We start from the raw sequence: 72,089 nt of genomic DNA on the forward strand, positions 1-72,089 counted from the left end.
AAAGTACCATGGGAGAAATTTCAGTGTTATTGGATTTTCTTACTCTTGTTTTATAGTTCAGAATTGCTTTTATATTATTTTGAATTACATAGGGAGACTTATCATCTTTTCAAAGCTTAGAGTCTTAAAAATCTAAATTCATCCCTGAGTCTCTCTCTCTCTCTTTTTTTTTTTTAATTTTATCTTTCAACAGTTTAACCCATGCACAAGGTATCAAGAAACTACTGTATAACAAGCTTTATGTTCAATGCTGGAAATTTAAAAACATGTTGTTCACCACTTTTATTTCCATCTGCTTCAGTATTATAATTTAATGTTATACAGGTTATATTTTTCTCCTGTCTAACATTTCTAAGAAGACCATCAAGTATTTTCTTCTGGAATACACTTCCTTCAAGATCTTCACTCTAAAACTGTGCCTTATCAAGCATCCAGCCTTTAACAAGGAAGATACTGCAAATTTGCGAATGTATATTTGACGGTGCTCACAACTTTTTCCAAAATATAGGAGTACATCTGTCATAATAAAGCACTTAAGAACTCATTTTGGCTCTCTGAAATATTTGTTACAACAGACTCAAACTTGTTCAAAATTTTTTGCTTTTGATTTGCTCCCGAAGAAGCATAACTATTTGTTATTATTGCTGAGGAGATAAAATATGATGCGGAGATATCAATGGAAGAGACTTGTTTCCTTAGGGGCCTGGGGGAATAAAGGGAAGATATGAGATAGTAATCTACAACCACAGTGCTTTTCTGCATGCTGGTGAAGAATGCTAACGTTTTTGTCAAATTCAGTTGATTAATGGATCCACCCTTTTTTGTTGATAGAGATTCTTAAAAATGTGCAGGTGTTCCTATATGTGAAATCGTTTTGGTGAAGGAAAGAGGCAGTTCAGATAACTTTTTTTTTTTGGATCCCTGATGATGTGCCCAAAGGCACATGCAAAAAAAGGGTACGCAACCCTATTCACATTAAAGGGACCTGGAAATAAGAGAAGAGTGTATCAGTCATGATTCCCAACAGGACGGTCACAGTCTGGACGCCACGCGGGTTTCCTGAGCTGCAGCACTGATTAGATCAGATCCACCTGGTTCATTTCTATGTCCTGAAGGTCAGAAGGCAGAGGGGATGCCTGCCCAAGTTACCAGTGAGGCCTAAACCATAGTTTCAGTTCAGTCGCTCAGTCATGTCTGACTCTTTGCAACCCCGTGGACTGCAGCACGCCAGGCCTCCCTGTCCATCACCAACTCCCAGAGTCCACCCAAACCCATGCGTATCAAGTGGGTGATGCCATCCAACCATCTCAACCCCTGTCGTCCCCTTCTCCTCCCCCCTTCAATCTTTCCCAGCATCAGGGTCTTTTCAAATGAGTCAGTTCTTCCCATCACGTGGCTAAAGTATTGGAGTTTCAGCTTCAACATCAGTCCTTCCAATGAATATTCAGGACTGATCTCCTTTAGGATGGACTGGTTGGATCTCTCCTTGCAGTCCAAGGGACTCTCAAGAGTCTTCTCCAACACCACAGTTCAAACGCATCAATTCTTCAGCGCTGAGCTTTCATTATAGCCCAACTCTCACATCCATACATGACCACTGGAAAAACCATAGCTTCGACTAGACAGGCCTTCGTTGGCAAAGTAACGTCTCTGCTTTTTACTATGCTGTCTAGGTTGGTCATAGCTTTTCTTCCAAGGAGTCAGCGTCTTTCAGTCTCACGGCTGCAGTCACCATCTGCATAGTTTAATACCTTTAGAAAATAAAGCTTCGTTCCCGGTGCTGGTGCAGTGACATGCGTCCGCAGTAATGCGTGAAAAAGCGAGAGAAGAGAATCTTCATTCATTTTGCAATGGGAAAAACTGTTCGTTCCCTTAAGACATCTGCCTTTTAGCTCCCCTACTTATTCAGATTTGCTGATTTCAAAATACAGATCAAGAAAGTGTAAATCCAATGTTGGCAGATTTGTTTTGAAGATGTAAAGAGTGAGGAAGGTGACAGTATGATTAGCCTCGGTAATCTGCTCCCTTATATCGAGGGGAAGTGGAAACTGGAGAAAATGCTACTGGTGTTCAAGGAAGAAAGGGGAAGAAGACAGACAAGCAAGAAAGACACAGTACCTACTACGTGCTGGCTGCTGCCCTTACCATCTCTGAACTCGTAGTAACATTAGTGTTTATTTCACTGATGAAGAATTTATACTGCAAGTTAAATAGCTTGACCAAAGGCTCATGGTTACTACCGAGGGAGAATTCAAGCCAGGAAGGTATGACTTTTCCCCTGTATCGATGCCAGCTCCCCGCTGAGCCCGGGAGTGATAGCCAGCTGTGATACTGAACAGAACAAACCAGAGCAAACAGACACGCCTCTGAGTTCCTACATCTTGAGACTTTTTCCTCCTCCTCTTCCCTCTCTTTTCACCCTTTTTTATACCTAAAGTTTCCCATTCCTGGTATGAATTCCAAAATGCACCCAAACTCTTGGTCTATTCTCTCACAAAAGATGAAATGACTGTTTCTCCAGACACACTGAGTTGGAAGTATGGCAATCCGGACAAGTGACAGATGATTTCATAAGTTAAAAAGAACTGTGATACATCTTTGGAGTCTAGTATACATATATTTGAGCAGGCAGGGCTACTGCTTTTTGTTTATATTTTTCCAACTTTATTTATTGAGATATAATTTACATGTAACATTGTGTAAGTTTAACGTATGCAATGTGAAGATTGTATTACCACAGTAAGCTTAGTCAACACATTCCTCCTCATACATAGTTACAATTTGTGCGTTTGTGGTGGGGGAGAACGTTCTGCTCTCCTAGTGACTTTCAAGCAACAATACAGTATTGTTCACTGTAGTCAGACATTCTCAGAACCATTCACCTTATAATGGGAAATGTGTATCCTTTAACCGGCGTCACCCTTTCTCCCTCTCCCCACAGCCCTGGCAGCCACTGATTTACATTCCTATGAATTAGGGCTTCTTAGATTCTACACAAGGAGACCATGCAGTACTTGACGTATTTCACTTAGCATAATGCCATTAAATTCCATCCATGTTGTTGGAAATGGCAGGTTATCCTTCTTACTTTAGGGTTGATTAATATTCCATTATGGGGTCGCAGAGAGTTGGACACGAGCAAGCGACTGAACTGAACTGATGTATATATGAAAACTAGTGCTCCATTATCGCTATCTATACCCGTATCTACATCTATACATAACCTTCTTTATTCACTTACTATCAACGGACACTAGGGTATTTCCGTATTTCAGGTTCAGTTCAGTTCAGTTGCTCAGTCATGTGCAACTCTGCGACCCCATGGACGGCAGCACACCAGGCCTCCCTGTCCATCATCAACTCCTGGAATTTACTCAAACCTATGTCCACTGAGTCCATGATGCCATCCAGCCATCTCATCCTCTGTCATCCCCTTCTCGTCCTGCCTTCAATCTTTCCCAGCATCAGGGTCTTTTCAAATGAGTCAGTTCTTCACATCAGGTGGCCCAAGTATTAAAGCTTCAGCTTCAGCATCAGTCCCTCCAATGAACAGTCAGGACTGATTTCCTTTAGGATGGACTGATTGGATCTCCTTGCAGTCCAAGGGACTCTCAAGAGTCTCCTCCCACAAAATAGGCTGTAAATAATGCTACCGTGAACACAGTCATGCAGAGGTATTTTTCGAGATCCCAGTTTAATTTCCTTTGGAAATATAACCCAAAATAGAACTGGTAGATCATATGATATTTCCATTTTTAACTTTTTTAAGAAAAATACAAACTGCTTCCACAGTGGCTCTTCACATTCTCACCAACACGGCATAGGGATTCCCTTTTCTGCCCGTCCTTGACAGCACTTACTCTCTTGACTTTTGAATAGCAGCCATTCTAAAGATGTGAGATGGAATCCCATTTGTGCACTTGATTTGCTTTTCACTGGTGGTTAGTGATGTTGAATATATTTTTGTATACCCATTGGTCATTTGTATATGGTCTTTGGGAAATATCTATAAAATTCCTCTCCATTCGGTTCAGTTCAATCACACAGTTGTGTTCAACTTTTTGCTACCCCATGGACTGCAGCACGCCAGGCTTCCCTGTCCATCACCAACTGCCAAGAGCTTGCTCAAACTCATACCATCAAGTGGTGATGCCATCCAACCATCTCATCCTCTGTTGTCCCCGTCTCCTCCTGCCTTCAATCTTCCCCAGTATCAGGACCTTTTCCAATGAGTCAGCTCTTCACATCAGGTGGCCAGAATATTGGAGTTTCAGCTTCAGCGTCAGTCCTTCCAATGAATATTCAGGACTGATTTCCTTTAGGATTGACTGGGTTGACCTCCTTGCAGTCCAAGGGACTCTCAAGAGTTTTCTTCAACAACATAGTTCAAAAGCACCAATTATTCCTTGCTCAGCTTTCTTTATGGTCCAACTCTCACATCCACAGATGACTAGTGGAAAAACCATAAGTTTAATGGTATGGAGTGTTGTCGGGAAAGTAATGTCTCTGCTTTTTAATATGCTGTCTAGGTTGGTCATAACTTTTCTCCCAAGGAGGAGGCATCAGTTAATTTCATGACTGCAGTCACCATCTACAGTGATTTTGGAGGCCAAGAAAATAAAGTCTGTCACTGTTTTCCCATTTATTTGCTATGGAGTAATGGTATCACATGCCATGATCTTCGTTTTTTCATCAAGAGGCTCTTTAGTTCTTCTTTGCTTTCTCCCATAAAGGAGGTGTCATCTGCATATCTAAGGTTATTGATATTTCTCCAAGCAATCTTGATTTCAGCTTGTGTTCATCCAGCCTGGCATTTCTCATGATGTTCTCTGCATATGTTAAATAAACAGGGTGGCAATATACATACTTGACATACTCCTTTCCTGATATGGAAACAGTCAGTTGTTCCATGTCCAGTTCTAACTGTTGCTTCTTGACATGCATACAGATTTCTCAGGAGGCAGGTCAGGGAGTCTGGTAGTCCCATCTCTTTCAGAATTTTCCACAGTTTATTGTGATCCACACAGTCAAAGACTTTGGCATAATCAATAAAGCAGAAGTAGGTGTTTTTCTGGAACTCTCTTGCTTTTTTGATGATCCAACAGTTATTGGCAATTTGATCTCTGGTGCCTCTGCCTTTTCTAAATCCAGCTTGAACATCTGGAAGTTCATGGTTCATGTACTGTTTAAGCCTCACTTGGAGAATTTGAGCATTACTTTTCTAGCATGTGAGATGAGTGCAATTGTGCGGTAGTTTGAGCATTCTTTGGCATTGCCTTTCTTTGGGATAGGAATGAAAACTGACATTTTCCAGTCCTATGGCCACTGCTGAGTTTCCCAAATGTGCTGGCATATTGAGTGCAGCACTTTCACAGCATCATCTTTTAGAATTTGAAATAGTTCAACTGGAATTCCATCACCCCTACTAGATGCTTCCTAAGACCCACTTGACTTTGCATCTCATCATGTCTGGCTCTAGGTGAGTGATCACACCATCGTGGTTATCTGGGTCATGAAGATCTTTTTCGTACAGTTCTTCTATGTATTCTTGTCACCTCTTCTTAATATCTTCTGCTTTTGCTAGGTACATACAATTTCTGTCCTTTATTGAGCCCATCTTTGCATGAAATATTCCCTTGGTATCTCTAATTTTCTTGAAGAGACCTCTAGTCTTTCCCATTCTATTGTTTTCCTCTATTTCTTTGCATTGATCACTGAGGAAGTCTTCCCTATCTCTCCTTGCTATTCTTTGAAATTCTGCATTCAAATGGGTATATCTTTCTTTTTCTCCTTTGCCTTTAGCCTCTCTTATTTTCTCAACTATTTGTAAGGCCACCTCAGCCAGTCATTTTGCCTCTGGCATTTCTTTTCTTGGGGATGGTTGATCACTGCCTCCTGTACGATGTCATGAATTTCCATCCATAATTCTTCAGGCTCTCTGTCTACCAGACTTACTCTCTTGAATCTGTTTGTTGCTTCCACTGTATAATCATAAGGGATTTGGTTTAGGTCATACCTGAATGGTCTAGTGATTTTCCCTACTTTCTTCAATTTAAGTCTGTATTTTTGCAATAAGGAGTTCATGATCTGAGCCACAGTCATCTCCCAGTCTTGTTTTTGCTGACTGTGTAGAGCTTCTCCTTCTTTGGCCGCAAAGAATATAATCAATCTGGTTTGGGAATTCACCATCTGGTGATGTCCATGTGTCGAGTCGTCTCTTGTATTGTTGGAAGAGGGTATTTGCTATGACCAGTGCATTCTCTTGGCATAACTCTATTAGCCTTTGTCCTACTTCATTTTGTACTCCAAGGCCAGACTTGCCTGTTACTCCAGGTATCTCTTGACATCCTACTTTTGCATTCCAGTCCCCTATAATGAAAAGGACATCTTTTTTTGGTGTTAGTTATAGAAGTTCTTGTAGGCATAATCTATAAGTTCTTTGGCACAGTCAATAAAGCAGAAGGAGATGTTTTTCTGGAACTCTCTTGGTTTTCCATGCAAGTGAACTGTTCAGTTTCAGGATATTCAGCATTACTGGTTGGGGCATACAGTTGGATTACTGTGATACTGAATGGTTTGCCTTGGAAATGAACAGAGATCATTCTGTCTTTTTTGTGACTACAGTGAAGTACAGCATTTCGGACTCTTGTTGACTATGAGGGCTACTCCGTTTCTTTAAAGGATTCTTGAACAGGGGCTAGTGGTCAAAACCATCCTAAAGAAAAAGAAATGCAAAAAGGCTAAATGGTTGTCTGAAAACATGAAAGTCGCTTAGTCATGGTATGACTCTTTGTGACCCCACTGACTATACAGTCCATGGAATTCTCCAGGCCAGAATACTGGAGTGGGTAGCCTTTCCCTTCTCCAGGGGATTTTCTCAACCCAGGGATCGAAGCCAGGTCCCCCTCATTGCAGGTGGGTTCTTTACTAGCTGAGGGCAGTGCTGAGCTGAGTTGACCTGAGAGGGCAGTGCTTTCAGAGTGTGGCCACTCCAGTAATCCTTATTCTGATGGAGCCCTTCTGTTTCCGTCTGTATCCAGGGGGTGCTGCATCCTCATCTCTGAATTCTTGAGTTTTCACAGTGCTGGCTTGCCTATGGGTAGTTCCCATTGGTCCTCTCATGAAGGGAAACGAAGTCAGAATGGACCTATGTCCCCACCTCGATGACATTGCTGTGTAAATATTCTCTGCAGCCAGGATGGCCGGGAGACTCACTAGCACCTCAGCTTTAGAAAGGAGTTTCACCTATCACATTTTCCCCAAAAGTTAAGGTTTTCTTCCTGATGTGTTTGGCAAGCAGGGAAACTCTGTGTGCCAGCAAAACAATGAGTTATTCAAGGCCACAGCCAGTAAGCGGGAGAGCCGAAGATTCAGCTTACGGTCGGCCTTACTCCAGAGACCACGCTCCTAACATGCTGCGCTGCAGTGATGGTGACTCTCGCGTTACCCTGATGTTAACCCATCACCCACACACCTATTCACACGTATGCACACATGCATATGTTCCCTTGGGAAAAAAGAGGGACGCATTTTTCCGATTTTTCCTGAGTCTACCTCTAGATCTGTGCTATCTAATAGCACATGGATACAAGCCACATGCTGCTATTGAAATTTAAAATAATTCAGTTCAGCTCAGTTCAGTTCAGTCGCTCAGTCATATCCGGCTCTTGGCGACCCCATGAATCGCAGCACGCCAGGGCTCCCTGTCCATCACCACCTCCTGGAGTTCATTCAGACTCACGTCCATCGATTCAGTGATGCCATCCAGCCATCTCAACCTGGGTCGTCCCCTTCTCCTCCTGCCCCCAATCCCTCCCAGCATCAGAGGCTTTTCCAATGAGTTAACTCTTTGCATGAGGTGGCCAAAGTACTGGAGCTTCAGCTTCATTCCTTCCAAACAAATCCCAGGGCTGATCTCCTTCATAATGGACTGCTTGGATCTCCTTGCAGTCCAAGGGACTCTCAAGAGTCTTCTCCAACACCACATTTCAGAAGCATCAATTCTTCGGCGCTCAGCCTTCTTCACAGTCCAACTCTCACATCCATACATCACCACTGGAAAAACCATAGTCTTGACTAGACGGACCTTTGTTGGCAAAGTAATGCCTCTGCTTTTGAATATGCTATCTAGGTTGGTCATAACTTTTCTTCCAAGGAGTAAGCGTCTTTTAATTTCATGGCTGCAATCACCATCTGCAGTGATTCTGGAGCCACAAAAAATAAAAATTCTGACACTATTTCCACTGTTTCTCCATCTATTTGCCATGAAATGATGGGACCAGATGCCATGATCTTAGTTTTCTGAATGTTGTGCTTTAAGCCGACTTTTTCACTCTCCTCTTTCACTTTCATCAAAACCTTTGACTGTGTGGATTACAATAAACTGTGGAAAACTGTGACAGAGATGGGAATACCAGACCACCTGACCTGCCTCTTGAGAAACCTATATGCAGGTCAGGAAGCAACAGTTAGAACTGGACATGGAACAACAGACTGGTTCCAAATAGGAAAAGGAGTACGTCAAGGCTGTATATTGTCACCCTGCTTATTTAACTTCTATGCAGAGTACATCATGAGAAATGCTGGACTGGAAGAAGCACAAGCTGGAATCAAGATTGCCAGGAGAAATCTCAATAACCTCAGATATGCAGATGACACCACCCTTATGGCAGAAAGTGAAGAGGAACTAAAAAGCCTCTTGATGAAAGTGAAAGAGGAGAGTGAAAATAATTAACAGTGCATAAATTTAAGATAAAAGTCTTCAGTCACACTAGCCATATTTCAAGTATTCAGTTGCCTCAAGGGGCTTGCGGCTCCTGCACTGGATTGCACAGATAGAGAACATTCCCATCACTGCAGAGGGTTATATTGCACAGTGCTGCTTTAATGTTTTCAACTGGACTTGCTGCTGGTACCATGGATAGAAATCCACCTGCCAACACAGGCACAGTGGGCTCAGTCCCTGGGCCGTGGGCTCAGTCCCTGGGCCATGCGCTCTGTCCCTGGGCCATGAGCTCAGTCCCTGGGCCGTGCGCTCTGTTCCTGGGCCGTGGGCTCAGTCCCTGGGCCGTGTGCTCTGTTCCTGGGCCGTGGGCTCAGTCCCTGGGCCGTGGGCTCTGTCCCTGGGCCGTGGGCTCAGTCCCTGGGCCGTGGGCTCTGTCCCTGGGCCGTGGGCTCAGTCCCCGGGCCGTGGCGCTCTCATCCCCTGGGCGGGCCGTGGGGCTCTGTCCCTGGGCCGTGGGCTCGTCCTGGCGTGGGCTCTGTCCCTGGGCTGTGGGCTCAGTCCCTGGGCCGTGGGCTCTCCTGGGCCGTGGGCTCTGTCCCTGGGCCGTGGGCTCAGTCTCTGGGCCTGTGGGCTCGTCCCTGGGCCGTGGGCTCTGTCCCTGGGCCGTGGGCTCAGTCCCCGGGCCGTGGGCTCTGTCCCTGGGCCGTGGGCTCAGTCCCTGGGCCGTGGGCTCAGTCCCCGGGCCGTGGGCTCTGTCCCTGGGCCGTGGGCTCAGTCCCGGGGCCGTGGGCTCTGTCCCTGGGCCGTGGGCTCAGTCCCTGGGCCGTGGGCTCAGTCCCCGGGCCGTGGGCTCTGTCCCTGGGCCGTGGGCTCAGTCCCTGGGCCGTGGGCTCTGTCCCTGGGCCGTGGGCTCAGTCCCTGGGCCGTGGGCTCTGTCCCTGGGCCGTGGGCTCAGTCCCTGGGCCGGGAAGATTCCACGTGCAGTTAGTGCACCACACCACTGAAGCACACGTGCTGCAGCTGCGGAGCCCGTGAACCTAGAACCCCTGCTCCGTGAGAAGAGAAGGCTCTGCAGTGAGAAGCCCACGCGCCCCGATGAGGACAGGCCCCCACCAGGCACAACTAGAGAAAGCCTTCAGGCAGCGCAGCCAACAATAAATAAAATAAACGTTAAAGAAAGTCTTTTCATTTGACATCTTATGTAAAGAGAACTGGTCGTAACAGATCATACAATGTAGTTCTCATCAGGTGTCATTATTTAAATACACTAACTTTCTCCATAAGGATGAATTTACTTTGGCTGAAAAAAAAAAAAGTTTTAATTCATTTACACACAGCGTAAATCACTTAACATTTTTCCTGAGTATTTACTATTTACTCGGCACTGTAAGAATGAATTGAATACAAACATAGTCCCTTTCCTGGGAGTAGCCCCTAAGCTAATGCCAGAAGCAAACACAAAAATAATGTAATTTCTGTGTCATCTGGAGCACCGTGTCACAGAAGTGCGTGTAGCAGCAGCAGGGCACAGAGAAACTCTGACCCGTGGCGCTGCCGCTGATGCTGGAGGCACTCGGGCTAGCCCTCTGTTCTTTGACGAATCCAACAGGGCTGCCTTCAACAAATAGCTCAGTAGGAATTGCACAAATTTCCCTCGCCAGTCCACGGTTCAGTGGCTGTCCTTGAACTTGATTCTTTTCATTGCTGTGGAAAATGGTACCAGGCAGCTGTGTTAAACTCCAAGGAGCCCTCTGCCCAAAGCAGGTGGGCATTTCTCTTCCTCCTATTGCTCTTTTACAACAGAGGCTACTATCTTCCAATCACCCCAGAGACCCAGGAAGCTGAGTACAAACAGACTTAGATCAGATGGGCCTCCCGCTTGTCCCCAATAAATCATTTGAAATTAAGAGCACTTCCATTTGGAGCCAAGCAACATGGGAATGCTAGAGGGCAAATGCCAGGCTACATGGGAGGATGTAAGAGCTGGCCCACAGGCAAGGTGGAGGCCCCACACTGCTCTGCATTAAGATGCCACTTTTATTATAAAGGAGAGTGAGCAGTCTTTATCCGGAGTCTGTGTGTTGGATTGCGGCTTTAAATAAATAATTCCTAGCTCACTGTCTCAGTCTCCCCTGTCTAGTTAGAGTTGCAAAGGGGAAAATGAAATGGCAAAGTTGCTCCACTGGATTACCCCAAGGAAGGATCTTAATACTTGACTTGCAAACTCTGATTAATACTGCATAGGTACTGCTTTTCATGAAAGGCAGGGACAGCAATCCACATGTTGTTTGGGGAAAGGGGAAGCCAGTTGCACAGAAAAGAAACCCAAAGAGTTCCTCCTTGGGGTCAAAGAGTCACCGTGGCTATCTGAAGGTTCTGTAATCCTTCACTTGAGAAAAGGGGGGCCCTGAGCCATCAGCAGAGAGGATCAGGCCAGCGTTTGGGGAGGGTGCCCGGGGCGGGGGGTGTTTCTTCCACCGGACCACGGAGTCTGCTTCACATTTTACTTGCCACCGGTTCTGAAGCTCATTTGCATATAAAGCATCTGGAATAAGCAAAACTAATTTGAATCTTCTTTTATAAAATGTTAGTGGGATTAAAGGATCAGGTAGCTGGTTCCCTTACAAGATTCACTAGAGGGAAGTCAGAGACGGAGATAAAATCATTAGGCCAGTCCCACACTGGCAACTGTTCCCATGTAAACTCCGTCTCTGCGAAGGCTGTATTGATCTGGCAGCCTCTCCTCCCGCTTCCGGACTGCAGAGTGGTCTACAGCATGGGAGCTTTAACTGCAGACACACCTGTGACCCTCTTATCTTCCCGCACTTGAGTAGGCCCTCTGATCTTCAGCCTCCCCACAGGGCCGGCGCACCTCCCCCCCCCCACCCCCCGAGTGCCCTACTTAAACACCTGGGCAGGCCATCTCTACAGTCTTTATCAGAGACCCGTTTGCTGGGCTGTGCCTCGCCCATCCCTGTCTCTGGGGTGAAGACCACATCTGGCAAAAGCAAAAGGGCCCCATTCATGTGTCTAAAAGAGAGCTTGTTTTTAAGTTTACCTTGTGAAATTCATAACAAAACACGGGTTTACAGATGGCAGGAATCTTAAGACCTTGCAGTTAATTCTAACTCTTTCATTTAAATAAAAGAAAACCCTCAAAACTCAAAGAGGCAGACACTGCCTACAGGGTCATAGACCCGGTTAATGACTGAGTCAGGCTTAGAATTCAAGATTTCTTCCTTTAAGAGTATGGTTCTTTCCCTTTTGGGCTCATTTTATTAAAAATTTTAAAACAGATAGTTATTGAGAAACACCATGAGAAAGGCAGGGAAGGTGCTGGCAGCCACTCGAGTGCTCTTGCCCGGAGAATCCCAGGGACGGGGGAGCCTGGCGGGCTGCCGTCTACGGGGTCACGCAGAGTCGGACGCGACTGACAGCTTAGCAGCAGCAGCAGCACGAGAAAGGATCACGTCCTCACCCAGGGAAATGCACGGATGGCCAGTGCACAATCCTGTCCCCGAGGGTTTATGGTCGAATAGCATAAAATGGACACAGTTCAGTTCAGCTCAGTTCAGTCGCTCAGTCATGTCTGACTCCTAGTGACTCCATAAATCGCAGCACACCAGGCCCACTGACTCCCGGAGTTCACTCAAACTCATGTCCATCGAGGCGGTGATGCCATCCAGCCATCTCATCCTCGGTCGTCCCCTTCTCCTCCTGCCCCCAATCCCTCCCAGCATCAGAGTCTTTTCCAATGAGTCAACTCTTCACATGAGGTGGCCAAAGTACTGGAGTTTCAGCTTCAAAATCAGTCCTTCCAATGAACACCCAGGACTGAGCTCCTTCAGAATGGACTGGTTGGATCTCCTTGCAGTCCAAGGGACTCTCGAGAGTCTTCTCCAACACCACAGTTCAAAAGCATCAATTCTTCAGCGCTCAGCTTTCTTCACAGTCTAACTGTCACATCCATACATGACCACAGAAAAAATCATAGCCTTGACTAGATGGACCTTAGTCTGCAAAGTAATGTCTCTGCTTTTGAATATACTATCTAGGTTGGTCATAACTTTCCTTCCTCCTTCCAAAGAGTAAGCGTCTTTTAATTTCATGGCTGCAATCACCATCTGCAGTGATTTTGGAGCCAAAAAAAAAGAAAGTCTGACTCTGTTTCCACTGTTTCCCCATCTATTTGCCATGGAGTGATGGGACCGGATGCCATGATCTTCGTTTTCTGAATGTTGAGCTTTAAGTCAACTTTTTCACTCTCCTCTTTCACTTTCATCAAGAGGCTTTTTAAGCTCCTCTTCACTTTCTGCCATAAGGGTGGTGTCATCTGCATATCTGAACTTATTGATATTTCTCCCAGCAATCTTGATTCCAGCTTGTGCTTCTTCCAGTCCAGCATTTCTCATGATGTACTCTGCATAGAAGTTAAATAAGCAGGGTGACAATATACAGCCTTGACATACTCCTTTTCCTATTTGGAACCAGTCTGTTGTTCCATGTCCAGTTCTAACTGTTGCTTCCTGACCTGCATATAGGTTTCTCAAGAGGCAGGTCAGGTGGTCTGGTATTCCTATCTCTTTCACAGTTTTCCACAGTTTATTGTAATCCACACAGTCAAAGGCTTTGGCATAGTCAATAAAGCAGAAATAGATGTTTTTCTGAAACTCTCTTGCTTTTTCTATCATCCAGCGGATGTTGGCAATTGGATCTCTGGTTCCTCTGCCTTTTCTAAAACCAGCTTGAACAACTGGAAGTTTACGGTTCACGTATTGCTGAAGCCTGGCTTGGAGAATTTTGAGCATTACTTTACTAGCGTGTGAGATGAGTGCAATTGTGCGGTAGTTTGAGCATTCTTTGGCATTGCCTTTCTTTGCGATTGGAATGAAAACTGACCTTTCCCAGTCCTGTGGCCACTGCTGAGTTTTCCAAATTTGCTGGCATATTGAGTGCAGTGCTTTCACAGCATCATCTTTCAGGATTTGAAACAGCTCCACTGGAATTAATGAAAGCCAAAGAAGTGGCCTACGAAAGGGAAATAAAGCTGCATCAGCAGAAGTTCAGAAGAAGTAGAAAACGGGCAGGGCTTCAGGGCTCTAGGAGCTCTGCACACGGAAGGGTAACTGTCCATTATCTTACTGGATGAGTTCTTCTATTACTTCAGCCCATGAGACCAGGCCTTCCACCTTCCTAAGGAACCCCCTGCTAGGGGACCCTGCTCCTTCTGAGGAGACCACGGGCCGCAAGCGTGCACGGGGATGAGGTGTGATTTAGGTACAGCCTAGCGATGCCTGCCCTCCCCTCGTCTCCTTCCTTTCGTTAGGCTTCCTGGACCTTCATGACCTTTCCCCTGGGACTGCTGAAGAAGCGAAGAGTCTTGCAGAAGATCTCCTGATCTGCTTGTTTGCTGAGCATCTCCATCATGAATGGCTGCTGCAGCTTGTTAAATGATTTTTTTCTGCCTGTGTTGAGATGATCTGATCAAATGGCTTCTCTTTGCTTAGTTTGTTAATATGCTGAATTACAGTGATTGATTTTTGAGCAGCAAGCCAACTGTGAATAGATTCTCCCCAGACCGTTCACCTGGGGTGTCCCTGCTCCTTCCTCCCCTCCCTCCCCTTTTCCCTTCCTTCTTCCTTCCTTCTTCCCTTCTGTGTTCCTCCTCCTTTTCCTCCTCTTCCTCCTGCCTTTTCTCAGACTATTTCTCATGCCATTTGTTTTCATCTTCTTACTTAATATGGGGAGTTCTCTTAAAATGCCATTGTTTTATGCACTATGGTTACGTTTTCCTTGACACTCACTATTTGATCCAAGGTCTGTTTCTTTTTGCAAAGCAAGGTATAGTTCCAAGACTGTGCATAATATCCTTTCATCATCTCTGTGGCTCTACAGCGTTGAGAGAGATGGAGACAGAAAGGATGCGGTGAGCCCGTCTGTGTGTGTGCGTCTGTGTGTGTCTGTGTGAATGCGTCTGTGTGTTTGTGTCTGTGTATGCCCATCTGTGTGTGCACATCTGTGTGAGTATGTCTGTGTGTCTGTGTGAGTGCATCTGTGTGAGTGCGTTTGTGTGTGTCCGTCTGTCTGTGTGTCTGTGTGTCTGTGTGTGTGCGTCTGTGAATATGTCTCTGTGAGGGTGTCTGTGTGTGCGTCTGTGTGAGTGCGTCTGTGTGTGTGCATCTGTGAATACGTCTGTGTAAGTGCATCTGTGTGTGTGCGTCTGTGAATATGTCTGTGTAAGTGCGTCTGTGTGTGTGTCTGTGTGTGTCTCTGTGAGTGCATCTGTGTGTGTGTGTCTGTGTGAGTGCGTCTGTGTGTCTGTGTGTGTGCGTCTGTGAATATGTCTGTGTAGGTGTGTCTGTGTGAGTGTGTCTGTGTGTGTGTCTGTGTGTGTCTGTGAATACGTCTGTGTGTGTATGTCTGTGTGTGTACGTCTGTGTATGTCTGTGTGCCTGAGTGCGTCTGTGTGTGTCCATCTGTGTGTGTGTCTGTGTGTCTGTGTGTGTGCATCTGTGAATACGTCTCTGTGAGGGCGTCTGTGTGTGCGTCTGTGTGTGTGCGTCTATGTGAGTGCGTCTGTGTGTGTGTCTGTGTGTGCATCTATGTGAGTGCGTCCGTGTCTGTGTGTGTCTGTAGGTGTGTCTGTGTGTATACGTCTGTGTAAGTGCGTCTGTGTGAGTGTGCCTGTGTGAGTGTGTCTGTGTGAGTGCATCTGTATGAGTGTGTCTGTGTGGGTGCATCTGTGTGAGTGTGTGTGTGTCTGTGTGTGTCTGTGTGTGTCTGAGTGAGTGCATCTGTGTGTGTCTCTGTGTGTGTCTCTGTGTGTGTGTCTGTGTGTGTCTCTGTGTGTGTGCATCTGTGAATATGTCTGTGTAAGTGCATCTGTGTGAGTACGTCTGTGTGTGTCTGTGTGTGTCTGTGTGAGTGCATCTGTGTGTGTGCGTCTGTGTGTGTCTCTGTGTGTGTGTCTGTGTGTGTCTCTGTGTGAGTGCGTCTGTGTGTGTGTCTGTGTGTGTCTGTGTGAGTGCATCTGTGTGCGTGTCTGTGTCTGTGTGTGTCTGTGTGTGCATCTGTGTGAGTGCGTCTGTGTGTCTGTGTGTGTGCGTCTGTGAATATGTCTGTGTGTGTCTGTGTGAGTGCGTCTGTGTGAGTGCATCTGTGTGTGCGTCTGTGTCTGTGTGTGTGCATCTGTGTGAATGTGTCTGTGTGAGTGCATCTGTGTGTGCGTCTGTGAATACATGTGTGAGTGTGTCTGTGTGAGTGCGTCTGTGTGTGTGTCTGTGTGTCTGTGTGTGTCCATCTGTGAATACGTCTCTGTGAGGGCGTCTGTGTGTGTGTCTGTGTGTGCATCTATGTGAGTGCATCCGTGTCTGTGTAAGTGTGTCTGTATGTGTGTCTGTGTGTATACGTCTGTGTAAGTGTGTCTGCGTGAGTGTGCCTGTGTGTGTCTGTATGAGTGTCTGTGTGAGTGCAACTGTATGAGTGTGTCTGTGTGAGTGTGCCTGTGTGTGTCTGTATGAGTGTCTGTGCGAGTGCAACTGTATGAGTGTGTCTGTGTGAGTGCGTCTGTGTGAGTGCATCTGTGTGAGTGCATTTGTCTGTGTGTGTCTGTGTCTGTCTGTGTGTTTGTGTGTGTGTCTGTGTGAGTGTGTCTGTGTGTGCCTCTGTGTGAGTGTGTCTGTGTGAGTGCGTCTGTGTGTGTGTCTGTGTGTGCCCGTCTGTGTGAGTGCGTCTGTGCCCGTCTGTGTGAGTGCGTCTGTGTGAGTGCATCTGTGTGTGTGCGTCTGCGTGTGTCTGTGTGTGTGAGTGCATCTGTGTGCGTGCGTGTGTGTGTGTGTCTGTGTGTGTGTCTGTGTGTGCCCGTCTGTGTGAGTGCATCTGTGTGTGTGTCTGTGTGAGTGCGTCTGTGTGTGTCTGTGTGTGTGTGTGAGCGCATCTGTGTGAGTGCATCTGTGTGTGTGCGTCTGTGTGTGTCTGCGTGTGTGTGCTTGTGCTGACGGGGAGACGATGGCTCAGCTGGGCTGTCTCGCCTTTTGCAGGGGGCCCTGGGCTCTGCTGCTCCTCCTGACAGGCTGCCCTGCGTCTGGTACTGGGGTTCACCTCCCTATTCGGGGGTGTTGCTTCCTTTCTAAGAGAGGTATCACTAAGCTTTAACTCTTTTGTCTTAGCATGGAGGCTTTAAAAATGGTAAATCACACATGTTTTGACACTAATTTAGTAGGAACAGTTTTCACTCATGGGATTTTCTCTTGGTTTCCTGTGGGGGTGAGTTTGGAGGGAAACATTAGGATGTTTTATTCAATTATTTAAAAAATTACCCTATTCCATTCATAGTGCTTATGAAATTGTGAGACGGAATCCTGAAAGGTGGAAGATCCGGAGATGTGTGCAACAAGATCAGATCCCCGCGTTCTCTTTCCCGCCTGCCGCAGTTTGACATACACCCCCTTCCTTGTTTGATGATTGATAGTCTTACGTTTGTTTTAAACTAAACTTTATTTATGTATTCGATTTTTGCTTGTTGGGCTGTGCCAGGTCTTAGGTGGGCAGGCAGGCTCTCCCTGGTGCCACGCAGGGCCTGCCGCCGCGCCGAGCCCTCTGGCTGTGGTGCGGGAGCTCAGGCCACGCAGGCGTCAGTAGCTGTGGCTTGCAGCCTTGCGTGCTGCACAGGCGCGCGGGACCTTAGTTCCCTGACCAGAGATGGAGCCCGCATGCCCTGGACTGCAGGGCGGATTCCGAGCCGCTGGTCCACCAGAGAAGCCCTTTAAACAAAAGTTTAAGTAATTGCACCATGCATTTGAGGCCGTGAGTTCCACGATGTGGCTTCACCCTTGTTTATACTTCACAGAATTTTCTGTTATTTTTTAAAGTGGAAAGCAGAAATACATGCTCTGTTTTTACAAGTTCCTCTCCTTGCACAATTTAAAGTAATAGATGCACGCTGCACGCACAGAAGGTCTTATGAGGAAGAGTTGGTGGTCGTGAAGGTTGCTCAGTCACGTCCGACTCTTCGTGACCCCATGGCCTACACAGTCCGTGGATCTCTCCAGGCAAGAACACTGAAGTGGGTAGCCTTTCCCTTCTCCAGGGGATCTTCCCACCCCAGGGGTGGAACAGAGGTCTTCTGCATTGGCAGGTGGATTCCTAGCTGTTGGACCACCAGAGAAGTCCCCCCAACCCTCTTGCTGTTGAAGAAAGTGAAGCAAAAGTGAACGTTGCTCAGTCAGGTCTGACTGCTTGCAACCCCGTGGACTATACGGTCCATGGAATTCTCCAGGCCTGAATACTGGAGTGGGTAGCCTTTCCCTTCTCCAGCGGATCTTCCCAAGCCCAGGGATCGAACCCAGATATCCCACATTGCGGGTGGATTCTTTACCAGCTGAGCCACAAGGGAAGCTTTGTGAAAATAATGAAAAGTTAGGTTCTTCTTTTCCCAGTAATTTTAGCAATTTGTATATTTATTTGTTGATTTTTCTTCTTACTGTTAAATAATAGGGTTTTACTGCTTGTTTTGAGTTGTTAATTTAGATGATATTTAGGGACTCTGCACTCCAGATGAACTGCTGAAAAGAAATGGTCCTCAGGTCAAAGTCTGTCCTAAATTGGATTCCACAGGAAATCATTCTGAGAAAGAGGTTTATGTGCAGGAAATTTATTGAAATGGTCCTTTAGAGTTGTTCTCAACTGCACAGAGCAAGGGAGAAGGACATTTATATATCTTCGTAGACCCAACATAGGCTGCAGGCTGCCTTTGAAGAGGGGCCTTAACTTTGGGGGAAGCAGTTTCACTTGGCAGATGGAGATTTTTAGAGTGGGACTCACTTGTGAGCCACCAGCAGACAAGTCTCCGTGTCCTTAATCCTAAAGAGGGGCCTGAGTGGGACACCCTAGTGAAGTATCCACTGCGCTTTTTTATTAAAACACCATGAGGTCCTATTTAGACTATGGGCTTTTTGTACATGCTTGATTCTCCTGTAGTTTCTGTCTAACTCAGTTTTTCTTAGTGATAAAAGATATCAACATATTCTAGTCTGAGATGTGGAGAAGGAAATGGCAACCCACTCCAGTGTTCTTGCCTGGAGAATCCCAGGGACAGGGGAGCCTCATAGGCTTCCGTCTACGGAGTCGCACAGAGTCAGACACGACTGAAGCGACTTAGCAGCAGCAGCAGTCTGAGATGAGCAAAGTGCATTTCTACGATTTAAAAATTACTCCTTATGAAAAAGAAACGCTAGCATCACTAAAGTCCAGCATCAAGCACCTTTTCCTTGCTCAGCTCATTTTCATAAGAGAGGACCACTCATGGTTCAGTTTGAGGATTAATGAGATTATCCCCAAGCTGACTCTCATCAAATAAATTTTTCACCCAAAAAGAGAGCAGACACTCTGTTCACACTGCTATGCGTGGCTCACGTTTTTAATTGTTATGCATAGACTGGTTTATTTTAACTTAATGTAGATGAAGCAAATGAGAATCGTGGAGATGAAGAATTAGAAATTTGTTGAAAGTAATAGTTTCAGCTCAAGCTGAAATGATTGAAAACAAGATCTGGCCTCCCCACTACGTGTTATGGAGCCCCTTCTTTATGGATGCATTGGGGTTTTGAGCACAGTTAATTAAAGAAATCCAAATGTTCTGTCAGTGAAAAAGGTTAATAGTTGGGAGGGTCAATATGTATGCTTTTAGCTGAAGTAAATGGCCAAATAAATACATAACTTTTTTCTATATTTAGGTTGGCCAAAGAGCGAATTCATTTCGCAATACTGCTCTATTTGACTGGAATGCTCTGTCTCCCCATCTAGTCTTCTTTTCAGCTCTTAAGAAACATTGTCTTCTCCTCCACTTGCATGCTGTCGTAATGACTCAGAGAGTAAAGGATTAACTGGAGGAAAAGACGCATCAGCCATGTATCTATATACTTCTGCCTCTATCTTTGGAAAGTGTCTGCTGAGTCCACATCAGATTATTTGCATTTGCTATCTTTTGAGCATGGAATTATGGGACACTTCCGTTTTCTATCTTGTACATGTTGTATGCCAACTTTGGGGCATATTTTCTTTTTTATTTTTTAATTTAAATGTATGTATTTTAATTGGAGGCTAATTACTTTCCAATATTGTATTGGTTTTGCCATACATCAACGTGAATCCGCCACGGGTGTACACGTGTTCCCCATCCTGAACCCCCTCCCACCTCCCTCCTGTATGATTACTGAGGTATTTCAATTATTTTCCCTGAACTGTGAAGGAAAATTGTTGGGTTGGTAGATTTGTTTTGTACTTTGTTAGACAGCATAAGAAGTAAGTGATAACTTTCTTTATTTAATTAAACAAAGGCATTTTTATCTTCTGTCACTGAGTATTCAAAAACATTTCTTGGTCACGTGACTACTAACATTTAAATTTTCAATGAACTTTTCTTCATTTGTATCATTCTCTTCTTTGGGCATTTTCAAATAATAAAAATATTTCCAATGGGTCGTGAAAATGGCTTTGTGGATATAGATTTTTATCCCACTTCACTTCGACTATTTTTCCTAATTTCTGAGGAAACTTTGGAACTTGACTACTAGCCTTTCCTCTGAGAATATGGTTATCAACAGATTTTGGAGATAGAACAAGAATAGTATTTAAAATGAAGATACACTGGATTCTACGGTCATACCTGTGCTTTACCTCCCACCTGCCCAAGGAAAAGATGGCCTTTCATAACAATATTTGACTTTCCTCTAACTACCATGAGGATCATCAAGGTCTCAAGAGACTTAATTATTGACATGTAAAGGCCTGAAATTGGATCACCTTTTACTTTAAGGAAAGTCATATTCTTGGGACTCTTCTCTTTTAAAGGAAAACAATAAAAATCTATAATTCAAATTTAGCATTCTTAACCGAGCATTGCAGCCATAGAAAATAGCTAATTATTCACGGAGGGTGATATAGTAGAAATCAGATTTGCTGATTAACAAATAAATTACAAAATATTTCCAAAAGGTTTTCTTATAAATCTGCCAAGAATTCATTTAGCCTCGGAAACCCCTCCAGATCTGCAACGTACTCTGAGATCTCTAATATAATCCCCTCAAACACATTCTTAAAATCCTTCAGAAAGCGCTGGTACTTCTCAAATATATTCAAATATTTGGTAAGAAAATTAAAATATGAAAACTAATATAGCAATTGCCCTCAAACACAGTTTTCCAAGTAGATCTTGGTGATTCAGGAAAAAAAAATCTATGAAGACTCTGGTATTTAAATGATAGGCATGTATTCTGACAGTGTCTTTTTTTTTATTATTTTTATTTTTACTTTATTTTACTTTACAATACTGTATTGGTTCATGTTTGGGATCGCATGTACATAATCCGTGGTGGATTCATGTCAATGTATGGCAAAACTGACAGTGTCTTTTATAAAAATAAACTGGTCCAAGAATATAATAAAAATAATCCATATAGACTAGCTATATTTTATCTGAAAGACAGGGAACAGGAAGAGCAAAGTTACCTGCAAGGCTATCTCCAACTAAGTAAAGTTGATGTATAAAACTCACATTCATAAATCAAGAATTTGGGGAGAATATTTATTAATTTATAAAATAACTCACTATAGAATATTTTTTTAAATTAACTGTTCATGCATTGAAAATATGATTCAAGGAAATAATTTTTAAGTTCTTTTTAGGAATGCAAATTTAACATGAAATTACATGTTTTTCAATCAAACTAGCTGCACACACATGTATGTATGGATTCATGCATTATGTATATAAATATGTGTATATGTATAGAGATGACAGTGACAATATTTGTATCATAATTCACCAAAGGAAGTAAACTTTGGGGTCTTTAACAAATTTATATGGCTGTAATACACAAGGCTAGTTATGGCTACAGAACGGATAGCTTCCCTCCATTTTCCTTTTTTTAAATTGACAAAATAACTACAGCAATGGCATCTGAGTGTGTATACTAAAAATGTAAACAATATAGATGGAGATATGTTACTCTAAGTTGTCACCTCGGTTCCTATATTTTCCCAAGTGATTTTATTATTCATTAGATCACTTTGGTATAGGAGTTTCTTCTATGAATGGACACAATAATAATCGGTTGGCCAAAAGATCCATTTGGGTTTTCCATAACATCAAACAGAGAAACGCGAGCGAACTGTTTGGCCGACCGCATATATAGTTGTATACAGTGTTACGCTGCATGAGCGTTTTAGACGGTAAAGTACCCATTCATGGTTCTGCGGTGCTCTTCACTCAGCAGTGCGTCCTGATACTATTTTCCTACTGTTCACATGAATTGACCACATTCAACCCAAACTGCACGTGAGGTTCCGTTGCTTAGCTGCATCTTTTCCTTTTCATTCTGATGGGAAATTTCTCCCCGAATGTTCTTACCATCGCAAGAGTAGACATCAACGCATTTTCCTCTTTACGCTCACAGTCACGTGTCTCCCAGATTAGATCATGACAAGTGGAATTCCTGTGTTCATTTATTTAATTTTAAAGAATTCTGAAAGATCCTGTCAAAGTGGCTGTGCAAACTGATGTATCCGTCAGTAGTATCACCAGTGCCCACTTCCTTACGTCTCACCGCCTCTTCGTGTTACTAAGCTTTGCGAGTTCTCTCAGTCTCCTCCTTCCGTGGCATTTCCCTGGCTATTAACGGTGCTAACCTTCTCTTAAGCGTTTGTCATGAATGGTCTGCACACATTCTTTACCGGTTTTTTTTTTTTTCCCCAGTTGCATTGATTGTCTCTTTCTCAGTAATTTTCAGGAGTTTGAAAATATATTATTTTCAGTTAAAAACAATGAAAATACAGTAACCCCAATCTGTACTTGTAAATATTTTTCGATTTCTGTGTTTTGTATCTCTTGTCTTACTGACATTTTCCTCAAGTGTATAATATAGTAGAGTTTTTACATAATGGTCTTTTCAGTTTCTATCCTGTTTAAGAAGACTTAGCCTGTTCTAATATTCTAAACACATTTGACACAGTTCCTTTTGAATAGATTTATATATGTAATCATATACAAATATATATAATATATATCTAACTACCATCAGGATCATCAAGGCCTCAGGAGATGACTATTTAATCTATTCAAAATTTTGTTTTATTGGGGGGAATGGTAAGACTTATCTTACTAAGATCTAAGATTATTATTTTATATTTTTATAAAAGAATTGTCAATTGTCATAACACCATCTTTTTTTCACAGCATGCAAAAAATACAATTCTCATGTATATATAGACCTGTGTCTGAGATTTCTACTACTTTTCACTGGTCAGAGATTTTTATACATCAACACTGCTCTGCTTTTACCGCACAGCTTTATAATATCGCATAAAATTTAGAAAAAAGGAAGCTCTTAATATTTCCCACTTTCCAAGAGATCTTGGTTTCACTTGTATTCATTCTCTTTCAAGTGCATTTAAAGAACTAGATTCTCAAGTCACAGGAAAGATCATAATGAAATTTTGATTGAGATGAGATTAAATTTATGATTATGTTGCGGGTAATCAAGATTGCTGGGAGAAATATCAATAACCTCAGATATGCAGAAGACACCACCCTTATGGCAGAAAGTGAGGAAGAACTGAAAAGCCTTTTGATGAAAGTGAAAGTGGAGAGTGAAATTTGGCTTAAAGCTCAACATTCAGAAAACGAAGATCATGGCATCTGGTCCCATCACTTCATGGCAAATAGATGGGGAAACAGTGGAAACAGTGTCAGACTTTATTTTTTTTGGCTCCAAAATCACTGCAGATGGTGACTGCAGCCATGAAATTAAAAGACGTTTACTCCTTTGAAGGAAAGTTATGACCAACCTAGATAGCGTATTAAAAAGCAGAGATATTACTTTGCCAACAAAGGTCCGTCTAATCAAGGCTATGGTTTTTCCAGTGGTCACGTATGGATGTGAGAGTCGGACTGTGAAGAAAGCTGAGTGCTGAAGAATTGATGCTTTTGAACTGTGGTGTTGGAGAAGACTCTTGAGAGTCCCTTGGACTGCAAGGAGATCCAACCAGTCCATCCTAAAGGAGACCAGTCCTGGGTGTTCATTGGAAGGACTGATTTTGAAGATGAAACTCCAGTACTTTGGCCACCTCATGCAAAGAGTTGACTCATTGGAAAAGACCCTGATGCTGGGGGGATTCGGGGCAGGAGGAGAAGGGGACGACAGAGGATGAGATGGCTGGATGGCATCACTGACTCAATGCACATGAGTTTGGGTGAACTCCAGGAGTTGGTGGTGGACAGGGAGGCCTGGAGTGGTGAGATTCATGGTGTAGCAAAGAGTCGGAAATGACTGAGCGACTGAACTGAACTGATATACAGGTATGACCTCTAACATAGTTGCTCTGAATTAGCACCATTCCTTTTGAACCAGACACTCCAGAAATGTTGGTCTCTCCAGAGAACAAACTTTTCCTTTGATTGGCTAATATTAATACTTATGATTTCTTTTTTGTTGTTCTTGTTTGATGATTTCTCTAATCTACCTTTATCTTTAATTCGACTTTGTGGAGTTTTTGCTGATATTTTTCCAGGTTTAGGAAAAGCTGTTATATTTTAGCTCATTTCTATTCACACTTTCTCTATTTCTAATACGTGCTCTTCAAGTTGTAAATTTCCCGTAGACACTTTTCTGGTACCATACCGTTGGTTGACATGTAAAACATGTGATGGCATTTATTTATCATTTCTTTTTCTCTGTAACTTTGGGTTTTCTATACATAATTTAAAATTGCATAAGAATTAGGAAAATAGCACAAATACTGCATAATACCTCTTATCTAGATTGCTAGTTGTTAACACTATTCTTCATTTCCTTTATTGTTCATGATCTGGGGATACCCAAGCATACGTATGTATCTTTCTCTATAAATATGTGTATGTGTATACATGTAGATGTATGCATACATATTTCTTAAAGAATTTGAGAGTCTATTCTGCTCCTGCACTCCTAAGTACCTCTTACATAATCACAACTGAATTTTCAAACTTTGAAATATAACATTGAGTTAATTTTATTGTCTGATCTTAAGACCATATTCAATTATACTAATTTATCAAAAAAATTTTTTCTTCTGGTCAGGATGTAAGCCAAGCCAGTCTTGCTCATTTCATTCAGTTGTTGTATTTCTCAAAATTCCTTTAATCTGGAAAATTTTCTCAGCCTTTCTTTGTCTTTCTTGGCCTTGAAATTTTTGAAGAGTAAAAGTCTATAAGCAAAACTCTCATCAGTAGGCTCATTTCTCATGGAGATACTGGTTAACCATTCTGAAACTACTTCTTAAACTTGAGGAAATGAGTGAATATATTGTGGTTAAAAGGGGTCAGGTCTCTAATTGACAGAGAAAGACGTTGTGAGTATGAGAAGGCAGAAGACGAAAATGAATTCTGGGTCTGAGAAGCCAGAAGCCGTGACACGCACGGAGTAGTGAGCATGCCTAGCACTTGGCTTTTGAATCTAATTCCTCACGAAAGGAACTGGGGCTCCTGGGAAGTGGGTACTTACCAAGCCGGGGCAGCGAAGGCATGAGGCAAGCCTAGGCTATCTGGGGCAAGAAACCAGTGCTCCCAGAAGGATGAGGTCACGGCAGAAAGACACAGGAGCCACCTTGAAGGTTTTCCGCTGGTCAAAGTTAGAGCAATGTTGAGGTCAAAATCATGATTATAAAAATTCCATTCTACTGAGTAAAAATATAATTCATGAGCTAGTATAGATATAGACAGGTGATGGATAGGAAGGACGAGAGGAGAGAGGGAAGAAGGGAAAGAAGGAAGATAGGAAACTCTTCCTTACAGTGAAATGCCATTTATTGCTAGGTTGTCTATACTATGAATTTTAATTTTTCTTTAATTGAAGGTTCTCAGAAGTTGTCATTTTAAATGTTCAGCTGAATAAGTTTGGATGATAAGGTGTTTGTGTGGTGGCCGTGGTAGGAGTAACTTTCTTATTATTATCTATTTCTGATTTTATTAAATTATAATCAATAGAAGGGGTCCAAATGATTTTTACTTTTGTGAATGTGTGGGGATATCATTTGGAGCAAAAGGTATTAGCAATTTTTTGTGAACCTTCTCTCCATGTTAAAAACGATTGTCATTTAAATATGAATTCTCTCATTTAAGCTATAAAGTGCATGCAATGGAATATATATACATAAAACTACACATAAAGAAACCAACAGAAAGCTTATGTTCCTCACTGTAAAGGACGTCCTGTGGGCAGGCAGCCCACAGTTAGGCAGTGATGTCAGTGTCCCTGCGGGTCTTACGCTCCATTCACCATCCTTCACTCAGCTTTCATCGGGTTCCTTTCCTCCTGATGGCTACCTCTGTTCCCGACGTTGGTTTTCTTTCTTTTTTTCCAACTTCCAGTCTCATCCGATTTCCTGTACAAGAGCAGGAAAGATGTCCCTTGGGCACTTCTGTCCGAAAGACTGAGAACACTAAGAAATCCCGAGTAGCTGTCTGCACACATCTCACTGGCCAGCACCGTGCCAAGTGGCCACCCTTAAGTGGAGCTTAGGAGAGAGATCTCAGGTGCAGAGCCTGTTTGGGCAGTTCCAGCAGGGGATGTCACTTGCAGTTTTCAGGTGGATGAAATGAGCTCCCCAAGGACGGTATGCAGAGAACTAATGATTTAGGCCAAGGGTCAACACCAGTGGAAAATGATGAACAGAGGGAAAAGGAGCCCACAAAAGAAACGGATAGGAGCCAGCCAAGAAGACTGGGCAAAAACCTGGAGACTTTGGAACCCTGTAGCCTTGGGAAGGGAATATTTCAAGAGGACTGGGAATAAATAATATCGAGACTGGCTCAAAGCTAAGGGTGGAATCATCCATTTCTGTCCCGTGTCCATAAATAGGGGGCTTTTCACCTTTCCTTTCTTTTTTTCCTGTGCCAAGGTACAACCAGAAGGCACCCTTCCCCTGCAAGGTGCCCCCTGGCATACAACAGGTCAGCCCTGAATTCAGCTGTCGTTAGACCTCATCCTCTTCTATTTCATACTTTCCTCTGGAAACATAAAGAAAACGTTGTAATGGGATTTTTGAAAAGGAAGCTCAAGTTCATTTTCCAGCATGAACGCTCTGTGAGCCATTTTTTCAGAATGACCACTTCCGGGGATGTGTCTAAATAGCAGCCCTCTGGGGCCAAGCAGAGGGCACCATTCCTTCCTTATATTTTGTTCTCTTCCTATCACACTCAGCTCAACAAAAACAACAGCAGGGGGGAAAAAAGGAGGGGGCTGGAAAAAAAAAAAAACCCTTATCTGCACAGTCGCGATGAATAGGCTTGATTGGGCTCTCACACAGCAGGCAGGTGATGGCCGTTGCCTGTCTATTTCAGGACTAAACTCTCCACTGGCCACAGGTGGTCTTCCTTTTTTGGCTCTGCGGCCCTGCCATCATTAAGTTCGCCTGAAGCAGCAGACGGCTTCTGGGAGACCAAAAGATGGGGGAGGCAGGGTGCAGAGACAATCCAGCTGACATTTTAAGCAGGAAATGCAACCATCTGAATGTAAAGGAGATAAACCCTGTCTCTACACAGACTGTTCACTCAGGGGAAATTGAGGTAAAACGTTATGGGATTCAGAAAGGGGGATGTTGGAGTGCATGCCTTCGAGACCACCCTTGCCCTTGACCCTTTATTTCTAGGAACATCTTCCCTCACCTAGAAATGCTAAAAGAGGAGAGCAGGACGGTCTAAAAATATACTGGAAGCGTATAATTTTGTAAAACCATTTTTCTTTCTTATATTTAATAATTATTTTGCATACAGGATTGCTCCTTGGAAGGAAAACTATGACAAACCTAGACAGGGTATTAAAAAGCAGAGACATCACTATGCCGACAAAGATCTGTATAGTCAAAGCTATGGTTTTTCCAGTAGTCATGTACGGATATGCGAGCTGGACCGTAAAGAAGGCTGAGCACCGAAAAACTGATACTTTCGAATTGTGGTGTGCAGAACACTCCTGAGAGGCCCTTGGACTGCAAGGAGATCCAACCAGTCCATCCTAAAGGAAATCAGTCCTGAATATTCATTGGAAGGACTGATGCTGAAGATGAAGTTCCAATACTTTGGCCACCTGATGCAAAGAACTGACTCATTGGAAAAGACTCTGATGTTCGGAAAGATAGGGGCCAAAAGGAGAAGAAAGTGGCAGAGGATGAGATGGTTGGATGGCATCACCAACTCAATGGGCATGGGTTTGAGCAAACTCCAAGAGATATGGAGGACCGAGGAGCCTGGCATGCTGGGTCACAGAGTCAGACTCAACTTAGGGACTGAACAACAACTTAGCCTAACAGTGCAAAGCAAGCACGAAGTCAATATGTGGGGCTTCTCATTAATATAGGCGGACTTTGTTCCTGAATATCGAAAGTATCCTGGAAGTATGATTTCTAGGATGCTGAGGACCACATCAGACTCATTGGTTTCGTATTGTTAGGCTAGTCATTTTTGTTCGGTCCCTAAGTTGAGTCTGATTTGACATACGAGGTGAGAGGAAAGTGATTGCATTCTCTTGTCTTTATGCTAGAATGCACCATGAATGACACGGCGTCCTGAAATCGGGGTTTGATAACAGGTCATCTCTAAATTAGAAAGGACATGATGACAGGACAATCACAAAGGCAAATATCAGGAAGAATTTCACATGATTCTGGACTTTCTTCATCCTGGTGAGTCTGTAAACCTCACCCTGGAGGATATATGAGCAAATGTATGCAAAATGTACACTGCGTTTCTGAATATGAAGATTTTTAAGCCAGAAGAGGAAAATTACGTGAAATAAAATGAATGCCATTGCTTATATAATTCCTAAATATAGCTTAAAAGTACAGATTCAGAGACTTTTTAAAATATAGGGATCATGGTGAAAGTAGTTTTGTTTGCTTATTTTGGGGTTTTTGCTTTTCAAACAGAGTAGAGGGATTCTTTTCCAGTTGTTGGAAGGCAGTTTGGGGGGCACAGAAAGTCGTGATTCTTAAAGATACAATTATTTATTTAAGATGACCTTAAAAGTTTATGATAATCCAATCACGCATTTTGTGATTGAAATGTGTTATTAAGAAAATGAGAAAACATTATCCACGGTGATATACCTGTACTTTTAGGGAAGAAGATGATGCTCTCAAATATTAGAACAAATATTTTTCAGAGATTAGCCCAGCAAATTGTCACCATTGCCAAAGTTAGAGCTGAGAGATTTGTCTTCCAGGCCCCTGTTCAAATCTGCTGGATGGTCTTTTTTTTCAGTTATCACATAAAACCATTCATGTAGCTCCGGGGGATATATATACACACACACACACACACACACACATATATATATATATTTTTTTGTTTGTTTGTTTGTTTGTTTGTTTAAATCAAGGGAGCCAGGGACATTCTGACAGCCATTCTCTAAGTTACCACCAAGACACTGTTACTGCAACGTCATCACCTGTACCCCATCTCAACGGCAAATTGATTTCAAATCGCATGCACACGGCTCTTACAGAAGCGGTGGGTCTCGGTGACATGACTACATGTTACAATAGGAGTAGGTGATGTTTATGTGGCTGCATCTTCGCTTGTGTTGTTTCCTTTACAGAGGCAATGCTCCCATGGGGAGCTCATAGTGCAGACTGCTTCTTCTCAGATGCTGCTGAAGAACCTCCACATTTGGAACCTGGGATGGGTTTCCTCAAGCTGGAAGCGCTTGAGGATGCTCTAGGGGAAACCTGGATGCTGACCGGCCAGTATTGGACTTGCATGTCAAATCATTGCTTGGGGGAGCTAATGATGATAAACAGTCATTGACTTTGAGTTCCATCCCAGAATGTGTGTGCTGGGCTAATGATAGCAGAAAAGAATTAGGCAGTTCAAGTATGCATTCCAGCGGGCACGCAGGCAGGCTTAGCCCTTTAGAAGACTATGTCCTGGTACAGGATGTCACTCTGATGCTTTCAAGGGTGAACAAGACAGGCATATTTTCAGGAGTTTTAATGTTCATATTTATGAATTATAGAAGTGTACAATTCAGCCCCTTTGAATGGATTAAGAATAAAACTAAAATGAAAGAAATCATAAACTAGCAGTCTTAAAACATAGTAATAGGGATACAAAAGGAATATCTCTATTTCCATTTCTCCATTAATAGTTTTGCAAGGCATAATCTTCATGCTGGCCACTTTCTTTGGAGGAAGTTTCAAAATTATGAGAAATCAATCATGTTTATTAAAGAAACTTGGTTGAAGCTTATGCTGCTTGGAAAGTATTCTGGTTTTAGGACATAGAGAGAAGGAACAGTACTAACTGTTCCTAGAGCTTAGAACATACCAGGGAAGATTGCTGCAGCTGTTGTTCGGTCACTAAGTCACGTCCAACTCTTTGCGACCCCATGGACTGAAGCACACCAGGCGTCCCGGTCGGTCCTTCACTATCTCCTAGAGTTTGCTCAAAGTCACATCCATTGAGTTGGAGATGCCATCCAATCATCTCATTCTCTGTCATCTCCTGCTCCTCTTGCCCTAAATCTTTCCCAGCATCAGTAAGGAAAATTGGCTCTTTCTAGTGAGTCAGCTCTTTGCATCAGGTGGCCAAAGTATTGGAGCTTCAGCTTCAACAATAAATCCTTCAGTGAAACGTCAGGGTTGATTTCCTTTAGGATGGACAGGTTTGATCTCCTTCAAGTCCAAGGGAGTCCAAAGAGTCTTCTCCAACACCACAATTCAAAAGCATCAATTCTTCAGTGCTTAGCCTTCTTTATGGTCCAACTCTCACATCCATACATGACCCCTGGAAAAACCATAGCTTTGGCTATACAGTCCTTTGTCGGCAAAATGATGTCTCTGCTTTTAATACACTGACTAGGATTGTCATACCTTTTCTTCCAAGGAGTAAGCAAGCGTCTTTTAATTTTATGGTGGTAGTCAACATCCACAGTGATTTCTGAACTCAGAAAATAAAGTCTGTTGCTGTTTCCACTTTTTCTTCATCTATTTGCCATTTGAAGTGATGGGCCCGGATGCCATGATCTTAGTTTTCTGAATGTTGAGCTTTAAGCCAGCTTTTTCACTCTCCTCTTTCACCCTCATCAGGAGGTACTTTCGTTCTTCTTTGCTTTGTGTCAGGGAAGATAGTAAACACAGACATAAACAACAAGAATGTAGAATAAAATTCACCAAGGTCAACAGAATAAATCCAGAGAGAAACCTATGGAAGCTGCAGGTACACAGAAGGGCTACTTACAGCCACTGGCAAGGAAGGAGGACTTCTTTATAGCGTGAGATGAGATTGCTGCAGTAAAGACTTGCTGGTGGGTTGTCCCTGGCAGTCCAGTGGTTGAGACTTTGCCTTCCAGTGCAAAGGGTGAGGGTTTGATCCTTCCTCAGAGAGCTAAGACCCACATGCCTCACAGTCATTAAAAAAAGGTGGGGGCGGATAAAACAGGAGAATATTGCAACAAATTCAATAAAGACTTTTAAAATGGCTCACATCAAAAAAAAAAAACAATCCCTAAAAAAAACAAAGAATAGGTGGAATTTGAGAATATAGAGATCAAAGAGAGAGGCAGAGGGGTGTGAGATGGAGAAATCAAGGCCGTCAAAGGCTCGGAGAGCCAGGTGGAAAAGCAACCAAGTTCTGGAAAGAGAAGTTCAGTTTGACTGTTTTATTTTTTAAATTAATCAGCTGGCAATTCTATTTGGTTAGGATGCCTAGTGAAATGTATCTGGTTGAAAGAATATTTTTTACCTCCTTGACATACAAGATTAATTAATGTCTTGGTAAGAGAGAGCAAATGGTTATGGAGACCCTACAGAGCAACTAAGTTCATTATGAAAAAAAAGAGCATTTACTTGGGTGGAGGATGATTGAAGTAGTGGTTCATGCATCCCAAAGAAACCTATTTGGAAGTGAGTTTGTTCAGCATGTGGAATGTTCCATTGCCAAACATTCCTTGGGTAAATTCTTTGGGCCTCTAAATTTTTTTTTTCTCAGTTATTCATTAAAAATTATTCATTTCAATATGGATATGTCCGTTTTTTGCTGGTTTACTATGGGATCGCTACTATGCCTCGTTTTCAGGAAAACTTAGGTTTGCCTTTCGCGGCTCAGCAGCCAGTGCTATGTCTTTCATGAAGTCTTCTCTCCTCAGTCCCTGCCTGCAAGTGCCTCTCTTACTGCCTGTCAGACACGAACATGATCCTTTGTAAACTGTCTGCTTCATCTCAGCTGCCACCCTGAAAGTGGCACTTACTCATCCCCAACATCACACAGTACATGAACCAAGAACTTCCAGATGTTCAATCTGGATTTAGAAAAGCTGAGGAACCAGAGGTCAAATCGCCAGCATCCATGAATCACAGAAAAAGCAAGAGAATTCTAGAAAAACATCTACTTCTGCTTCACTGACCACAATAAAGCTTTTGACTGGGTGGATCACAACAAACTGTGGAAAATTCTTAGAGATGGGAATACCAGACCACCTTACATGCCTCCTGAGAAGTCTGTATGCAGGTCAAGAGGCAGCAGTAACAACCGGACATGGAACAATGGACTGGGTCCAAATCGGGAAAGGAGTCCGTCAGGGCTGTATATTGTCACCCTGCTTATTTAACTTCTATGCAGAGCGCATCATGAGAAACGCTGGGCTGGAGGAAGCTGGAATCTAGATTGCCAGGGAAATATCAATAATCTCAGATAAGCAGCTGACACCACCCTTATGGCAGAAAGTGAAGAGGAAATAAAAAGCCTCTTGATGAAAGTAAAAGAGGAGAGTGAAAAAGCTGCCTTAAAGCTCAACATTCAGAAAACTAAGATCATGGCATCTGGTTCCATCACTTTATGGCAAATAGATGGAGAAACAATGGAAACAGTGAGAGACTTTATTTTCTTAGGCTCCAAAATCACTGCAGATGGTGACTGCAGCCATGAAATTAAAAGATGCTTGCTCCTTGGAAGAAAAGCTATGACCAACCTAGACAGCCTATTAAAAAGCAGAGACATTACTTTGCCAACAAAGGTCTGTCTAGTCAAGGCTATGATTTTTCCAATAGTCATGTATGGATGTGTGAGGTGGACCATAAAGAAAGCTGATCATCAAAGAACTGATGCTTTTGAACTGTGGTGTGGGAGAAGACTCTTGGGAGTCCCTTGGACTGCAAGGAGATGCAACCAATCAATCCTAAAAGAAATCAGTCTTGAATATTCATTGGAAGTATTGATGCTGAAGCTGAAACTCCAGTTCTCTGGCCACCTGATGGGAAGAACTAACTCTTTGGAAAAGACCCTGATGCTGGGAATGATTGAAGGCAGGAGGAGAAGGGGACAGCAGAGGATAAGATAGTTGGATGGCATCATCGACTCAATGGACATAAGTTTGGGCAAGCTCCAGGAGTTGTCGATGGACGGGGAAGTCTGGTATCCTGCAGTCATGGGGTCACAGAGAGCCGGACACAACTGAACGACTGGCCTGACTGAACACCACACAGTAAGTTCTCAAAGAGCGCTGCAGAGGGGGGCAGAGGGAAAGTGAGGAATGAAGAATGAGTGGCTAAAGGATTCGTTTTTAAATTGCTGCAGTGTTTGCTATCTTATTATGAGACATATGTGACTGTGTTGATCCCGCTTCCCTTCTATGAAGAGCTGGTGGTCGGACTGGCTAACTCTTCTCAAGGACGTAGACGTCTACAGAGCGTGCGCCATCTGCTCACCTGCCACTCCACCCAGCACACTGGGCTTCACAGTCAGTGGACTAAGTGCGTGCCCCTGCCACGAAGCCTCACCAGAGTCGAACACAAGCTTCCACCCACAAGACTTGGGGCACTGGTGTGTTGGGCATGAGGGGAAGTGTTGTTGGGGTGGACATACTCTCTCATTTGGACAGTAGCATGCCCACTCTTTCAGAAGCATCTCTGATGGCTTCACATTCTCTTTCTGAAATTCACTTCCGCATCCTTCCTTTCCTCCCCTTTGGTTTCTGTTGCCTGCTCTCACTTTCTTGTTATCTTCTTGACTCTTGGTAATGCTGATGGCCTCCAATTTCCTCCACTTTTTGAGTATCGCTTTTTTTATAGTAGCCTATAAACTACCTCGTTAATCAGATAGTGTAAAATCCAATTAGAGACATTAGAATCCAGAAATACCAGTGTGAAGGAATGTGTTTCTTGATTGACAAGGAAGCCAAATAGACCCATCTATTTAGAATCTTAGCAACAATTAGCCGACTTAGTTTCATTTATTGTGACATAAAAAATCTGGTTTATCGAGAGCGCTATTGAAGAAGACTCCTATGATATGCACCGTGAGAGAATATCTTCAAACTAAAATGATGGTTTTGCTGTAATAAATTGAACCATATGTACACTATGTTATTCAATCTTTTTTCTTCAAGGCATAAATTGATATTAAAGAACATTTAAGTCATAACACATGGTTATCCAGGCATGAACGAGGCAATAACCCATATAAGTTGTCAAGGTGAAGCCAAAGCATTTATTAGAGGTTTGTGTTGTTTTTGAAAAGTGCATGGTTGGATAAACATGGATTAGTGCTATTATGCTGCTATGGTGACTCAAGTGTGTTTTTACAGTGTCAGTAATTTTTATGTTTAAAAATCACTGGTGCAGTATATTAGCTATAATTTATGTTTATCATCTTGTGTACTCTAATAGGTTTCAACAAACCATTTAACACTTCAGCTTGTGCATATACATTACTTAATAGGTATTTATCTTAAAAAAGAGATACTTAACGGGACTTTCAAAGCTTGCAACTGCATGCTAAGAGAGAATACTGCAGTGTTTCCATTAACTTTCTTCTCCCCGTTTGCAGTTAACTTTGAGCATCCCGGCCACTCGCCTCTTTGTGCAATGCGCCACCGCACGACACAAGTGGAAGCGAGCATGTTGGTGTCCTTGTCGGCGGCAATGACATCACGTTCTCCTGGCACGGAGTGTCCGTCACACCTGCTAAGTAGGGTGGCTGCACGATATAGCCAGCACAGCTGAAAATATGACGAAGGCCCAGCCATCAGTGGCCACACTGGGGTGTCCTTTCAGAGGGTCTAGTTTGCCTCTGACTGTAGCTACATCTATGAGGAGTTTTGCAAACTGTGTGACCTAGACTCTTGTTTTAAAAGAGTCTCCAAGAGAACCCTAGGAGCTGAGTGGATGGGAGGAGGGATAGCAGGGAGTCAGTTGGGACTTCCCAGTCACAGGAGGTTTGCTGCAGCAACACAGAGGGGACTTCATTTTTCATGACACTATTGGTCCTTCCAGAGAGTGCTATGCTTATTGTTTTTGCTGCAATGATGACCTATTTCTCTCTCGGATATTCTAGGTAGATGAATTACTGGTGTTTAGTCTTTTCATAAAGGAGATTGATTCACTTTTAAAATGGACCCAGAGTTGGTGATGCAGTGATGTGCTTTTGGTCTTTTTTTTTTTTAAGTTATATACTTTTTGGCTTACTGATAGTCATGGCAGAAATGGATTTGGAAGGGATATGCTCATGAAACTCTAGTTACCACTTAGACAAATGGTGCCACTTTATTCATTTGTGACATGGCTGGATAAGAGTTTGTTTGGAATCTTGAAATTATGAATATACTGATCCACTCAGTAATAAATTTTTAGAGACTATAAATTCTCTTGAATCAATCAAGCACATCAGTTGGCTGAGTTAGCAAACTGGGAGGATTTATTACTCCCTGGAGACAAATCAACTGGGATGAATTGTTTAGTATTGAGAACTACTTTTTCCCTTGTAAAAGTAGCGGTGACACTTTGACATCTTATCAGAGAGAACTGTTAACACTCTGATGATCTTTACAGTACCAGCAACCTCTGGTAACTGGACCAAAATTGTTTCCTAAATATTTCAAACTTCACTATTTTCATGACAACATCACAATTATGTGGTAAACACCATAGGCAGTTTATGCAGAAATATATGTGGAGTATGTTTTCAATGAAGTGAATTAAAAGGAGACTTTCATTAGCATCCTGAATGGACAGTTACATCATTTCAAATGGATCAAGAAAGATAATGGTTTAGCTTGAAACTTCCATTAGGGGTAGAACTTTCTAGAATGATGTAGAACTTTCTGGAAGGAATCAACTTCTGGGTCTGAGCTATCCAGTACATTAGCCCCTAGCCACACGTGGCTATTGAACACTTGAAATGATCAACTTGAGATGTGAGTGCAACTGAACAGCTGAATTATCAATGTATTTAATTTCCCCTGGTGGCTCAGACGGTAGAGTCTGCCTATAGTGCAGGAGACCCAGGTTCAATCCCTGGGTTGGGAAGATCCCCTGGAGAAGGAAATGGAAACTCACTCAAGTGTTCTTGCCTGGAGAACCCCGTAGGTGGAGGAGCCTGGCAGTCTACAGTCCATGGGGTCACAAAGAGTCGGACACGACTGAGCGACTTCATTTTCACTTGCTGGAAATAGCCATAGGTAGCTAACGATCACCGTACTGGACAATGCAGAAGCATTAGCGCCTTTAAGAAAAAGCCTGAGGAACAATTTAAGCCCTGGGTTACAGCAGCAGTTATAGATGTTGGCAGGCAGGCATCTGCTTTTAAAAGGCAGTTTAGGACAAATCAGGAAACTTAAGGGAAATGAAAACCATGCAGATTTTGAAATCTAAATAGCAAGAGGTCTTACCATCAGAGTGAAAGTTGTCCACGTATGAAACCTCGTAGCTTTACAAGTGGGTACAGCTAGGATTGCATTTCATGAAACATGAAATATGTTTAACACATATATTTAGACAGCAGAGAGCATAATAAGAAAGCACTTTAAAGTACTTAGGTGTCAGTATCGGATGAACACCATGGCTATCTTCTGGCTGATACTTCTTCCTTTCCTCTCTCTATTCAATCCTCCCTACAAGTTCCAAGGAAATACGACTCACATGCCTAAAATTCTTCAAGAATGCTACAGACTGGAAAGTAATATAAGTGTCAAAGTATAACTTGATCACCTTTCTGTGCACCTGAAAACACTGTAAGTCAACTACACGTCAATAAAATATATGTATTAAGGAAAAAAAAAAAAGAATGCTACAGACAAGATGTGTGTCTCCCTCCAAATCACGTGTTGAAATCCTATACCCAATATAAGAGTTTTAGGATGCAGGGGTCTTGGGAGGTGATTAGGTCCTGAAGGTGGAGCCCCATGCATGGGATGAGTGCCCTTGGAAGAAGAGACAGCGGGCTTGCACCTCCTCTTTGATGCGTGAGGACACAAGGAGAGGACAGCTGTCTGCAAACCAGCAAGAGCGCCCACGCCACACACTGGCCCTGCTTAGAACCTTGATCTTCAACTTCCCAGCCTCCAGAACTGGGAGAAATGAAAGCTGAAGCCGCAGCTTGTGGTATTCTGTTATCACAGCCTTGGACAAAGGCTTCCCGTCACCTCTTAGATACCTTCCAAGATGATGAGCATTCGACTCCTACCCATGGCACAGTACAGTGAATGAATTGCCTAGGGCTGGGCAGAAGGGTGCACACGGAGCCCAGAAACTGTCCACAGCGCCTGATTTAAAAATTCTGCCTTCAACACATTTTCCCACAGAAGCATGCAGACCACACATAAACATTTTCTATTCTTTAATGGCGGCAACAGCAGAACCCAAGCACATGTACCTCAAGGCTGCGCAGAGCACCAAGCCCTGACGTCTGACTCTCCTTTGGCGACCCGGCAGTCGCTGCGCGGTCCCTGGAGGGCGGGAGGTCACGGGGTCTAGTGCTTGTCACGCGCGTCCTCCGCACTCAGGCCTCGCGTCTGCAGTGATGATGCCTCCGCTGAGGACCTACCAACCCGCCGGCTGGAACAGATGGTTCTAGAAACTGCTCCTCGCTCCGTCCCCTTCCAGTCTAGGGGAGGTGCAGTCTCCTGGTAATCACCATCTAGCCCGAGGTGACTTCTGTCCTGCTGGGGTTTTCCTTCGTGGTAGCTGAAGTTCCGACAGATAGTTGCTGTGCCTTTAGGGGGCTCCTACCCGAGGCCGGGGCTCCCCTGAGCGTTTTCCATTCAACGCTCCCTTCATTCCTCCCGTATCCCGCACGGCCCAAGCGAAGACCTTCCTGGAGGCCCGCGTGGCGAGTGGAGCTGGCTCGGGCCGAGAGGACAGATGCTGGGCTCTGAGCACGCCCTGGCTCCATGCGCCCTGGGCCCCAAGCAGGGCTCTGCTGCTCGCCCTCCTCGACAGTAAAATGGGCGAAAACAGTACCTATTTCACAAGGTGGCTGTGAAGGCTGACTGCGAGTTCTCTAACACACTTAGAGCTCTTGGCTTATCGGAGATGCCAAGTGTGTGTTTTGGAGAAGGCAATGGCACCCCACTCCAGTACTCTTGCCCAGAGAATCTCATGGGCAGAGGAGCCTGGTGGGCTGCAGTCCATGGGGTCGAGAAGAGTCGGACACACTGAGCGACTTCACTTTCACTTTTCATTTTCATGCATTGGAGAAGGAAATGGCAACCCACTCAATGTTCTTGCCTGGAGAATCCCAGGGATGGGGGAGCCTGGTGGGCTGCCGTCTCTGGGGTTGCACAGAGTCGGACACGACTGAAGTGACTTAGCAGCAGCAGCATATGTTTGCTATTATTATTTATGAGCCTAAAGCCCATTTGCTATCACATTATACTCCATGCTATCAAAGAGAACTGGAGGAGGACATGGCAGCCGGCCCCACTGTTCCTGCCTGGAAAATCCCATGGACAGAGGAGCCTGGTGGGCTGCAGTCCATGGGGTCGTTGCAGAAGAGTTAACATGACTTAGCCACTAAAATGCAGCAACATCAGAGAGGACATACCTTTTGTTTGGAGCAGAAGGTCCCTGTCCCCGTTTTTAAATAGCTTGTATGATGGTCTCTGTTTTATGCAGTGGATAGGCTATCCTTTAAACAAGAAGTTCTTATGTTTAAAAAGCAAAATAGGATACTTTGTTCTTTTTCCATTGTCAGGAAGGCAAGTGTCGACAGCCTCACAGGAAAAGTTGTGGAAGCGCCCCTGTTTGTGTATTGAGTGGATTATAAGAACCCAGATAACATCTTAAAGACCAGCAGGCTTATGATTGTTTCATTTACCTGTGGAGAAACTTGGGAAATTTGGCTACAGTCTCATTGTTGTTCTATTATAAAAGAAAAGGGGGTTCTTTGTGGACATTCCCCTGTTTAAGGTACAGATAAACATCTGCCTTGGATGAGAAATAATGTGAAGCTCAAATCTGAAGACCCCTTCCTATCATCCCATAATTAATTTCTACATACTTGATGAACAGCCATGAAGTCTGTTCTTTAAAGGCAAAGAAAGCAAGTGAGCTGAAGAAAACATGCAAAGAACTGAGTCAAGCAATTTGAAACTTGGAGACGCATGGAGAAATATGCTGCCCACCATCCTGGGCTTTTCTTATTTCTAATGCCGTAGCAAACAATTCTGTGACTGTGTAACAGCAAGAAACAAATACATAAATGTAAAATCTGTATCTTTGCCTCTTCATCCAAGATATCCAAACTTATAACTATCTAAAGATATTAGAGTCTCAATCTTCATAGCGATCATTTTAAATCCATTTTTTACTAGACAAACTCCCATTCTGCTCTTTATTGTGCTTTATGTATAAAGGTCTCCAGAATCATGGCTGAACAGTTAAATGAAGGAAATGGTGTGAATATTTTACTACTTTAATTTATGGCTCTTAAAATATCAGTATTTTTAGCAAATAAATAGCATTCACAATGATTGTCAGTCGTTTTTACCTTATTCCCACTTTGCTTACTTCCGCACCCATTCAAGCAGCTATTCCCTTGGCGCTCGGTGTGTCTGGTGCTTGCTGAGCATCGGGAATGCAAAAGCAGATGAAGTTTGACGGCTGTGTGCTCAGTCGTGCCTGACTCTTTGCAACCCCATGGACTGTAGGCCACTAGGCTCCTCTGTCCGTGGAATTTTCTGGGCGAGAATACTGGAGTGGGTGGCCGTTTCCTTCTCCAGGGGACCTTCCTGACCCAGGGACTGAGCCTGTGTGCCTTGCGTCTCCTGCACCGACAGGTGGACTCTTTACCACTGCAACCTCTGGGAAGCCAGATTTCAGAATACTCAAGCGGGTTGCCATTTCCTTTTCCAGGGGATCTTCCCAACCCAGGAATCGAACCCAGGCCTCCCTCATTGCAGGCGGATTCTTTACCAGCTGAGTCACCAGGGAAGCCCCATAATAGTTGGTAACTGTCTTCAAAATGGTCACTGGCTATAGACCTAGAGATTATTATACCAAGTGAGATAAGTCAGAAGGAGAAAGACAAAATCATAAAATATTGCTTATATGTGGAAGCTAAAATGTGATGTAAAAGAACCTATCTACAAAAGAGAAGCGCACTCGCAGGCGTGGAGGTCGCCAAGGGGGAGGGCGGCAGGGAAGGAAGGCAGGGCCTGCATGCTCCTGCTAAGTAAACACCGGTAGAAAATCAGGGACGCAAACCTAGAATCTACTGCGCATTCTGTATCCCCATGACAGCCGGGGACTCAGAAGAACTTCTGGATACAGCATATTCTTGGCTGTTACAGGTAGAATGAGAGGTTCTCTTTACATAAAGATGGGTTTGAAGCTCACGGTGGGAGAGTGATTTGTAAATATATAGATTAAGTTTCCCCATAAAATTAGGTTGCAAACCAAGAATGGGTGTATTTACTAAGAATGCTGATGTAAAACTATGTTGGAAAGGAAAGGTGTGTTATTTACTTACATAAATATGGCTCCAGGTCTGCCTCTTCTGGTTATTACAAGCAGCTGGTAAAGAAGGTCTGTAATACCTCTGATGAGCTGTCTTTCAGTTTGCACCTGCCTGGTCTCATCCTGGGTCAGCCTCTGGAGACAGACACTGCAGCTCCGGGGTAGCAAAGTCCAGCCCACGGATCTGAGCTCGAGTGTGAGCCTCGGCAGTGCATCGCTGTGAGCTTCCAGGCACCTTTCCTCCCAGACTTACCATCTCTGGGTCCTCAGGCCATTTCTGTGAAGTCCCTGAGCTTCCGTTTTTCCCGTGGGTAGAATGAAGACACACATTTTTAACCCTGAGGATTCCCCGTGATAATCTGAGCATTATCAGAATAGGAAATTTGCCTTAGCTTGCACTGATGCCCAGCTCCTAGAAGAGTGGGCTCTTCATAAATAGCTGTTGAGTGAATTATGAATGTGTGTATGTAAAGGACGTAAGAGTGTCTAGAATCTAATAGGTTCTTAATAATCATGTATTGGTTCATTTTCCCTTCCATAAATCAGCATGGGCGTCGCCTCCTCCCAATTCCCAAGCTCAGCTGAATGTCCTGAAAATGGACAGAGAAAGTCTCATCGAATGAAATCTTGTTGCAAACCAATATTCCACAGTGTTCCACCTGGTTTCCCAGGACTGTTAATAGAAGCTGTTTAAGAGTGTAACCACGTCAGGTCTGAGAAGGTTGGGGGATGCGGCCTGAAACAGAGCTCTTTACTCGGGGGCTGTTCGAAGCCCTTCCTGTTCCCGCGTGCGCGTGCGCACTCTCCATGCAAGAGGGGCCGCAGTCCACAGCTTCCCAAGCGCATTCGATCAGAGGGCTCTTTGGTCACAGAGCATCTCAGGAGCCTCGTAGGAGCATAACTGCTTGGGAAATGTGGATCGAATCATTAGCTTGAAGAGCAGACACAAAGTAAAAAGCATTTATTTTTATAGGACAGTAAAACGCTTTTTTTTTTTTAGGTCAGGGAAGGCTTATTTAGGAACGAGATGTGGAGTTCTCACAACCCAAGACAGTCATCGAGGAAATTTCATTTCAATGAAGCATTTAAATGAGTGAAAACAAATGAACATAAAATAAGTATATAATAACACCTTGGGAAAATTAACCATCTCTCCATTTAACATCTGTCTCATAGATAATCGTAGCAACTAGATTGATTATGGAATAGGAAGCTGGAAGTTTAAAAAAGAAGCAGCTGAGTTTGCTTATATCACCTGCAAAGGGACTACTTTCTTTGGCAGATTAATATTGCACAAAGGTTTGAAGTTTCATTAAAGAAGCCTGGTTAGATGGTGTTAACAGTCGGTTACAGAATGTGTGTGTGTAATCAGACAATGCGTTGCATTAGGCTATTAGAAGATATAATGGTATTATTTATGCACTCCGGATTGTGCTATGCCTTAAGTGACATCTTTTCACAAGGAAACTATATAACATTGTGGCATATCTGTAACAATGAAAATGTAATCAGCACATTAATTATAAAATGACAGGTAGATTCCTCTGCACCATGATTTTGTGTTAGTTGGGAATTTTTTTCTTGTGCAATTTTATAATACTTAAGTGTCTATTGTAGTTTTGAAATGCGTACATGTTTGCATTTTCTGAAACGTTTGGTTATGGATAAACGAAATAATTTTTTTTTAATGAACAAAACCAAATAGCACAACAAATACCTTACATTGAATTCTTTTTTACTTAAATTCTATATCAACGGGTGTCCACACCAGCAGGTTACACTCCTCTTTTTACATGTAAACTTCCTGCTGAAAGCAGGTCAGAGTTAACAGTTGGAGCAACTTGGAGACTTGTTTTTTAAACAATCAGTTTTATGTTCTTTTAAATAATTGCTTCATTATATTTTGTACATCTGTGCAGGGGTTCAATGACAACGTTGGTAAATTTCCAAATAGTTGTAAAACCGGGGAATACCGGTTAAGCAATAATTTAACCCACCTGTGGGTGGGAGAAGAGTCTTTATACAATAGCATCTCCGTCCTCCCCAAATTCCTTTAACAAAAGAATTAATTCTCCTCTGTGAGGAAATGGTTTGGATCCAGGTGAGGATATCAGGCACTGTATTTTTAAAGAAGATAGACTGTAAGTCGCTCAGAAGAGACTGACGAAAACGATAAAAGATTTGGAAAACAAGACCTATGAGAGAAGGGTAAGAGCATGGGGACATTCATTCCAGCCGAAGGAGGCTGAGGGGAGAGAGAACTGTCTGCCTAAAAGTTGAATAATGATACGTGCAAAGGAGGCATTACTTATCATTAGTGGAGAGAGAGGGCGGAAGAACTACACCCATTTTACTTCATATCAGGAACAGTTTTTGTGATACAAAGAGCAGTTACATGAAGGAGTTAAATGCCAGGAAAGTCTAGGCTTTGCAGCCATGGAATCAAGAGTGAGTTTGTTGCAAATCCTTTAGAATACATTTGAAACACACTTAAGCTAGTCTGTGTTCCTGGAAAACGGGCTGGAACTCAGCTCCTCTGTTGAAAATGATGGTGTGAGGTCTTTGTTGCTGTAAATAACTTGTTCAGTCAGGAAGGAAAGGTGTATCAGGACATTCATAGATCCATAAATCCTTCCTAAGGGACAAGCATCAAAATTCAGCAAAAATATTCTCAAACATTTGACTTAGAAACTACTGATGTTTTCAGCAGAGAAGCACAGTTAGCAAATACAAGAGTTCTGTATAACCTTGACCTGGGGAAACCACACTGCTCTCAATCCCAGACCACCCGGCCCAGTTCGAGTCCAGCCCGCTTCCCAGCCCAGGCGATAGCCTGGGGCAGGATGCGTCCACCCCATCCCTGGCCATGGCGGCTGGCTCAGGACAGAACCCCGAAGCCAGTCCCAGACTCGTGCTGGAACTGTTGAAAAGGCGGCATCCTCTTTGCTTTGCCGCTTCTCAGCTGGTAGCAAGTAACCTGGAATTGCTGGAGATCATGCCGCTGCATAGAAAAATTTGCCTCAGAATGAAGAGGAAAAGTGATGCAGAAAGATGAAGGAAAAAAACAGGAGATTGTTTGGATAATACATGTGAACCCCTGGGTACAGTCATGCCTGAAGCTATTTTCAGACTTCTGTGTGAATGAATGAATTCCTTTTAGTTGTTTTTAACAATATTTTTTAAGGCAATGATCTCTGCCCCATAAAACTTAACTTTTTAGAGTGGAGAGACAGACAATAAACATTTAGTTCACTTTGATTCAGTCGCTCAGTCGTGTCTGACTCTTTGCGACCCCATGGACTGCAGCACCCCAGCCTCCCTGTCCATCACCAGCTCCCAGAGCTTGGTCACACTCATGTCCCATTGGGTCAGTGATGCCATCCAACCATCTCATCCTCTGTTATCCCCTTCTCCTCCTGTCTTCAATCTTTTCCAGCATCGGGGTCTTTTCCAATGAATCACCTCTTCGCATCAGGTGAAAAACTTCACATCAGCATCAGCTGGCCAAAGTTTCAGCTTCAGCATCAGTCCTTCTGATGAATATTCAGGACTAATGTCCTTTAGGATGAACTGGTTGGATCTCCTTGCAGTCCAAGGGACTCCCAAGGGTCTTCTCCAACACTGCAGTTCAAAAGCTGCAGTTCTTTAAATAGCACATCATATAGACTGGCAGAAGGAGATAAGCGCTGTAGAGAAAAGAGGAAAGTGGAACCGATCAAGGTGTGTGTGGGACACGATTTTGTAAATGGGTGGCTAAACTAGGACCTTCTGAGGAGGGGACAACTGCGTGAAGAAGGATATGGGGGCACATCTGGAGAAAACGTGTTGCAGAGATGTATTTCACAAAGTCTAGATTTTAAGACAGGGGATAAATAGAGGGCACTAAGCAACACAAACATCTCTGCCTCCCCTTTTCTCAGACAGAGGCATATGGGTTTCAGCTGATCTTGGGCAGTCATTCATTAACAAAGAGTATAATTTCATTCTCAAAAGAGCCTTCTAGATTCTAAAAGATGAAATCTAGAGCACACTTGGTTTGTCTAAATATACGCATATAATTCTTCTCATATAGATGTATGAATATGTATTTGCATAAAAACTTTAATTTTTCTCAGTATTGGTTACAGGTAACATTTCTGCTTATGGGCAAATATGAGCTATTTGCCCTTTGCTTTACTTTTGAAGAATAAACCAAAATTTAAGTCTGGTACAATGATTCCGCAATCCGAATATTTTCTAAACAACCACTTAGAACAAACTCTACTAAGGAAGAAACTATCAGCTTTAACAGAAGCAATCCTGGCAAACAATTATTTTCATTACAGTGCCGACAATTATGTAAATGCGTCTCGAACTGCAATGGGCACCTAATTATGACACCTAATTACGCCAATTTATTTATACACCTCCTTGAACAATATTTTATTTATAACTCCCCCACTCAACCCAAGACAAGACAACGTCAAGAAGCATCAGTCAGAGATGACTACCTGATCTTTGCGATACCATCACAGCTCATCTCTATGAACCGGGACAGTCTGGGGTGAGCCCTACTTACGGGCGGGCTTGCTTTTCCAGTCACTTTGGGATATCAGAAGGTGAGCAGACATGACTGGGCTCCAGCTGAGGCAGTGATGGAACTTGCTGGTCTAGGAGATGTTCCTAGCAGAGGAAGCTATCCCATCACGTCTTAGGCAAAACATCAGCGTCAGTAATTCTTTCTACTGTGTGTGAGCACATTATTCTATTCTAAACCACGAACAAGAGATGGGCAGTAACGCTGTATCACAGGGTCACTTTTATCATTTAGATGGGATATTTTTTCTTTTTTCTTTTTTTTTCTCTTTTCTTTTCCTTTTCTTTGTAAAACCCAATTCCATTTCTTGGAATTAGAAGCCATTTCTTGAACTTGGTAGACAAGAGTTATGGCATCACTACCCAGATCACTTCCTCAGAGGCTCTGCATCTCAGTGATTTATTGGGGGAGTGATGTCAGTTAAGGGGGATGAAGGAAACAAGAACAACAGGGGAAGGGATCAAGCGAGGAAGTGAACTCAGTTGGAAACCATCTCCAGCGCGGCCAAAGGGGGTCCTCTGGAACATGAGTTTCCCTACAGAGTCGGCCTCTTCCTGAGGCTACTGTTTGGATGATCTAGTTATCTGTCTAGGTCTGGGGCCAGTGGGGTTGGGGATGGAGGGTGGGGGTTGGTAGCCTCCCAGGACAGGAAGTTCCCCTTTCACCCTGGAACACTCCCCTCCCCCCATCTATACTCACAGCAATAGTGGACTGAGAGCTGGCTGACATCCAAAAAGCAGCCTCTGCAGGATCCCAGCATCCCAGGTGGCTGTTGCACTGCCCAGAGTGTCCTAAGGAGTTTAAAGACGGCCCCCATACCACCAGCATGGACTCCAGCTTGAGGAATGTGAAATCAAGCTTTAAATAAACTCTTATTCTTGAAATGCTGAGGCGATGCTGAAAGGGACTAAAAATATGGAAAATTCTAGGCCTTTGTAAAATTAAGAGATCAGAGATATATGATCTCTCACTTCTGAGCCCCTCAAATTCTACATGATTTTCAAGGACTTTTTTTTTTTTTCCGAATGTCTACTTTGCTCTAGTATTCCATATAAAAATACTAAATTCCTAGTATTTAGGTTATCTATAAGATAAGCTAAATTTTTGCTTGCATATCTGACAACTAACTCACTGGAAAAGTCCCTGATTCTAGGAAAGATTGAGGGCAGATGGAGAAAGGGGTCTCAGAGGATGAGCTGGTGATATGGCATTACCCATGCAATGGACATGGACTTGCCCAAACTTCGGGAGATGGTGACGGACAGGGAGGCCTGGCCTGCGGCAGTCCATGGGGTCACAAAGTGTCAGACGTGACCGGGTGAGCAACGACAAAGTGCATAGTTGAGGGGCCCAAAGTAGCAGAAAGGGGAAAGGGACCCACCCAGCTCTGAGAGTGTGCCTAGGCACTCAGAACTTACAGTGTGGTCTGCAGACTTATTAGGAGCACAACCCCCAACTCAGACCTACTGAATCAAGATTTTAACACAGATCCACAGGCTATTCACATGCATATTCAAATTTGAAAAGGGTTAAGATATATGACCTTGTTGAAATAAACTGATGCTTTTGAACTGTGGTGTGGAGAAGACTCTTGAGAGTCCCTTGGACTGCAAGGAGATCCAACCAGTCTATCCTAAAGGAGATCAGTCCTGGGTGTTCCTTGGAAGGACTGATGCTGAAGCTGAAACTCCAATACTTTGGCCACCTGATGGGAAGAGCTGACTCATTGGAAAAAACCCCTATGCTGGGACAGATTGAAGGCAGGAGGAGAAGGGGAGGACAGAGAATGAGATGGTTGGATGGCATCACTGACTTGGAATAAACTCTGGGAGTTGGTGATGGACAAGGGAGGCCTGGTGTGCTGTGGTTCATGGGGTTTCAAAGAGTCAGACACGACTGAGCGACTGAACTGAACTGAACTGAACTAAACCGACAATAACTTGACAACCCCTTAGAGTTTTGGGCCCTTTGGATGGAGAGGGAGTGGGGGAAGGCACTGGCAGCTAGGAGCTGAACTGAGTGAAATCTCCCTGCGGATGAAATGGAACCGTTTTCTGACCCAAGTGAAATAGAGAAGGCTGGCTGGAGTGAGTCTGTGACTCAATCACCCATTTTCATGTTGTATTCAACTGTGAGAGAGCTGTGGACCTTACGAGCTTTGCTAACCTATCACCTGCCTCTTCTGGTTCCTCTTTGACAAGTCAGGGAAGGCTTCTTTAGCAAACTATTCCACACCTTCTACTAAAACTCTGAAAGCCTTACTTTCATGGGTTACAGAAAGCGGAAAACAAAATTAAAGGTTTTTTTTCATTAATTTTCACTGAAGTGTTGTTGCTTTACAAGTGCGTGTTAGTTTCTACTTCACAGCAAAATGAATCAGTTATACATAAACCTGTAGACCCTGATTTTAAAATTTCCTTCCCATTTAACTCACCACAAAGTTTTGAGTAAGTCCCCTGAGGAATAGAGCAGGTTCTCATTTGTTATCTATTTTATACACGGTATCAAGAGTACACACGTTAATCCCGGTCTCCCGATGCCTCCTACTCCCCGCTTCCCTCTTGGTGTCCATACGCCTGTCTCTACGTCTGTGCCTGTTTCTGCTTTGCACATAAATCCATCTGTGCCATTTTTCTAGATCTGACATGTATGTATTATTCTAGGATACTTTTCTTTTTCTAACTTCACTCTGTATCACTTTCTCTAAGCCCATCCGCATCTCTGCAAAGGACCCAATTGCGTTCCTTTTTTAGACTGAGTAATATTCCATTGCATATATTCACCACGTGCTCTTTATCCTTTCCTCTATTGATGGATATTTAGGTTGCTCCCATGTCTTATCTCTTACACTTACTGTATTGGTTCATTTCAGTTCAGTTCAGTCACTCAGTCATGTCCGACTCTTTGCACCCCATGAACCGCAGCATGCCAGGCCTCCCTGTCCATCACCAACCCCCAGAGTGTGCTCAAACTCATATCCATAGGGTTGGTGATGCCATCCAACCATCTCATCCTTTGTTGTATCCTTTTCCTCCTGCCTTAAATCTTTCCTAGCATCAGGGTCTTTTTCAGTGAGTCAGCTCTTCGCATCAGGTGGCCAAACTATTGGAGCTTCAGCTTCAGCACCAGTCCGTCCAATGAATATTCAGGACTCATTTCCTTTAGGATAGACTGGTTTGATCTCCTTGCTGTCCAAGGGATTCAAGAGTCTTCTCCAACAACACAGTTCAGCATCAATTCTTCAGCGCTCAGCTTTCTTTATGGTCCAACACTCACATCTGTACATGACTACTGGAGAAACCATGGCATTGACTATGTGAACTTTATCCAATAAAGCAATGTCTCTGCTTTTTAATATGCTGTCTAGGTGGGTCATAGCTTTTCTTCTAAGGAGAAAGTATCTTTTAATTTCATGGCTGCAGTCACCATCTGCAGTGATTTTGGAGCCTAAGAAAATAAACTCTGTTACTGTTTCCACTGTTTTCCCACCTATTTGCCATGAAGTGATGGAGCCAGATGCCATGATCTTAGTTTTCCGAGTTTTAATCCAACTTTGTCACTCTCCTCTTTCACTTTCATCAAGAGGCTCTTTAGTTCTTCTTTGCTCTTTCCCATAAGGGTGGTGTCATCTGCATATCTGAGATTATTGATATTTCTCCCAGCAGTCTTGATTCCAGCTTGTGCTTCTTCCAGCCCAGCATTTCTCATGATGTACTCTGCATAGAAGTTAAATAAGCAGGGTGACAATATACAGCCTTGACATACTCCTTTTCCCATTTGAAACCAGTCTGTTTTTCCATATCTAGTTCTAACTGTTGCTTCCTGACCTGCATACAGATTTCTCAGGAGGCAGGTAAGGTGGTCTGGTATTCCAGTCTCTTCAAGAATTTTCCACAGTTTGTTGTGATCCACACAGTCAAAGGCTTTGGCATAGTCAATAAAACAGAAATAGATGTTTTTCCGGAACTGTCTTGCTTTTTCGATGACCCAACAGATGTTGGCAATTTAATCTCTGGTTCCTCTGCATTTTCTAAATCCAGCTTGAATTTAAATTCAATTTGAATTCTAAATCCAGTCTTCACATACTGTTGAAGACTTGCTTGGATAATTTTGAGTATTAATTTGCTAGGGTGTGAGATGAGTGCAATTGTGTGGTAATTTGAGAATTCTTTGGCATTGCCCTTCTTTGGGATTGGAATGAAAACTGGTCTTTTCTAGTCCTGTGGCCGCTGTTGAGTTTTCCAAATGCGTTGGCGTATTGACTGCAGCACTTTCACAGCATCATCTTTTAGCATTTGAAGTATCTCAACTGGAATTCTATTACCTCCATTATCTTTGTTTTTAGTGATGCTTCCTAAGGCCCACTTGACTTAGCATTCCATGATGTCTGGCTCTAGGCGAGTCATCACAGCATCGTGGTTATCTGGGTCATGAAGATCTTTTTCGTACAGTTCTTCTGTGTATTCCTGCCCCCTCTTCTTAATATCTTCTGCTTCTGTTAGGTCCATATCATTTCCGTCCTTTATTGTTCCCATCTTTGCGTGAAAATTTCCCTTGGTATATTTAATTTTCTTGAAGAGATCTCTAGTCTTTCCCATTCTATTATTCCCCTCTATTTCCTTGCGCTGATCACTGAGGAAGGCTTTCTTATCTCTCCTTGCTCTTCTTTGGGACTCTGCATTCAGATGGGCATATCTTTCCTCTTCTCCTTTGCCTTCAGCTTCTCTTCCTTCCTCAGCTATCTGTAAGGCCTCCTCAGGTGCCTTTTTGCATCTCTTTTTCTTGGGGATGATCTTGATCACTGCCTCCTGTACAATGTCTCACACCTCTGCCCATAGTTCTTTAGGCACGCCACCAGATCTAATCCCTTGAATCTATTTATCACTTCCACTGTATAATCATAAGGATTTAATTTAGGTCATACTGGTTACTCTAGTGATTTCCCCTATTTTCTCAATTTAAGTCTGAATTTTGCAATAAGGAGTTAATGATCTGAGCCACGGTCAGCTCCCTGTCTTCTTTTTGCTGACTCTATAGAGCTTCTCCATCTTTGGCTGCAAAGAATATAATCAATCTGATTTCAGTATTGACCATCTGGTGATGTCCATGTGTAGAGTTTTCTCTTGTGTTGTTGGAAGAGGGTGTTTGCTATGACCAGTGCATTCTCTTGGCAAAACTCTGTTAGCCTTGGCCCTGCTTCATTCTTTACTCCAAGGCCAAATTTGCCTGTTACTCCAGGTATCTCTTGACTTCCTACATTTGCATTCCAGTCCCCTACAATAAAAAGGACATCTTTTGGGGGTGTTAGTTATAGAAGGTCCTGTAGGTCTTCACAGAACCATTCAACTTAATTCCTTCAGCATTACTGGTCAAGGCATGGACCTGGGCAACTGTGATATTGAATGGTTTGCCTTGGACACGAACAGAGATCATTCTGTCTTTTTGAGATTGCATCCAAATACTGCATTTTGGACTCTTTTATTGACTCTGATGGCTACTCCATTTCTTATAAGGGATTCTTGCCCACAGTAGTAGATATCATGGTCATCTGAGTTAAATTCACCCATTCCAGTCCATTTTAGTTCACTGATTCCTAAATTGTCAACGTTCACTCTTGCCATCTCCTGTTTGACCACTTCCAATTTGCCTTGATTCATGGACCTGACATTCCAGGTTCCTATGCAGTACTGCTCTTTACAGCACCGGACTTTACTTCCGTCACCAGTCGCATCCACACCTGGACGCTGCTTTCTCTTTGGCTCCATCTCTTCATTCCTCCTGGAGTTATTTCTCCTCTCTTCTCCAGTCACATGTTGGGCACCTACTGACCTGGGGAGTTCATCTTCCAGTGTCCCATCTTTTTGCCTTTTCATACTGTTCATGGGGTTCTCAAGGCATGAATACTGAAGTGGTTTGCCATTCCCTTCTCCAGTGGACCACATTTTCTCAGAACTCTCCACCATGACCCGTCCGTCTTGGGTGGCCCTACATGGCATAGCTCATAGTTTCATTGAGTTAGACAGGCTGTGGTCCATGTGGTCAGTTAGGTTAGTTTTCTGTGATTGTGGTTTTCAGTCTGTCTGCCCTCTGAAGGATAAGAGGCTTATGGGAGCTTTCTCATGGGAGAGACTGATTTTTATGAAGACTGGGTCTGTTCTGATGGGCAGGGCCATGCTCAGTAAATGTTTAAATCAATTTTCTCTTGATGGGTGGGGCTGTGTTCCCTTCCTGTTGTCTGGCCTGAGACCAAACTATGGTGGAGGTAATGAAGATAACGGCAACCTCCTTCAGAAGGTCCCATGCAGGCACTGCCGCACTCCATGTCCTTAACCCTGCATCAGGCCACCGCCGACCCATGCTTCCATCAGAGTCCCGAACACTCGCAGACAAGCCTGGGTCAGTCTCTCGTGGGGTAACTGCTCCTTTTCCGTGGGTCCTGGTGTGCACAGGTTTTGTTTGTCCTCTGCAAGCGTCTGTCTCCCCAGTCGTGTGTAGGCTCTGGCAGCTCTAAGCGGGGGCTAATGCTGACCTCCTCCGAGGGGACTTAGGCCACGTCCAGGTCTGCTGCACCCAGAGCCCCTGCATTGGTGGGTGGCTTCTTCACACTCAGGGCTGCCCTCGCAGCTCAGCTGGTAAAGAGTCTGCCTGCAATGCAGGAGACTCGGGTTCGAGTCCCGAGTCAGGAAGATCCCTGGAGAAGGAAATGACAAGTCACGCAGGAATTCTTGCCTGGAGAATCCCACGGACAGAGGAGCCTGGCGGGCACAATCCGGGAGGTCGCAAAGGCCGGTCTCGGCTAAGTACACGCAGCACTGCAGAGCTCTTTGCCACTAGCGCCTCTGACACTCGGGAAGTTGCAGAACGCACTTGAGGGAACGTCCCGGAGAAAGCCTAGGGTGCAAGGGCCATTATTTGTACTCACAGGGGCTATCCCTTCAAGAGACTGTTACTCCACACTCACCGATCAAGCTTAGGATTGCAGGTGAGTCAGAATTCTTTGCAGTCTGTAATATTTGGCAGGATTCACTGGGACTCAATAGGCCTGAGGGCACCCGTATATTCCACATAATGTTTTCTTAAAATATGATCAGCTTTTTTTAAAAAAATGCAAATATGTGTAAGAGCTATAAATTCTCCTGTTTTAAGTATCATGCTGTCCCCTGGGAGAGTCTCACGGGTTAGATAATCACTTCTATATGGGGAAAATGAATCACAACGTTTCTGATGCATATCTGTATTCTTTTGGCAGGCCTCTGGCATGAATCACAGCAAATGAATGAAACATTTTCTGAATTTTACTAGCACAAACATACTATACCTCAAACTCAGCAAATATATGTAGCAAAGAGCAAGATAAAATATTTCTCCCCCACTCATTCTATCCCTTTTAAAAGTTAATTAGAAAACAATAGAATAGATCAGTCTTCCATCTCATCTGTGGAAGATGCCCAAGAATGAAGCCTCTCACTGATCAGTGGCTTAGGACAAGATCTGTTTAGGGTGGAAACAGATTATCAGAATTTGTTTAAAATTCTAAAGACCACTTAAGTTCTCAGGTAGATCCCAGGACAGTTCTCTTGGCTTTCCAATACCATGTAATATATGTCTTTGATTCTGTCAACCATCATGTATTATGCCTCTACTAAATGGCTGGCACTTGGCTAGCTTTCTGAGAGGGTCTTAATAATATGAAGGGTCTCATGTTGGCTCTTAATAATGTGAAGTTTTAATAGAGGAAGCAAACACTGAATCCAATATTTAATTTTATATCAGGCAGATCTCTATTAGGTAAATGAACAAAACACTCTTGGTATACAGAGAAGGAGGCCCTCCCTCTGCCAAGTCACAGATGGGTTCCCAAAGAGGGCAGTCTTTAGGAATGAGATTTCTCCAGGAGGATGAGGGGGAGCACTCAGACTATGATAATAACGATAATAGCTAATTTTTGTTGCAAACTTACCATGTACCAGAGCCTGACCAAGCACTACTCTTGTGTTAACTTACTTTAATCTTCAAAACATCCCTAGAAAGTATCTAATATGATTAGCTACTCACAATACATGAGTAATTTGTTTTCTAGGGAATTCATTTCTTTAAAAAATCACACTCATAGTCATGGAAGTATGTGAGAGTCTTGTTTCCCAGTGCAAAATCTTGTCAGGTATGATGGAAGCAACTTGAGTGTGGAGGTGTGTCAGAGACAAGAGTAGAGTGCTCCTTGGGCAAGGTCATGGGGAACTTGTCCCCATGCCAAGGAGCCAAGACTACATCCTGTCAAGAGATGAGAATGCTTTAAGAGTTTTGAAGCAGAATGACATTTAAGACTAGTTTTGCAGTTAAAAATTAGTGACTGTGTGGAGCATGAATTGAGAAAGTGTCAGATTTGCTGTCTTGCATTAGGGAACTGCTCGCATTGCTAGGCATGAAAAAATAATAAATGTTGGAAAAGAAGCTGGTGAAATTCAGAGGTATATCTGAGGCACCCTAGGTAGGTCTTGAGGGTTCATTGATTGGTGAGTTCTCTGATTTATATAAAGGGATTCAGTTCAGTTCAGTTCAGTTCAGGCACTCAGTCATGTCTACCTCTTTGCGACCCCATGGACTGCAGCACACCAGGCCTCCCTGTCCATCACCAACTCCTAGAGTTCACTCAAACTCATGTCTATCGAGTCAGTGATGCCATCCAACCATCTCATCCTCTGTCGTCCTCCTCTCCTCCTGACCTCAATCTTTCCCATCATCGGGGTCTTTTCAAATGAGTCAGTTCTTCACATCAGGTGGCCAAAGTATTAGAGGGATTCAAGATGACTTTTAAATTTCTAGACTGGGTCTCTAAATGAGGCAGATGGCTAGACTGGTTAGGTGTGCCTCCCCAGTGAGGATGCAGGAAAGAGGAGCCAGTTTCAGGGACTGTGTGAATCACTTGCACCTGCGGAGTAGTTAGAACTGGACTGACTTTGGGACATCCAGTGGAAGCTCCCAGCAGGTTGTTGGAGAGAAAAGCATGAATGTTTGTGCATGCACACACGCCTGTGCAAACACACGGCTGGGTTTGTGGGTTAGACACCTGTCACATATCTAGTCAGTGTCTCACGGAAAAACGTTGCTGCAGGACCCGAACACTTCACATATTGAAGATCCTGAATAAATCAATGGGCATTTGTTGAGAGAACGTCTGAATTCTATCCCCCAAAAAGGAGACAAAAGTTCTGTGGTCAAAGTAGGTTTTAATCCACATGACCACAACTCATCTTGATATTTCAAGGAAAAATGATTCTTGTCCTCTGCTCCAAATATGATATGTTGCTTGATGAGGGGGTAAAATTTGCTGCCCTTCTTTTTATTATAATTCAGTTTTGCAGGCTGGGGGCAAAGTAAATGACAAAAAAATTCACTTTCATTGAGTGGCTGTAGAAAGGATATTCAGAAGGGTGTAGAAATTAAAATTTACAGTTGGGGTAAGTTTGATATAAACCTTTAAACTAATGCATACGTGAGAAAATCTGTTTTGTCATCTCTGAATATTCTGAAATTTCTCAAGAGCTACTTCTGTTTTATTAGGAAAATCACAGGCACATCTCAGAGTCTCCCATTCCTTCCTGAGGCGAGGAGTGGAAAGTGATCCTGGGCCAAAAGTGAGCCTTCTGCCATTCAACAAATATTTATCTTCTGAAACATCTTGTAAGGAAAGACCTCTGCAGATTTTCAGATCTTATTGACTCTTTGGATATCCTAAAATGGATGAATCTCTTGGTAAAAACTATTACATTTTTAAAAATGCATTCACTTATACTAAATATAATTGTAGCTTGGAGGCAAAGCTTATTTATATGATGCTTTTCAGTCTTGTCACATATTAGTTGAAATCGCACACGCAGAGCCAAGCAGAAAGGAAAATCCAGTATTTCAAGGCAAGGTTTTCTTTTCCCTCTTGTATCCTCCCACTTTGGTGCCTGTAAAGTAAGTTGCTGGGAGGCATGGTTCCCAAACAATGTAGCTCAACTACTATAGCAGTAGTGAGATTAAGGCTCAGAGGAGATTCAAAGATAAAGAGGAGAAAGAAAACGGAGAAAGGGGGAAAGTGATTCAAATAGGCGCCAACATCCTAAAAAAGATAATAAGAAAATCTTATGGGGAGAGAGAGCTTCCAGAAGAAAGGCATGTCCAAACGCTTAACACAAGGCAGAAAGTCCTCTATGACCCAGAGGGATGGGGTGGGGTGGGGGTGGGGCGTGGGAGGGAGGTTCAGGATGGGAGACACGTGTGCAGCCATGGGTGAGTCACGTTGATGTATGGCAGGAACCACCACAATAGTGTAAAGAGATAGCATGCTTCAGTTGGATATTTAAAGACATCTACCTCCTTCTGAAATGTGAAAAATAAACAGATGCACTCTCCTTAAGGAGAAAAATACCCTTGTAAAGGATATGCCTACTGGGTTCCTGCCTAATCCAGGATGGCAGTATTTCTCCAGACTTGGTTTCTTATCACCTACACAAAGAGGGTCTTGCTGTTTAGAATTTTGTCTTTGTGGAAGGAACAAAGGACTTGAATTAGACTATGTGGGACGGAGGTCCAGACTCTGCCACTTTCTGAAAGTGTCATCATATAGAAATCTCTCTGAGACTCCAAGTCTCTGTTTTCTCATCAGGCAAATGGAAAAAAGTAAACCCCATCCACTCCTTACGAAGTTTAAATATGAGTAGCCAGGAGAAGGTACTCTCTGCCTCATCAGATTCTGCTTTGAAAGCGTTCTCTCAAGAGCCCACTGCAGCTCTGACAACTTCAGAATCACAAAAGCTGCCTGAAGGGTTTCTCCAACAAGCAGCTCACAGCAGCCTGTGCTGGGAATATTGCAGAGGCGACGAGAGAGGAAAGAACGCACCTGGGAACCTGCCCTTTGCTCCTTAGCTAGACTAGACATTGATGAAACAAGGTTCTTCTGTAGCGCAGTGTTTCACTCTGAAAGGTAATGAGAGAAGAGTGTGCGCGAGGGCCCTTGGGAAGCTGCAGCGTTCTTCAGTGCGTGACACTGTTATTATTGCTGAAGCCTGAGCCAGGGGTGCAGGTACCATGTCACGCTGGCTTTGGACAGTGTGCCTCTCTTCACTGGAGGGCAAATGCCTGACCTCCTGCTTGACTTGAACTATTGAATCCTCTATTATCCTCTTCATTGATTTGGAGAAGCCAGCACAAATAAAACCCACAAGACTGTCTCCAAAAACAAGGAATCTTTAACTGTGCATCATTTGGCAGTGGCATTATCTTAAGACGATTATCCAGTGTATAAATGTTTATTGCCTTGCTTTAAGATGCACAGTGCAAGATTAACAATCGTGGTGTTTTTTTGTATAAATGCAATATTTCTGCTATTGTGTTTGTGGAATTCAGCTAGATAATAATTGATTCCGTGACAGGGATTGGCTAATTTGCCAACAGTATAGTATAAAACACATTTATACAGTCAATTACACCCAAGTGCATGGCCTATTTGCTTTATAATTTCATAAACTTGCCAGCAATTTAAATAAAAAAGTTCCATTAAATTATCATATCATGTGATGGAATGATATTGCCAAGTATATTAAACCATGTGTGTTCAGCCAGAATTAATTAAATATTATTACTTTTTTCTTATTAACACATTGAACTTCCCCTTCCTACTCTCTGCTTGAAATAGAAGCCTATTAGTGAACAAAGTAAACTTAGGGGCAAAGTTTAAACATTTTCCTGAGGGTGTTTCATTAAGAACCCTGGTTCTTTTGTTTAAACATTTGCTCTTGGTAAATGTACTTGTATTGTGAAAATATTTTATGTTCTTAGATATGAATACTGGGAAAGTTTAAAGAATACCTTTACTTGAATTATTCAGGTATTCAGAAAGGGAACGCCGATGTCATTAGCATAGAGAAAGTCATGATATAAATTATTTCAGTATTCTTTACCATTCTAATGTTGTTTGTAACTCTGTGAATCTAATCTTACTGAGGGAAAGATACAAGACTAGATAGTTTAGCAATTCAAAAATGAAAAATATCTAATACTTTTTGATACAGAAGATACCTGTTTCATATGAAATAAATTAACCAGGCCTCCCCAGGGGACTCATAGTTCAATAAATCTGCAGTGAACACTAAGAATTAAACTCTTAATATTAAAAGCCCTTGTTTTATTTGATGAAAAGCAAAACATAGAGGTGAGCTTCTCCTGCACACACTGATTACGCTAATCAGGCGCTCATGGCCATACGCGTACTCTGACCTTTATTCTCACTCCTGCTTCTTTGTCCAGATCCTGATTCACTAGGCTGCTCCACGTGGAGCTTCTGTGGCTTCACAAGGGCTTTTCCCTTCTTCTTCTTCTTCCTGCTTTTGGAGTCAGCGGTTTGGCTTTATTTCTGAGTAGCATAGGTTGTTTCTTTCATTGAATACATAGAAACGTTGTTTTGGTCTCTTATGCATAAAGCAAGCGTGCATACCAAGGAGAAGCAGACTCTTGCCCATCTAGAGGCGGAGGGAGAAGAGCTAGAAGCGCAGCGAAAGCTGGCCGGATATTTAAGAGCTGGAGTCACGGCGCGGGAACGGCTGGGTTTCACGCCATCTCTTCCCCGACAGTTTCTTCCTCCCCTGCCTTTGAGTCACTCTTTCACGTCAAAGCTCTGGGAGAAAGAGTGGCATGTGTGTGTCTTATTGTTCTGAGTTTAAAGCAAGACCTGGCTTCTTCAATACATTTATGAGGGTGGACACTGCTCTCAGCCAAGAGGTCCATGGGAAGAACTTTCTCAAAAGGGGAATAAAGGTGAAAAACGAAAAGTGAGTGTTTGAAGGTTGCAGCACAATACCAAAAAGTTACACATGCGCGCAGGCACGCATCCCGGGAGAGGGAGACGGCCACCCGCTGCAGCGCTCTTGGCTGGAGAGCCCCAGGGACAGAGGAGCCTGGCAGGCTGGAGTCCATGGGACTGCAAGAGCTGAACACAGCTTGGTGCTGTCTTTACGCTACTTATTTATTACATGCATGCACACGTCTATAATGTAGACTATTCCTGACCAAACCTTGCTAATGGTGAAAACTTTAAATAGCAGTGAAGTAAATATAATAAAAAGTGAATATGCTTTCATAATCGGAATACCAGAGAGCAACAATTTTAATGGCTTAGTTTATATTCTTCAGTCTTTCCTACTTACATATATAAACATAAATGTGATGCATATTATATTATGTATATCATTCTGTAACTCTTCTTAAACTTTAAGCACTAAATGCTAATCTTTTTCATGTTAATTATGCATAGAGATTAATGCATTCCATTTTTATGGCTTCCTAATATTCCATTATTTGAATTTTCAAAATTTAACTTTTCTTCTATTGATGGGTACTATTTTTTGTCTCCCCACTATTACAAATGTCTTTGCACATTCATCTTTGCCTTCTTCTCTAATTATTTCCTTAGGAATAATTCTCACAAGTGAAACTTTTAAGTCAAAGGGTATTCTCATTTGAAAGATTTTGCCAAATTGCCCTCCAGAAAGACAGTGACAATTTACACCCCCACAAACAGTATGTGAGATACAGTCATCAACATCATCAAATTCTTCATAGTTTTTCCTTCTTAATCACCAGAAAGGTGTGAAAAAAGCCCTACACTTAAACATAAAGATTTATAATTACTAGCACTTACCTTAATAAGACAGTGCTTAGGATTGTGTAAGCATAACTTCAGCAGTCCCCTCAGACTCAGCAGAAAAACTATTGCAGATACTTAATTACTGTAGTCAAAATACCTACCTACCTTGAATAACAGCGCAGACAGGAGTCTTTCACAAACCATAAATTTCAGCTTGCTTCCTGTGTACTTTGTTCACCATAGTATTACTTTTTCTATGGAGATGACTTTAAATTTATATAATTGCACACATCAAAGCTATGTGTCAGCCAGAATTCTGCTTACTCGTGGTGATATAAGACAGATAAAGAGACTGCCCAGTAACTTTAAGTTTGGATGGTCATCTTTCCCCTTTTGCATGACTGCTAAAATCCCCCTATTTCAATAATCACTCAGAAAAATTCTCACATTTTTGGAATCTGTCTCTCTGAAGTTTCACTGATGCTTATCTTGAAAATTTATAGCATTTCCAAAGCATTCCAGAAATCAGGGAAACTCTCTTTACAAGAGGAGACTGTGTTAATGCCAAACCCAAAAATGTGAAGATTTTTGCTTATTCGAGTGAGTGGTGGTTTTGAATGAGGCAAAATCTATAATCTTAGTAAATATTACACACTATTATTAAAGAAGCAAAAAGGAATTGTGCTGGAGTTAATTAAGGCTTTAAGAAATGCCTGCTTTTATTGGCAAAAAAAAAATTTTTGTTGCAACAAGAAAACTAAAAATTAAGAGGATGGTTGGCAGCAATATTGATATGCTAATGGATAAACATGCTAATTTAGAAAAAACTAATCAGCAAAGACATTACTAATGGAAATGTACAGGAAAATGGCTAATGCTGTATGCAAACCTGGTATCTACAAAATTAAGAAGAAACCAGTTTTGTTTGCATAATTGTAACTTGAGAGTTAGGTCTTCTCTAGCTGAGCTTAGTGACAGGAAGATACTGACAAACTTGCTGGGTGCTAGGGGTATTATTTCATATACACACATAAACACACATAAATACACACATATACACACATAAATATATACACACACATATGCACACACATATACATACACATACATGTACACACATAAATATATACATACACACATCTACACACACATCTACACACACATATACACACATATATACACACACATATACACACATAAATATATACACACACATACACACACACAGACATATACACACATAAATATATGCATACAGACACATATACACACATAAATATATACATACACACATATACACACATAAATATATATGCACACATATACACACACATATACACACATATACATACACACACATACACACACATATACACACATAAATATATGCATACACACATATACATACATAAATATATACATACACATATATACACACATATATACACACGTATATATACATACACATACATATATGCACACATATACACACATACATATATACATACATGTCTGCATATACATATGTATATAATTATTTTTGTATCCATAAGGCACTAAGGTTTCATGTCTCCCAGTCTCACAGGATGGGGTCCAGGTGGTAACCTCCTTAAAAGCAAAGCAGGCAGGAAAAGACTTCTTTCTCATGCAAACAGACTCTGAATTTGATGGAGATGAAATGGTAAAGCCATTGACAAATCAACTTGATAAATATAATTTTTATTTTGCAGAGATGCATGTATCTTCTGAGCAATCCCTTTCCCTCATTTTGCCCTCTAAACCTAAAGATGGACACTTAAATACCTCTGAGCTCCATGCTAGTAATTTAAGGGAGTAAAGTGGTCCCGGTGCAGGACAGTAAGGAGCAGCAGAGACTGAGGCAAACTGGAGAACGAAGCTTCTAGGGGCAGGTGGTGCTCAGTTGCATTAGCAGAGCTTGAGGCCAAAAAGGTCCCCTGGCGTCACCAGATCTTCTTTATGAGTATAAAGCAAACTGGAAATACAAGCCTTCAAGTGAAATCTCCCCAAACAGAAAAACGATGAATCAGTCCACTTAGGTTTAAAGCCACTCAGTTGTAAATCTTTCTCCTTCCATTTTCGTCTTTCATGGTCAATATCTAAATTCCAGGGGAACGTGAGGGGTCATGGCATGGGGGAAGATTCTCTACCCAGTATTCAGCTGCTGTTCTCCCAGGTGTCTGCTGAGGTTGCATCATGTTCTTAGGGATGAGACCAAGAGTGAGAATGAAGAGTGCAGCCTTTCTTCCAGGGCGTCTCCAAGCACTTGATCCATTTTTGCCTCATTTCTGACTCTTCTGCCCAGCTTCTGTGATTGCTATCTAGTTTGGGCTTGGTGGCTGTAACTAACGGATCACAAGTCTTTTTGTAACTTTACTTTGGGTCAATGTCTTGGAATATGATTTCCAAAATTACAAGCTCTTAATACTACTAAGTGTTCATTTTCTTAATAGTGTTACCTGTTTGCCTTGGAATTACAACATCTTCTTAGAAGCCCATGAGCTTACTATTGTCAATTTCTTTTTTAATTTTGCAGTAGGAACTGTGTCCTGAGGACAATGTGGGTCATTGCTTTAGAAGCTATTTTGGGAGATGATATTGTTTGCTACATTAAAATATCCCAACTCATTAGCTATCATTAAAACAATTTCATTTTACCTTAGAGATTCAAATATCTTATTGATAAACGATAATTACCTGTGTGTCTAAGGAAAGAAGGATAACTTGGTTCCAATAAACATGTTATTAGAGTTGACAACAGAAATATAAACAGGAAAGCAATTAATGAATGTAATAATTGTCCTTTCCTGACATCTACACCTTAGATTTTACTTCATTTTACAGAAATACTATGTTCATAAAAGGTCTTCCTTTGTAATGCACCTTTTCAGGGATATATCCCAAAACCGTGTGCATGTCCCATATAAAAAAATACCACCCCCCATGCTGGCATTCTGAGAGTTACAATTGACTTATCACCTCCAACCTTGAGCATTAATATCTCTGAATAAACCAACTGTTAACTTCTGTCATTGACTGGAATCGATGAAAAGTTTTAGAGACAAGAGCCTATTGGATGGGTTTTCGTTGCTACTTTCGTGGGGTGGAAGGAGTTTGTTGCTGTTTAGGGTTAAATCTACTTTCCTTTAGGTCAGAATTCTTGCCTGGGAGGTTCTGTCATAGCTGGAAGTAGCTTTGGGGGTTTAAACAGGATTCACTGCTCAGAAACACAGAGGCAGAGGAATGGAGTAATGCAGAGCCTATCAAGGGAACTGAGCCCAATTGCTGGAAAACGAAAAAGAAGAAATTTAAAGTTGTCATTACTTGGGTCAGTGATCAGTATCAAGAACACTCAGCCAAAAGGTTAGGAAGAAATTACAGCCAAAGGAAGTCAGGGCCATAAGAAGTAGTAAGATGTATACACACTACCAGATATAAAATAGATATCCAACAAGGACCTACTGTATATCCCAGGGAACTCTGTTCAATATTCTGTAATAACCTTACTGGGAAAGAATTTGAAAAAGAATGGATACATGTATATGTATGACTGAATCACTTTGACGTGCATCTGAAACTAATACAACATTGTAAATCAACTGTTCAGTTTAGTTCAGTTCAGCTCAGTCGTGTCTGACTCTTTGTGACCCCACGAACTACAGCACGCCAGGCCTCCCTGTCCATCACCAACTTACGGAGCTTACTCAAACTCATGTCCATTGAGTCAGTGATGCCATCCAACCATCTCATCCTCTGTCATCCCCTTCTCCTCCTGCCTTCAATCTTTCCCAGCTCAGGGTCTTTTCCAATGAGTCAGTTCTCATCAGGTGGCCAAGAAAAGGAATGGATACACATATCAGTTCAGTTCAGTTTCAGTCATTCAGTCGTGTCCGACTCTTTGCGACCCCATGAATTGCAGCACGCCAAGCCTCCCTGTCCATCACCAACTCCTGGAGTTCACTCAAACTCATGTCCATCGAGTCAGTGATGCCATCCAGCCATCTCATCTTCTATCATCCCCTTCTCTTTCTGCCCCCAATCCCTCCCAGCATAAGGGCCTTTTCCAGTGAGTCAACTCTTTGCATGAGGTGGCCAAAGTATTGGAGTTTCAGCTTTAGCATCAGTCCTTCCAATGAACACCAAGGACTGATCTCCTTTAGAATGGACTGGTTGGATCTCCTTGCAGTCCAAGGGACTCTCAAGAGTCTTCTCCAACACCACAGTTCAAAAGCATCAATTCTTTGGTGCTCAGCTTTCTTCACAGTCCAACTCTCACATCCATACATGACCACTGGAAAAACCACAGCCTTCACTAGACGGACATTTGTTGGCAAAGTAATGTCTCTGTTTTTTAATATGCTATCTAGGTTGGTCATAACTTTCCTTCCAAGGAGTAAGCATCTTTTAATTTCATGGTTGCAATCACCATCTACAGTGATTTTGGAGCCCAAAATCATAAAGTCTGACACTATTTCCACTGTTTCCCCATCTATTTGCCATGAAGTGATGGGACCAGATGCCATGATCTTAGTTTTCTGAATTTTGAACTTTAGGCCAGCTTTTCACTCTCCTCTTTCACTTTCATCAAGAGGCTTTTTAGTTCCTCTTCACTTTCTGCCATAAGGGTATGTAAGTGGTAACTCTATAAAAATTGAAGCAAAAAAAAAAAAAGCAGGAAAGAGGATATCCAGAGAGTCACCTTGAGGTCTATTTCAGTTTGGATTCCTTTGAAAGCAGAGGCAAAACAAAGACCTGGATGTAAGCCATTTATTTGGAAGTGGTCCTGGGAAGTGGGGACATGGGACCAGGGAGAGCAAGGTGGGAACTAGCTTCTTGCTAATGCAAGAAGGCCTCACATGACTGAGCAGCCAGGACTCAGTAATGGGAAACTTGGGAAATTATGAGCAACTAAATAAAAACCTCCTCGGAGTTGCCCTGCTGAGGGCCAAAAGGCCAACATCCACAAACATCCACCCCTCACTGGTTGAGAGATGGTTCTAGGTATCGCCAGCCGCTCACCTCCAGGGAGCGTCCACAGGCCTTCCGAGCACGCTTACTTGTCTTCGGGTGGCCGCAGGACAGGCGAAGGACAGAGGTGCTGAGCTGGAGGGCTGAGATGGGCTGTCGTCCACATGCACGCAACTGCACACTGCGGCTGCATGGATTAAGAACTGTGCTGAGGGCCTGTGACGCAGGACACAAAAAACATCTGGGGCCGGCACCGCGTGGCTCTTGCCCTTGTAGACGGGCAGGCGTGGGTGTGCTGTTAAAAGAACAAAGGAAGGGATGTGAAGAACACCTCCCAATCCACCGCACCCTTGGTCGCTATCATTTTCAACGTTCTGCTCTCAAGTGCCCTCGTATTCGGCTGACATAACAGGCTTCCCTGCAGCATGATGTCTTCTGTTACTGCATCACGTCAGATGGTGAAAATCTCCGTGATCCCCCAACCCCAAGAGGAAAGTCAGAATAACTACTCAGAATCTGGGCACTTTCTAAATCTTGGACCAGTAGTTTGCCTATCTCGAAGATCCTTCTGTAGTTTCCCCTGTGAATGACTAGATGTGTGCCGGAGTTGTTTATCTCCGCCTTTTGTGCTATCTTCTGGACCTTTCTTAGGACAGATCACATCGCTTTCCAGGTCTCATCTCTCGAGGATTTCCCAGCTCTGTCATTTCCTCCCAGCCTCTCTTGAGAAGGCTTGTGTGGTCCCTCTCTGGCAAATTCCTCATTACTACACCGACGCTGTTCTAGCATCTCTGCCTTAAACTTCCCCCAGAACCCGGCTTTTGACTCTAACCCACGATGAGGCCATGTTCTGGCCATCATTTCTGTAAGCACTGAATTTCAAACGTGGAATTGAGTCACGCAACCATCCAAATAAACCAGTTGCCTGCAATTCAAGCAAACATAGAGCTTCGATGATTTACACTAGTATCCAACCAAGTTTGTCATAGTTGGACATATTTTTCCAATTATTTGTATTTTCTGTTTGCTCATATCCAAATGGTAAGAGAATATGTTTTTTGTTTAGCTTATTTTTTTCTATAAATAATGCTTAAATTGGAAGTCTTTTTTTCCCTTTAAATAATTCCATTGTCCCATCTTCTAAATGCACAACTAACTTTTAAACTTTACTAATTTAAACCTTACCTAATTCAGTGCTCTTTTCAAACTTGATTCAAAGAGACTTAAACATATATCATATACCCAGTAGGCCTTCCCACGTGGCCCTAGTGGTAAGGAACCCACTTGCCAGTGCAGGAGATATAAGAGACACAGGTTTAGCCCCTGGGTGGGGAAGATCCCCTGGAGGAGGGCATGGCGACCCACTCCAGTGTTCTTGCCTGGAGACTCCCATGGACGGAAGAGCCTGGTGGGCTACAGCCCATGGGGTTGCAAAGAGTTGGACCCAGCTGAGTGACTAACACTTTCAACTTTCATGCTGAATTCCAGGTGAGGACCTAATAGTAAATCAAGCCTAAAATACGCGTTTGTCAGCCTGGAATCTTTCGATGATTCCCATGTTCACACATGAATTTAGCATATCTTTGGACTCCAAGGACACAGAGCTCAGTAAAATAGTCAGTGGTTTGTCAAGACGGTCAGTTCATTGAACTCCGAGCTCCTGCCCTGGGAAGTTCATGTTGGTATAGCAGGCAGCTGTTTCCAAAGTGGTCCCAGTGAGAGGGCGTCCTTGCTGACTTGTCTGCAAATGAAATTCCAGGTGCTGAGTTTTCATCTAGGTGTCCTTGGCTAGTTTGGTGCTGTGTTGCACTAGAAAGGGTTTCTCTCCATGATGTTCATGGAAGACAAGGTCAGGAGGCAGCTGGACATTTTCCTAGATAGCATTGCTCTTGGAATTTCCTTCTCCAAGAGCTTCCTTTGGCTCAACTCACTGCAAAATATACCTCAAGCTGATGAGCTGGACAGTGCAGAGATCTGGGGTAGAAAGTACATCTGGAAATGTCTTCCTCTTCCCTTCTTCCTTCTCTCTCTCATCTTTTCTCCCCCCATTATTCCATTGCAGCCCAGTTAGCTACAGCCTGTCGTCTCTTCTCTTTTGCTCTCTGCCTCCCTCTCTGCTTCCCCTCTCTCCTCCCCTCTCCTCCCGCCCCACTCTTCGAATCTACCCACTCCTGCTTCTCTTTTTCTTCTGGGAACACACGCACACACACGCACACACTCACACACACACACGCACACACACTCACACACGCACACACATGCACACACACTCACACACACTCACACACACTCACACACTCTCACACACTCACACACACGCACACACACGCGCACACACACTCACACACACTCACACACGCTCACGCGCACACACGCTCACACACACACTCACACACGCACGCACACACTCACACGCACACACACGCACACACACACTCACACGCTCACACACACTCACACACACACACACTCACACACACTCACACACACTCACACACACAGACCCTTCACTTTTCCTTCGATATCAGAGCAAACTTGCTGGAAGTGCTTAAGGCTAAACCAAAAGTGAATAAATGTTTCCTTTCCTGGGAACTTTAACTTTTTCTTTGCAGTTTAATTTAGTTCCTGAATGTTAAAGACGACATATTTGATATCTGTAAATCTGTCTGTACACGTCTGTGCATGTGAATATATATACATGAGCAAACTGAAAAAAAAAGAGAAAAAAAATCCCTCAAACTTCTGCTTTGACTGCAAGATTAGAGGTTCTAACTTCTTGATTATTCCTTAACAAGAACATTTTAGAGAAATCAGTATCTTTTGTCCTCATTCCATATAGATTACTGCAGTTTGCAGACAGCGTTTTTTGCATATTATGTAAATAGAAAGTTACATTAACAACACTGTAGGTAATGTAGGAACATTTTTTTTAATTTCTCTTTTTTTCTTGCAGAAAGAGCTTCTGATTAAGAGCTGGGAGTGCTGTTCATCTTTGATTCCTTGCTGACTCCCGAAGAGCTATCTGGGATATCTCAACGACTTTCTGGAAAACCTTCAGTGTGCCCATTTGCATCCGGCGCCCCCAATCCTGGAAAGACCACAACTGGACCCAGTGAAAGGCATAGACTTTTGACTATATCTTGCTTCTAGTTGCTTAGGTGAGGGCTAAAGTGGGAACTCTGGGGGGCAGGTTGTCAAAAGAATCTAGTATCCAAAGGCAGCTTTTTGTAAGTATTGGGAATCTGAGAGGTGGTGAGAGGAACCGACTTTCAGAGCCCTTCAGAGCTGGAGAAATAAGCTCCAACTCCAACAGAGAGCAGGTGGGCGTAGAAGAGGGAAAGAGTGCCCCGATGCTCTTTACTGGGTGTCGAGTTATATACAAACAAATAGAGGCAGCGTGTTGGTCCATGTTGCTGTGAGTTCGCAAACTATTGAAATAATGCAATGCTACTTGATAGCATGATGGCTGATGAATGCTTTAATCGGTGCACAGAGAGAGCAAGGTGTTAAAAAATTCACCCCCAAGAATAATGTGACAAGAGGTACAAAAAGCTTCCTATTAGTGACCTTGATTGTCAATGGAAACAAAGCTTTCAGCGTGCAAACTCAGTCGGTGGCCCTGGCTCCTGACCACCGGGAACTGGAGAGACGGGTCTTACCCCAGTAGTGGCCTTCTCAAGGTCCTTACAAATCTTTGCACATGAATGCTCCACCAGCTTTTCTAAGGATGTGACTTCCACCTTAATGTAGAGAGGACAGTCGTTCTATAGAGCCCAGGAGGAGAAGTGATTGTAATTCACATCGCTACCAAACCTGTTATACAAGTTTATGAGACTGTCTCACCTTAAGAAGTCATAAAATTCCTCTCCTTGAGCAAATAGAGTTTATAATGTTTCTAAACTATCGGTGTGGAATGGATTCCTCCGTGCTCTTTTTGGAAATGTTTGTTGTGATGGCAAGTGACACAATTTACTTATTATTGTGGCAGAAGTTTAGCGTGATTGAAAGCCATCAACAGGCCTAGCATCTGAATGTCAAACATGACTTGTATCTATAATTCCAGACAAAGATCTGGATGCCTGTTGGCATTCTTTCTCATCCACACTTTTCTCCCCTTTCCACTAAGTGGCACTGTGTTATCTGCACTTTTTTCTACTCAGGTCAAAATATCAGAAATTTGGAATGCTGGTCTAAAATCCAGTTTAAAGCTTTGTTGTAAATTTCTGCTCAAAAGCCTGGATGAGAAAAAAAAATATGCAGCAATTAAATTTTTATAAGAAAAAACTTCCATGAAGCTTTACTCTTTTCTGTATTTAACTCTTTCCCACTTTTTCTTTCCAACTCCATTAGCCTCCAAATAAGCACACCATATTATATATGTCAAAGGAAGTTTTATTTAGACTTATAAGGGCTGATCTATTCCCATACTGTTTAAATTAATGTTCAAAAAAGAATTCAAACCACATTCTAACATTTGGACTATGTAAGAAGGAAACAGATTTTCGGGAAAAAAAAAAGATGTTGTTTTAGCTAGGCAGAATGGGCTGTAGGAATGGAGACACGTGCAGACGGGGTTTCTAAATGTGTGTATTATCTGATAAGATCTGGGCTGCTCGCATGTCAACTCAGAGAGTAAACGAGTGCAGAGTCTGCAGAATTTGCTTCTCCCCTTCCTTCCTTCCTTCCTCCCTTCCTTCCACTTCATTTTTCCTTCCTTTTACTTTTCCCCTCCTCCTCTGCCTCCCTTTCTTTTTCTAACAGCTTGGGGTTGACTTCTATCTCAGCCACCTGCAGCCTAAGGCTTGGAAACACTCCGGTTCTTCACCTAAGTGGTTACTTTTCAAGACAAAATGACCTCCAGCAATGCAAGGTAACTTTGAGAAAAAAGAAGCTGGAGTCTCTGAAAAAGCATATCTTCTATTTGCATCAAGGTGAACATTTTGAGAAGGAAGGTCTGATTTCCTTCTCCAAATACAGCGCACCACTGAGGGACAGAATGCTTTGTTATGTTGGCATCTATAAAAGCATCCTACATCAGAAGAGAGTCACGGAAAAAAGCATCATCACTGCCTTTGAGTATGAGGGATCACCTTCAGCTTTCAGCACAATAGAGGTTCCCAGTGTCCCAAGTGCAGCGAAAACACTGGGAGCATAAAAGCAACCACGGAAAGGTTATGAGGCCAGAGCTTCTTCTGCACGTGTGACTTTATGTTTCGTGTGTGTGTGCATGCACACGAAGTGAGTTCTGTTTGGAATTAATGAATTACGTTTCCATCAGCCAGCACGTAGCAGCAGGTACTTTCTTCAGTGTGCTGGCTTCTCTTTCTAACAGGCATGGTAGTATTTTTCTCATAAACGAAGTGTGTTTTCTTGATCAGGAAGAGAGCAGAAATGAGTGAGCCAGGAAAATGTGAAAATCTACCTTTTTAGAAAATATATCCTCTTCTAGAGAATAACACCCCGCTCTCTTTCACGTGCAAAATATCACACACTTGCCTTTGAGACTCAAGAGGAAAAGGAATTCACTGACTTCCCTCAGAGAAACTGGTTTACAGGGAGCCCTCAGATGAGGATGAAGCCTGCTGGGGTGGTGAAGAGTTGACATGCATTTCTTGGAAGGTAAGGCCTTTGGGATGATTTTCAAATAGAGACTACTCTATTGAGGATGTTTGCATTTCTTTACAACAGGCTTGTGAAGATTCACAAGCCGGTAGTGAATCTGAAACTCCCTAGGTAGATTATTTAATTTTCTTTGAACTAACTTTCCCCGAACCAGCTTGGTCTTCGTCCCTTTTTGCACATCCCAGGCACTGCCGTCCCTGTGACCTACTTTACCAGCAGGGATAGGCAAGGTTGTCATGAGGTAACAAAGAGCCCCCCAGCTGTCAGTGGCTTATTTCAGTAAAGGTTCGTTTCCAGCTCATGCACCCTGCCCAGCAGGTCCTCAAGGAGAAGCGGGAGTGCTGCGTTCCTTGTAGTCACTCATGGACCAAACCTGGAAAAAGAGCAGGCGTATAAAGTCAGCCAGTTCAGAGAAGGCTCTGAAAAGTCTCGGACACATATTGACCCGCGAATACCTTCAACCAGAGGTGACTCAGAGCACTTCTGATCACAAGTAATCACGGAGAACTAGGCGGATGGTCCCATTCAAACACAAGAGGGTGGGAAATGTAATCCCAACACGGACCCCAAAGGCAGAGGTCCTAAAATAATTAGGAAGAGCACTGATGACCGCCATGCCCAGTATCTTTTCAGAATACATTTTAAGACTCTCTGGACAATTCACATCATTTAGATGGTCCAAATCCCACTGTTGTACGTTTCTCCAAGACCAAGGAGTGTTACACCTGGGAGAACTGGAGGAGAGATTACAACAGTACACTGAAAATAATTCGGTTACGTGAGAAACACCCTTTTGCCTTTGAACTTCATAACTACCTAGTTATATGGGTAGGGCATAGATTTTCTTGTAGGAAAGTGAGACAAGAAGAATGACCCTTCTGAGCTGCTCTAGTGTTCGGACTGTCTTTGTAAGTCAGGAAGAAATGTTGAGCTATGGGAAATGGGAGCTGGTTCAAAATCTGGGGCAGCTGGACCAGCAAGAATCATCACCACAGTCCGGTTCTACCCTGGATTCTTCCCGATTTGTCCAGGACTTGTCCAAGCATTAGGGAGATTATTAAACAGAAATGCCATGAGAAATGCAAAGCTCACTAACAAAAATGTGAAGAAACACAGTTTTGGTAGGATGCCAAGAGGCGATGACTTATTTCATAAATATCTTGAGAGCTTCTGGCCACTGGAATCAATGAGCTCTGAATCACTAAAGAAAACATTCAGATGGTGCCATTGGAGAGAAATTTTTAACCTATCATTTCAGCCTCTAAAAGGATGGTTAAAAGTAAGAGGAAAAAAAATAAAAATAAATTCTGCCCTTCTTATGGGCCTGTATGACTCCTGTTGAGGAAAATAAATTCTGATTTATTGCTGTCTGCCTTGGAAAAGTTGGAGGCGCAGAATGACATTTTACAGCCTTGTTTGGGTTTGTCAGTGTACGTGGGGGACCGATCTGGGGGAGCCGGTGTGCCGTGACTGCCGCCAGCAAGCCACAAGCCACCTCGTGTTACCCACTCCACACCCTGCCTCACCTCCATCACCCCGAACCCCCAGATCTGCCATAATTAGTCTTGCAAGGCTTACGTTGCCACAGCCGCACGCCTGAGGCATTATCTCCTATCTGCGGTATTCAGTGCTGTAATCCCACAGCTAAATGTGGTAACCCCAATTTCACAGAGGCTCTGCAGCCGGCTTGCTGAGATAACCCATCTCGGTGTGTGGAGTGCCAGGTCGCACGGAGCCTGTAGGCTTGGAGTGCTGGGGATGCTTGTGCAGTTCCATCCTACGCACCCTGTAGCTTACCCGTCCTTCCAGAGATCACAGGAACCCTAAATAGCAAAGATGGCATCCTAACTAGAGCACCACCTGTTTCGTGCAAGTCTGCGGGCTTCTGCCACCCTGCTGCCTCGCGCGCACTCGCTCGCTCTCTCGCTCTTGGCGGAGGAGAGACAAACTTTCAAGTCCTTCTCTGCGGTCTGGCTGACCAAGTAGCTGTAAAACTGGGAGACAGAGGCTCCTTGTCTGTGCCCAACAGCCCCTACGCCACCTACGTGGCAACAACGACCTACATACGTCTCTCACACTCAACGCTCTCACACAGGCTTGCAGGTGCTGGAATCCTAGGCAGCAAAGATCGTTGCTCGTCACGCCTCTTTGTTCTACATTTCAAACATTTCTGTGGCTGTTTGTTGTCAAAAGACATGTATATTTCCTCCCTCTCTTTCTCTCTGTCTTCCCCTTCTTCCTCCCGTGTGGCATTGCTCAGAAACATGCCCGTTCTGACATATGCTTTTACCTGAAAATGTATCTACTCCTGCTGCTTTATTGGACCCCTTAATTACTTGTAAAAAAATAATAATAAATTGGGCAGGTGTTTGCTCTTCCAGTTGATTAATTGACAATGATTTCAGTACAATTGATGGCAGAAAGCTAGGAAGCTGCCGCTTGGAGCTCAGTGAGGAATACACGTTTTTCTACTCAGCCATGTGAATCAGCTCGAGAGGAGAATTTACAGAAGGCTCCGATTGCCAGCAAACTATATGCTTTTCATTCCAGGCTTGGAGACCTCTGAGTCCCAGTGTTGAGCTCTGTCATATATAATTCTGTGTTACATACACGTGAAACTCTGGTACTGATAAAATGAGTTGAGAAATGTTTTTCCCCCTAAGGGAAAAAGATCACCCAGATCAGTCACTACTATGTGTAGAACGCAGTGCATTATAGCAGGAACAATGAATCTGATGTAAAGTGGATTGTGCTTTTTCACTGTGTCGGTGATGTTTTAGTTTTCCGTTTACCAG

The sequence above is a fragment of the Capra hircus genome, chromosome 1 (assembly GCF_001704415.2).
Source record: "Capra hircus breed San Clemente chromosome 1, ASM170441v1, whole genome shotgun sequence".
NCBI lineage: Eukaryota > Metazoa > Chordata > Mammalia > Artiodactyla > Bovidae > Capra > Capra hircus.